The sequence below is a fragment of the Rattus rattus genome, chromosome 5, assembly GCF_011064425.1.
Source record: "Rattus rattus isolate New Zealand chromosome 5, Rrattus_CSIRO_v1, whole genome shotgun sequence".
Lineage (NCBI taxonomy): Eukaryota > Metazoa > Chordata > Mammalia > Rodentia > Muridae > Rattus > Rattus rattus.
In genome coordinates this window covers 104413104-104485192 of record NC_046158.1, presented here as the reverse complement: position 1 = coordinate 104485192, position 72089 = coordinate 104413104, and the positions used below count along the sequence as shown (strand labels likewise).

The window sequence follows — 72089 nt, the reverse complement described above, 5'->3', positions numbered from 1 at the left end:
CTAGTCTGACCTGGCGCCATCTGCAGGGACTCCTGGGGGCCTTCAGGTGCATGGTAACGACATTTACAAAGCCGACCCACAACTCTTAGCTGGCTTTACCATGTTTCCATCCGTTCTTTACAGTCGTTGTATCTATCCTCTTCTGTCTGAACATGGACAGCCCACTCCCCACAGCCTCTACTGCCTCCAGCCCACTTTGGGAAACCACTGCTGGGATCTCATGTAAATGTCAAACCCTACAGTGGCAGCATCACCAGAAATTGCCATTTGCTTTCGTAAAACACCCCTCTCACATACCTGTCAGTTTTCTGTGCTGTTTGGGAAAGAGACAGATTTTATTTTATGCAGGATAAATCAATCAATCAAACAAACAAACCAAGAACACTTTGATCAAGGCCAGCAGAGTTTAAACGAGGCTGTCTCAATAGCCATTGTGTCCTTGTTTTAATGGCCCCCAAATGGGAACTAGACAGCGTTTGCTGCCTTTGCTGCCTCAAACTGATAGAGACACTATAACCCGGGAACCAGAGATCTGGTCTTACACCATAGCACCACCATTGGCCCTATGTTGTCTTGAACAGATTGTTTAATTTATACGTGCCCCACTCTCTTCTTTTTAATAGCTGGGTCCATCACATGTCACTTTCATCGCAAAGGATTGTTCTGCAACAATGTGCTCATGATTAAAGAAGGACAACGAGTGTGACAACAATGCTGGACCAGCCCCCCGCCCCCCCGCCCGCACTCTCTGTCAGCAGGCTTCGTTCAGCTGGCTTCTGGACCTCCTATCCCCAAAGCAAACATGTGACCACTTACTAAAAGTCTATGTCCACAATTCTTCCGAGCAGACTCTGAGTTGATAACGTGGGCCGAGAGTTGTTACTGGTCTGTATAATGTTCTTTGTGCTCACTGAGTATTTAACTGGTGTTTTGAACTAGTTTATATCCATACCTTGATTTTCATAGTCACTGTGATTAAGGTGTTAATTAAAACATACATAAAGACACATTAGTCATGAGGGCTTGATAATTATCTATAAGATACCAAGTGCAGATCAAGGGACAAAATGAGCAGCATGCCGGAAGGTCACATTTCTAATTTCTGCCCATCCTCTCTCCCAAAGGTGACCTCTATTCAGACTTCCCCAGTTATAGATCATTTGTTTTCCTGACTTGACTTTAGCAGGGTCTACCACATCTAACCAGTAGCTAACAGCTCTTAAATTGTTACAGATCAAATATTTGCTTTCACTAAAAATGTGGGTTGATGATTTAATAAAGGCTGCAGGAGTGGTGGGGGAGCCAGGACAGCCACAGAGCACAGGCCTGGAAATCCTCCACAGAACATTTGTTAGTGGAGCCTAGTGTGTCATTTCTAGTGGACATGGGATTTTTATAATATCTTTGTGAAAGGAGAGCCTAACAAAGTTAGAACTATTGTGTTTCCTTTGTCTCTGCTCTATTGCAAAATACCACTTACAAAAAAAAATTTTTTTTTTAAAGGAAAGTGTTTCTTTGTGGCTTAGCTTGGTACTTGCCCAAACTTGAAGAGAATTGGGGAGATGCAAAATGGTTTTGTCATCTTTGATTTTTAAAGACCCTTTACCAAGATGTTGCCAAGTGTATAAACAAAAACCAAATGGCAGGTCTTGTCCTTGTCCCCTATGTACTTCCTGATGGTAATGAAGAGTGTTAAAGAGAGGAAGTGTGGTGAGGGGAGGGACTGTGCAGCGACCACCTCAGGGCGGGAAACCTAGTTTCCTTTCCTTTCCCTCATGTCAAACCCTCAACTGCGTTCCATTGTCTGATGGGCTGCCACAGCTGCGGTTGCTCCAACAGGAAGATGCTTGGATCGGACCCTCTCGAACCACTCTTCCTCTGGGCATTGTTTCCCAACATATCACATTGCTTGGGAGCCTTAATTTTGCTAACTAGCTTGTGAAAAAGTTGCAAAGCCTTTTCTCCAAATACAAAAGACGGATTAAAAGTCTTCCATTCATTACATTTTCCTATTCCCATGGAAAAAGACTGTGACTGTGTGACTCGTCTATCTGCCTCATTTTCCCCCTTGGGGTTGATAAACTATATGTCATAGTAGCCACCACACAGCAGTATTGTCAATATGAGTCCACACAACGAAGACTATGGGGCAATTTCTTATTTGAGCTGTTTGATGTATATCAACCAACATTTCCTAAGACCCTACACTGTATCCAGCACAGTGTTGGATACAGGTGACAAAATGACCCAGAACTCGTGGGCTGTGCACAGGTAATACCTCTGGACGTTTCAATCCGGGTTAGCTGCTTTTGTTTTTTGTTTGTTTGTTTGTTTGTTTGTTCTGGTATGGACTTAGAGGGGGAAAGAAAGATCATCTATGGTGGTAAAACTTTTCCATCTCTGAACAGAGATAAGCCACAGTCTGACCAGTTAGAAAAGAAGAAACCATGAGAAGGCTGGATTACCAGTGGATCACCAACAGGCAGGTGACTCTTGTGGGGAGAAAGGACTTGCTCCTCCAACATTTAGTATCGATCTGAGGGAATTTGAGGAAATTTCAAAAGAGAAGACATAAAATATTTGGAAAAAATCTAAAATTATTTTAAATCCCAGATACATACAGAAGGAGAGAAGCAGGTGTGTGTGTGTGTGTGTGTGTGTGTGTGTGTGTGTGAGAGAGAGAGAGAGAGAGAGAGAGAGAGAGAGAGAGAGAGAGAGAGAGAGAGATGGGGTGAGCTTTAGTATGTTTTCTTAAGACTAAGAAACACTGTCCTAATCCCTAGCCTGCTTATTTTCTGTGAGTAGAAGGAAGCAAGAAGAGGTGGGCAGCAAGAGGACACAGCTCAAACCATTGCTTGGCCAGTCACTGCACAGATGTCTTCTCACCAGCTGTGGCGGCACCAGCTTTGGTGGAAGGTGCCTGGAATCCAGCACTGGGGAGGCTGAATGGGAGAATAGCAAGCTCTGCGTGAGCCTAGGCTATGTATTGAGACCCGGTGCCAAACAAAATTTTGTTTTAAATTTTTATTTAATTTTCTTTCTTTCCTTATGCCCCAAACTTTCTTCCTATAGTTAAGGAAAATGAACTTTTTGACTTCAAAGCCTTTATCTTTTAAAACAGTCTGAAGGGCATGCACTAGAAAATGCAATGTACTAGATGGTATGGTTTGGGCATAAATGTCCCCTATAGGGTTAATTTCTGAACAGTTGATCCATAGCTGATGACATTGGTCCAGGGAGACATTGACTAGAGCTTACAAAGTTTCAGTTAGACAGGAGACAGATTACATTTATTGTATGATCTGGTGAAAATATATCACACTCTTGATTAGTTTTAAACAGTTCTCATCACAAAAGGTAAGTATATAAAATGATTCTTGCCAATTAGTTTGATTCACCCATTTTACTGTGCATATGCAATTCAAAACAACTGTTAAGCATATATGAACTTATTCATCAACTTAAAAACACAAAAGTTTAAAAAGACAGGTGACCAAAGACCATCAATCCAAAGAGGATTTTGGCTTTTTATCCTTCATTAACACATATATTCATATACATATATATATACACATATACATACACATAGATAGATATATACATAGATACGTGCACATACAGTTTAAAATACAAACAAGATTAACAATGAATAGTAGCTGCCTCTACGGTGGGCAGTCACTGGAAAGGAGTCCAGCAGACAATTAGTACATACAGCCACTTAGAGGTTGAGATGGAGGAATAGAAAATCTGGATAAACACGGGAATTGTTATTTGTGCCAAGAGTATAGTAGAAATTAAAACTCAGAGACTAGTAAGCACAAGGATTGAGATTTGAAAATGTTTGAAATGAAGATGAAGAAGTAACTTTTTATCCATTCACTTGCCTATAATAACAGGTTGTGATTAGCATTCACTGAACTAGTCGGTTGCTTAATAGCTTATAATTGAAGCCTTCAGCAGAGAATACGTACCGTGCTATGGTTTTTAGGGTGTCCCCTATTACTGTTGATACATGATGGCTTGAAGCAACTTTTCAACCTACTTTAATGAGCTATGCTATTCTTTGGTTGGTATATCTATGTCACATTTGAATCTAACATCAACTACTTTAAGGAGGAAAATCATAACTGGAAAGTATTCAGTGTTCTTGAATATAGTAAAAGATATTACGTCTGGCTGTTTTCATGTAAGAGACGATTATCTACTAAATAAAGAAAAAACTGTCACCTATCTGGATGCTTGATGAGGTTTATGTGATAAAAGTCTCAACTATTTCAAGAATTACTTGAGACGATATTAGGTAGGGTAACTCTTGGGGTTGCATTTGCCTCATACGAATGCTAAACTGTAAATTCAAGGAAGGAATCTGCTTGCCTGGGCTCTAGAACTAAGGCCAGGGTACTCATGCTAATCCAGTACAGACATTCTTCCCTTAGAGCAACCTTGGGGAGTTCTGAAGACCCTATGCCCCAACTTACATACCTCTATGTGTTGATTTTTATCCTAGAACTGGAAATGAATTTACTTTTGCAATAGCTTCTTAGCTGCTATTGTTAAAATAAATGAAGGTGCCTGGGCTTAAATCTGGAAAACATTTTTTTAACTTTATAAAATAATTTAACAAAAGTAACAAAGACTTCTGTTTTTTAAATCCAAACAACATGTTTTCAGGGAAATGTGTTTTGAAAACCAATAAAAAACAAAAACAAAAAACAAATAATAAAAAAAAAAAAAACACCAAAACCCTGCTCCATCTAAGGATATAAAATAGCAGGCCACTTGGTTCTGTAAGTTGATTTCCTGCCTGTCTCTCCTTCTTTTTTCCTCCCGTCGTCCATATTTTCTTCACTCTCTCTTCTATCTTCATTCCTTCATCCTTCACCCTTCCCTTCCTTCTTCCCTCCCTCCCTCTCTCCCTCCTTCCCTTTCTGTAGACAAAGCAGTCTAATGAATGAATTTAATGAATTGAAAACTAAACAATTCTCTAGAGTTAAACTATCATAAAATGTTTGTGAAATATTTGCTTTAGAAACCGAGGGACGGACCTGAGAAATGGTTCAGAGAGTAAAGTTGCCAATACGGGCTAACGAAACCTGGATCATATCCTCAGGCCTCCATGGTGGAAGAAGAGAACTCATTCCCGAAAGTTGTCCGCTGACCTCCACATACACACCCTTGCAAATGCTTAATCCCTACACTCGTAGGTACATATGATATAAATAAATAAACCACGATAAATAGAAACTAAGGAAGAAAAATATTACAACGGCAAATGTTTAATGGCACAATAAATGTGCACACCACTGGGTGGGAAACCCCTGAAAATAAATGAAATAAAAAGATTAGTTCTGCAGCATTTCTTCCAGATCGAACTCTGGATCTTACATTGTTTGTACCCATCCCTCTCCTGGTGTCCCCTGAGTGGAGATTGTAAGGGTCTGCTGAAGGAAGACCCCAGACTCAGTACGTAAAGACAAAGGACATTTGTTTACACTGCAGAAACATCTAGAATGCAAGGGTTAGCATTGTTTCCAAATGGCAACACCCACAGAGAGGTTAGAGTTCCTTTTAAACAAGACTGCTGGATTGCTTCTGAGATAACCGCAGACTTCTAAAACTTAGGGCACATTCCAGGGGGTTACAGAAACCATGAACCAGAGGTCACACAGAAGATAGACACCACAGGACCCCAGGCGCAAACGCAGGAGATAAAGATATTGACCAAGTTTGTCAGAACTTCAAGGTCAGCTTAGTTACAGTCTTAAACTTTCCGTGACCCTGCAAGCTAGTAACAAATGGTGAAAGCTAAGCCAGATAATTGCTCCTAGTGTATATGCATGTAGGCATTCTCGGTTATAACCTCTTATTCAGTTTATGACTAAATTTATGTGCAGACAAGCAGTGAGCTTTTACCTGTGAACACGCGCTCTGACAACAAAGGGCGGAGACAAGTCCCCTCCCCTTTTCAACTCAGAGAAGCACAATTCGCTCGGGGGTCACTAGCCTCCCACCCACTGTGTCACTTTGAGATGCTAACTGGAGGCTGCTGAAGTCAGCCTTAAACCACTCAGTCAGGCACATCAGCGCAGAACTGCAGAGGCAGAGTACCTCTCACCCAGGATAGACAGCAAATGGTCCATGGCCCGGTGATTGGGTGGAGATAAAAATGGGACATGAAAAATGGACTCTCAATATATTTCCCACTTAAGGCCAAGAAGTCCCCAGCCGTTTACTCATTCACCACTTTTCACCCCTTAGCTGTGAGTCTCGGGGTTAACCTCCATCTGTTGCAAAAAGAAATTTCTTTGATGACGGTTAATGTCAGTACTGGGTGTAGATGTAAATATTCAAACAGTTCTACGTCATATCCATTAAAAAAATGTTAAAGCCAGTAACATCTCCCCCAGGGCCTTTGACCTTCCCAGCCACAGTGTCTTGGCCAGGCATGGGATTGCTTTTCTGGAACAGATCTCCAAGTCCGTCAGAAGGTGCTTGATTATCCTCACAATTCACACCACCATTGTCCTGCAGCTCATGCGGTGCAGAGCTGGGTGGAAGATTCCTCACCCCCAGCAGCTCACCTGGCACCTCCTGGCACCAGGCAAACTGGGGAGCAGTGAGCAGAGTTCAGATCCGGTTTTATTTCTCAATGTTTTGAAGCTCAAGTGTGTAGTGTCTTCAACCATAAGGTTCTTACGACCTCATTCTGGTGGGCAACCAGGAGCACTGACAATTGTTTATCACGTTTTGGGGCCTCTTGGGTCTCCCTGACCAATGAGTTAAAGGTAGGTATCCCACCCCTGGCACTGGGATTTTCATTTAATAATGCTTCGTTTGGGGGAGGAGCATTCTGAGAGAAGGCACCTACGCAGGGTACCTCCCCCGTCAGAACCTTAAAACTATATGTGGGGCTCTAGGAGCCGGTGGCTGGAAGCTGTTGGTATTATTCCTTGCTGCTGGGCAGTGAGTCCTTTCTTGAAAACAAAGTACAGTTTTACTTACCACAATCCATGCCTCATAAATGTAGATTTATTTCTCCTTATGTTTGGAAAGAAGTTTCTAAAGAATTTAAAAGGCTTTTTTTTTTCTTGAGAGGGACCTAAAAGGGGGTTCCAGGGACCAGTTTCCATGCTGGATGCCACAGTCAGGATTATAAACACAGTAGAGGATGTAGAGGGCGACTCCAGTGTTACTGCTGCAGTCAGGCTCAGCGAGGCAGGCGGTCCCTCACTCCACCATCAATTGTTAGTTTCTTCAGTGGTCACCATGTAAATCACACCCACCCTCCCGCAAAGGCCTGAGTGTCAGACTCTCATCCTTCTCAGGATGGGGCTGTCATGCCAACGAATTATAATCCCTGCTTAAGGGCAACCTTCATTTCTTACTGTCCCCATTATGAACAAGACTCTACTTTCCTTGTGTTGAGGTTCAACCATCCCTGTTGTATTAGTCAGGGTTCTCTAGAGTAACAGAATTTATAGAGTGAATCTCTCTGTGTATATATAGAAAGGGAGTTTATTAGAATGACTTGTAGGTTGTGGTCCAATAATGGCTGGCTCTGAATGGAAAGTCCAATAAGTTTCTCAGTCTATGAGGCTGGATGTCTCAGCTGGTCTTCACTGTATGCTGGAATCCTGAGGAAGTCCTTTCTAATGCCAGTGAAGGGTTGAACTTGCTACTGAGGTAAGAGCAAACAGGCAAAGCTTCTTTTTTTTCCATGTCGTTATATAGGCTTTCCAGCAGAAGGTGTGGTCCACATTAGAGGTGGGTTTTACCAGCTCAAATAATCTGGATTAAAGGCGTTTCTTCCTGCTTCAAGATTCAGACTAAAGATGTGTCTTTTCCCAGCTCAAAAGATATGGATTACAGACTTCCTATCTCAAAGATCCAGATTAGTAGATGTTTCTACTTCAAATTAAGCAAAAGTCCCTCAGAGGTGTGGACCCCGTTTTCTGGGTTTGAGTTAGTTTCAGATGCAGTCAAGTAGACAAGCAAGAAATCATCACGTGGTGGTGTTGGTGGTGGTGGTGGTGGGGTGGGGTGGGTGGTGGTGGTGGTGGGGGGGGGGTGGTGGGGTGGTGGGGGTGGTGGGTGGTGGTGGTGGTGGTGGGATGTCTTCTTTTCTTGTCTGCTGCTCTCTGGACACATGGAACAATAAGTATCCGGGCAGCTGATGCAGCTTGCAGCTTTTGTTTTTCAGAGTTTTGCCTGCTGTCTAGCAAAAGTGAGTCTCCTTTGAGATCAAGACCTTGTACTGTGCACAGTTCAAAGATGGGGTCTTGTCCTGAGGTCACCACTCCCTTTATTCCCTTTAACATTTGGCCTCTGTTTATCCTGTTTCTCTCCTTGGACACAGGCACTGGCTCCATCCCACTTCCTGGTGCCCCTTTTCTCTCCAATCTGTACATTTGTAAGTTTACTTGCCCCCAGCTTGCTTTTTTTTCATCATAGGAGTAAACACAAATGACCACGAGACCCGGCTGTTTTGAAATTTCCTCTACCAATGAAATTATTTTTTAAAAAATCTATTTAGCCTCAGGCAGATAGATTTTATTTATTTATTTATTTATTATTTGGAACAAGGGTAAAAAAGCAGTCACATTCTTTGCTAAAATATCACAAGAACAGTCTCTAGGCCACATACTAAACCTCTTCTCTGAAACGTCTTGAGCCAGGCCCCCATCGTTTGACTCACCCTTAGCATCGCACTGTCTTCCATGTTCTCACGAGTATGGCCCATTAAGCTGTACTGAAAGCATTCCATTTCTTTCCTACCCCAAAGTCCCAAATCTACAGTCCAACAAATAAAAAAGCATGGTCAAGCCTATCACAGCAATACACCAGTCCCTGGTACCAACGTCTGTCTTAGTTAGGGTTTCTATCACTGCAAAGAGACACCATGACCACAGCAACTCTTAAAAAGGACATTTATTTGGGGCTGGCGTAGTTTCAGGGGTTTAGTCACGGCGAGAATCGTGGCAGCACGCAGTCAGACATGGAGCTGGAGAAGGAGCTGAAAGTTCTACATCTTGATCGACAAACAGCCGGAGTTGGACTTGAGCTTCACTGGACATAGCTTGAACGTATAATACCTCAAAGCCCGTCTCCATGGTGACTTCCTCTATCAAGGCTTCTGCCTCTTCTGCTGTGTTCCCTGACTACAGATGCAGGAGCTATGTTATAAATATATCTGCTGGGCCGGGCTTCCCACAACCTGTTATCCCTGCATTGACCTCAGCTGTGTTTTTAGATGAGGGGCCCTACCTGCTATAAAGAGAGGCTTCTTTGATGAGGGCGTGAGAGCTACACTTCATTGTAGGTATAAGGATAAGACTTAAAATGTAATCAGGAATTCTGCTTGACTAGCAAGATAGAGATAATAGTGTTTAGTAAGTCCATGATCTCACAAGCCCCAAGAAGCTGGCTAGGTTTCCAGGGAAGGTTTAACTTCCTTCCTGTTGAGTGATGCCTTACGTCCATGTAAGCATAAACGCTATTTATTGCATCTTTATGCATAGCTCTCCATGCTGGTAATGGCCACGGTTCATGCAGGACTGCTTAATTGCTTTCTTCTGTTGGTTGGATGCTGGAACCATGGAAGCTAGACTGCAGGAAAGAGGCTGTCAGGTCAGATCCAGCTCTAATCATCTCAGTCCTCTCTGACATGAATGTCAGCAGCAGCAATAAGGGTCCACCCTTAACTGCTGGGAGGCATCCAGGCTTACATCTATGATCTATAGTTTGGGGATCCACTTATACTACCTTGACTATTTGAAAGGTTTCCATACTTGGTGGAGAACATTATCAGCACAAGTGGCCTAACTTCTGCCTTTAGGACAGAGCAGGCCTCGTGCACAGTAGTAATTGGCAAACACAAACCTGGTTCCATGTTGTTTACTGTTGTTGGCTTTTAGGAGGAGGGGAACATATGATGAAAACATTATTATGTGCGCCTGTCTAGCCACGGGCAAGCTGCAGAACTCTCCAGGCTGCAGCTTCCTTCAGTTGTCACCTGTGTTAGGATGAGCTTTCTGGTGATGCAGCTGCTTTTGAATCATCCCTGATCTTGTAGGTAACCCCTCATCCATATTCCTGTTATAACCCCAATGAAAGTCACTTGCTCACCAAGACCACTTTGATCTACCATGACTTCTATGGTCTTGTTACTTTTCCATGGCACATGTAGTTCCAAGTCTATTCCTTAATTCACTACATTGGCAGATACCTCCCGGACACTGTGTGTGTTTCCCTTTCTGTGGCTACTCAGCAGCAGCATGGTTCACCTACCTTTCACTCAGGTCTCTGGTCAATGTTACCAGAGGCAACACAGGCATTGCTATTTAACTACTATCTCTCGTGTACCACCTTACTAGCCAGCGTGTCCTCTTCGGTTTGTTTTAGTACTTAGAATTTGGTATCCCCTACTGATCACCTACACAAAACTTAGCACATAGCAGACACCGCATAGTTTTTGTGGAATGAATAAATCTCAAAACCTCCTTCCACTGCCCCGATTCTCTTCCTCCTTTCTGGATTTATCTTTCATCTTTCTAAAATGTCCTCCAGATTTTCCTAAGCATCTTCATCTCAAGGATATGTAAAAGTAAAACTTTGAGACCGTGTATGTCCAACCCAATCAGGCACATGACTGAACAGGAAGTCCAGGTAAAACACTGTACACTTCCGTTCTGAAGACATCACTGTAGTGTTTTGGATTGTGCTGAGGACCTCGATGCTGTTGACTTTGCGTCACCTGTGGCCTGCTGCTTGTTTTTGGGTAAATTGACTATGTTCTCAATCCTTGACTAAAATTCTTTGCCTTAACTGCTACTGCTGTGTTTCTCCTCTTCCTCTTCCTCCCCCTTTCCTTTCTTCCTTTTAAGGATTTGTGTAGTGTTTTAGGAATTTAAAAATTGTCCCTTACAATCCCCATTCTCTATAACACCATTATTCTAATGAAGCTCATAGATTAATCCCCCATCTTTTTGTCCTTTTGAGAGATCTCTTAAGTAGGAAAACAACAACAACAACAATAACCAACCAGCCAACCTTACACCGGATTTAGAAATGACCTTTCGAATTGAGTGTGCTGTCTCACACGTATAACCTCAGCACTGATGGGGCTGATGTAGAAAGACTGCTGACAGTTCAAGACTAAATAGTGAGTAGTGATTTCCAGGATACCTTGGGCTAGAGTGAGATCTGTCTCACAAACAGACAAACAAACAAACAGACCAGTTACAGCAAAGAAAGCCAAAACCGTCTTGTTAACTAGCTAGTTAGTGAATTAACTCGTGACAGAATTACTGAATAAAGATACCTACTGATTGACATTAATTAGTCAACTGAGGGTCTAAACATAGCGTCCCAGTCAATTTCTCCATGACACAATATTCCACCATAAATATGTAGCAACTAGTACTTACCGTAACCGACATGTAAAATGAAATTGTTTTCTAGAGTCGCAAAGGATATGAAAATGTTATGGTTAAAAACAATGTGGAGGACTGGTGAGACACCTCAACAGGTAAAGATGCTTGGAGCTCAAACCAATGATCCCCAGAATCCACATAAAAGTAGAACAGACTCCAAAAGGTGTCCTCTGACCCCCAAGTACTCATGCTGAGGCACATGCCCTCCCCCTACAAATCATACACATACACACAATAATCATACAATTTTTAATTAAAAATAATTTGAGGGCTTTGGGTTCTCTCAACAATCTCAGGAAACTCAAATAACCTGGATATAGAAACTGATTCACAGAGTAATTTGATTTTCCTACCACCGGATGTTGCTTAATTTTTTTGTGAATTTATACTGCTGTGTAGGTAGTCCCCAACCTTTCCAACAAAGTGTCTAGCTAATCATGTCAACGCTCTGACATCTTTCCTTTTCCTTTTCCTTGTCTACTTCATTCAGTAGTCTATACGACTCCATGGTCTCAATTACAATTTCAAAAGAAGCTAACATTAAATATTTAGAAATGAGAATTTTCTACTCTGATATTTTACCTTCCAACTCTATTGAATTACTTCAGCAGTTCCTTAATTTCTAGGATCCTTTTTGAAATTACATACTATCAAACTGTATTTTTGAACAAATGCATTCTTTCTGAAGATAGTCAACTGAATTTTTCCTTTGTTTGATACTTGCCTTTTCCTCTATATCCATGCTTTTCCTCCCATTTTCATGTGGAGGACTGCATCCACTGTCTGGGGATAAATGATTCTTATAGGTGGGCAGTGATTGTTTTTAGCTATGGTCTTCAATTAAAGTTCATCAAATGATTAGCAATACTTTTCATTGGAACCAATTAACAATTAGCATCTGGAAACCAAACACTCATACATTATCCCTCCATAATGTGGAAGACATTAGTTTCCCTAATGTATCTACTGTACTTGTGACATTTGGGGCGATCCAGAGGAAGCCAGTTGCTAGTCACTCCATCAGATAAGGCACTGTAAGGACAGAGGTTCACAGAGATGGGTTGGCATACAGATGGAACTCAGTGGAAGGACAGGAAGGATTTGGGATCGGAAAAAAATCTTCACTAAATAAAATGTAATTATTAAAGATAGACCTGGGACAAAGACCAACATGGCATCAAAGAAACAGCCAAGCTAAGTCCCTTTAATTCTTCGTTAAGGCTTCCAAATGGGTCGAGAAGGACCTGTCACTAAGCCAAGATATGTGGGAAGAGTGATTAAGAGGCTTACAGAACTGAAGATTCACAGGTCTACAGTCAGTCATGGGTTCCTTGCTGCAGCCAACCCGACTTACTCCCCCAGTAACTCCGCCTCTTGTTTAAAGATTATGCTAACACTTTAAATGATGTCTGCTTTCCTGACCAAATCCCACCTAAAGTAGTTGGCTTCCCTGGAAGAGTCTGAGGATAGATTAAATTTGCAACTTTATTAGAATACTCCTGGGTGGAAAAGCTGGAGGAAGAGAAACTAGCAAGGATGGGAAAAAAAATGCAAACTGACAAATTACTGGAGACCATCTGCTGGTGTGGCAGTGGAGGCCATGAAGAGACGGTGTCAGTCTCGTGGCAAGCACGCTAACCTAACCAAGCGGTCATGTCAGGATGAGCAGGCTTAGTGCCTGGGAACAGTTCTAGGCCATTATTCTAGTTTCACTAACACTGTAGATTACTTCCCAAAGCCCTTTAAGCAGCTGCAGGGAATCTTGCAAGTCTGCTGTGCGGAATCCCTCAAGTACAGAAGGGAGCTAGGCCAGAGCCTAAGAAAGAATGGGCCTAGAACCCTTCCTGGATGCTTGAGCTGCATCTGATGCAGTGCCCACAGAGGGGCTGTGCACTGGCACAGTAATGCTGTTAAATAGTTAAGTGCCAGTGTCATAGTGCACTCCTTGCTTGCATGTTAGGAGTCAGGGAGGTGGCTGTCTTGTCAGCTGACTTACACAGAAGTCCTGGGGCAGATGGTAAAGGCGTCTTGTCTGCAGCAGTGGGCAAGCACAGCCATGCATGCTCATATGTCAACAGCAACCAGAGTCTGAATGGGAATGCTGATGATGCAGAGTCAAAGTAACGGAAGGGCTCCCGGGCCGTGACACAGGGAGTCTATCACCCTGAAGAAAAAGAAGACAAGTACAGCCAATTTCTTATTATTCTTACAGGCATGCTACGCATTCAGGGAGGACTAGAGACACTCTGGCTGCCGGGCTGGGCACTTCATCTGAAGTGTGTGGGCCTCCTTTCTTAAGGCTGCCATGAGAGGGGCAAATGAGTGATCAGACTGTTCCCTCCCTTTTCCCTCAACCTTGTAACCGTTTTGATGGTTTGAAGAGCTGGGTAAATGACAACAGATTCGGCTCAGGGCAGTCTGACTTTAGCATAGTCCTGACCCTGCCCCAACCCAGACTTTGCTCTACATAAATCAACCTGAGCTTACCTTTACTTCTAGGCACGTTTTAAACATGATTTATTTGAACCCTGTATCACTCATGCTTGAAAAATAAATTCCATCTTCTACAGAATCCCTCATACATCAAAACACACCTGGTCCTGTTGGGCCATGTGACTTGCCAAAATGGGTCATGTGCCCATCCCTCTGGCAGGACCACATGATGCTTCAGTTCTCTGCTAGAGTAGAGGCTGGGCAGCAGGAGGGAGTGTGGACTTCCAGAGACAGCACAGCACACTCACCTCTGCCAATTCTGTCACCAACCTGAAGCAAATTACATTTCTTTTTTTCCCCTTTTTTCTTTTTTTCTCCAACAAATTCTAACCTCCTTTAAGTCCAAAGGTAAGGGCAAGTATAAGTGAAAAGATATGACACTCTTTTTTTTTTTTTTTTGGTTCTTTTTTTCGGAGCTGGGGACTGAACCCAGGGCCTTGCGCTTCCTAGGCAAGTGCTCTACCACTGAGCTAAATCCCCAACCCCTATATGACACTCTTTAATCACATATAATTACATCACATAAACGTAGCACAGCATATTAAATGCCTCATATAATGAGATATGCCCAAAATGAGCAAATAGCTTCTGATCTGTCTTTTCATCAGGATCATCTCTTAAAAATGCCCAAATTCAAATTTCCCATTAAAAAAATACAATAAAATGAACAAGGCTGGACTCTCCCCGGGGTCCTCTCCTGGGCATCACGCATGGTTATTACCCCAGGGGAAACAAGGCTTGGCTGCACGCTAGTGAGCACTGCAGAGCTCAGGTCAAGAGGGTTTGCAGAACTAATGGATGGGTTTCTGTTTGGCCTTCTCTCCAGAGCGTCTGGCCTCCTTTATCAAGCGGTACATAAAGGAGTAGAAGAACAAAAGGTTGTCATATTGTCCTCTGTACTCCTCCTTCTGCACGGCTCTATGGTAGTCCACCAGGAAGTAATAAATGGCTTCAATTGTGGAAAGGAAAGTATCTGGCTTCCCTTTTTGATGGCGCCAAAAGCAAGTTTTTCTTGTTTTCAGTTCAACTTGTAATAACTCTGCCAAACAAACAAAGAAGGGAAAATATAAATACTTCTTAATCACATTATTATTGAGAACCATAACTGTTACAATGATATGTGTTGAAAATGATGATCTAATTGCTTCAAGAATTTTTTAAGTGCCACAAGTTCCTTCTATTCAACTCTAACAAGGGCATCGTTTTAATGCACATACATATAGAAAGGACACATGCATGGCACAGAATGGGAGCCCGTGTATACCTAACCTCCCCGAGTCTCATACCTTATATGACACATTTAAACCTAACAGTGTTGGGGAGCCTTCTACCTCACTGTTCTCGCCTGCTATTTTCTGGCAGCTTCTTTTCATGTTTTGATTTGTGGACAGAACTTGATTATTGACTCGCAAAAAGGATTTAATTTATTAGATAAAATGATTTTATTCCTCAACTAGTTGTCATTTTGATTCACTTTTTTTTTTCTTTAGATTTTGTTACAGGCTCTCACCAGAGAGGAGGAGGGAGACAAGTGCAGAGGGAGGAAGGTGAAATGACTGTGAGGATGTCTGAACAAGACATAAAGAATCACACTATAATACATATAAGTAGGTATATAAATATACATACATACTTGATATCAAAGTTTCTTGTCTGGGTTGATAATGTTCCCTCCGAGAGCCAAAGATCTAACAGAACCCCCAACACCAGGCATGAGAAGCCCCTTTTTGAGTTGTTGTTGTTGGTAAATGTTGTCTAAGAGACTCAAAAATATAGATGTTGTTAGTATCCTTGGTTGCTCCCCAGAGGTGGAAGGTTATACCCTACTGCTGAAGACACCATGCACCTGCAGACATAGGGCCCTGAGCAGGCCTAAAAGCTTCTTCCCTGAAGACTAGCTTTCATGAAGACTAGAAGACACCATGAGAGCTTCCAAAAGAGGGAAGCAACCAACAGTCCTACCCAACTGCGATGCTAGAAACTACAGCAACCACCAGTATGGCACAATAATCCCAAGGGGACGGTAGTGGCAGCCATCCTGGGGATAACTAACAGCTATCTAACCAGACTTAACTAAGCCCACTACAGTGGGAAATCATGCCTCATACTTGAAACGTAGCTATCTTTCCAGGCTGGTGAAGTCATGGATCTTGGAGGAGAATCTATTTACTAACCCAGCATATTCCTTAACTATTTTCAACATGCCCCCAAAATAAATTCCACAAGAAAGTAAGAACAGACAGAATATACCACACTATGATAAAAGCTATATATGACAAACTATAACCAATGTTCTAAACAAAGGAAAACAGACTATTTTCTCTAAAATCTTAGACAAGGGTAAGGAATCAGGAATCTCCTGATTCCTATTCCATATGATTCTGGAAGTTTTAGCTAGTAAGATTGGAGAAAGGCAGGGAGGATGAAAATTGGAAAGAAGAAATTAACCTATTGCTTCTTATAGACAATGTGATTCTACCTTAAAACACCACATGGACTTCACTAGAAAACTTTTAGGTCTGATAAACACACTCAGCAAAGGATACAAAATCCAGTAGCTTTAATGTACACCAATGATGGACTTGCAGGGAAGGAAAACAGGGAAAAATATTCCACTATAATTGTCTCAAAAACCAAACCAAACCAAACCAAAGTAACCCAGATAACTAGAAATAAATTAATCAATGATGTAAGAGATCTCTACAAGGTGAGGAGTTGGGGGAAACCCTTTTATTCATTGCTGGTGGGAAGATAAACTGTGTAGCTACTGTGGAAATCACTGTGGAGGTTTCTCAGAATACTAACAATAGAGCTAACACACAGCCTCACTATGGCACCCCGGAAATAAACCCAGCAGGCATCTTCTACATTCATCACTGCTGTTTATACAATAGGGAGGAAATGAAGTCAGCCTATACAATTATCAACAGATCAGTGGGTACTGAAAATACATGGAATTTCTATTTGGCTGTAAGGAAATAATAAAATTTTGAAAACTGCAGAAAAATACATGAAATTGGTAAACACTATGTGAAGTGAGGTCAGCTGACTCAGAAAGAGTCCCTCAGTTACTCCTGAGGAGGCAGAGGAGGCAGGGACTGAATTAGGATCCGCAGGGACATGCTTTCCATGGTTATGAACTAGCACAGAAGCGAACTGCATGTTTTCTATGGGAATTGGGAAGGAGTAACAAACCATGCATACAAATCTCATTTTAGGCCAACCCAAACAAACTGACTTTGGATAGTAGCAGAATAATTCTATTTATAGGTTTTTCAAGGACCTTTACTTGTGTTCTTTCACTTGAACCTCATAATTACCATATAAGGTAGTAAGTAATAAGAAAAATCCCAGACAATCTTCAAACTGAGGAGTGACTTGCTGCAGTAAGGGGACTGAGGGGCTGTGGCGGATTGTGACTTCTCAGTCATCCAAAGCAGAGGCCAAGACGGATCATCCAGTAAACTGCAGCACTGAACTCTCCAAAGTGTTAGAGCCCACAGGTGCAGACTAACTAATTAGCTAATGAGCTAAGTCAGGGAAAGGTACCGGGAGGTTCCTTTAGCTTGGAAATGGTGACAGATTGTAGTGCGTCTTTATTTGAGGGGCCTTTGGCAACCATGCAGTACCAACTGAGTAGTTCTCTTGCCTTCTGGTCACAAAGCTATTCAATACGTGGAAAAATCTTAAAGCTTTTAGAAAGAAAGCACGGAGAATGCTTGAAGTATGGAGGAAGGTACAAAGAAACAAGAGAAACAGTATGAGCCCCTGGACCACAGACTACTACTGTGTTAATTGGGGGGCAGGTAAAGTAACTGAAACCGTTACTGGGAGCTCCGCATGTCACTCCAGCGGAAAGGCATCGAGGGCTAGGAGATGGCCCAGTGAACAGCAGCCCACTTGCTGCACAACAGCCTGAGAACCTGAGTAGATCCACAGTCCAGGCAGAGGCAGAGGCACAGCTACAATCCCTACGCCTGTGATGAGATGGAGGTAGTGGCTGGAGGACACTCAGGAGCTGTGAGTCGGCCAGTCTGGTGCGGTGAGCAAGAGGCTCTGTCTGACGCATGGTGGGAGGCAAGGAATGACATTCAACATTATTCTCTGAGCACTACATACAGTCAGTGCTAGGCATGTGCCTACATACACATAAACACATGTACATACACATATGCACAGGCATCCCATACACATAAACACATGTACATAAACACATGTACATACACTTATGCATAGGCACTACATACACATAAACACATGTATATATACATATGCACACGCACCACATACACATAAACACATGTATATACACATATGCGCTGGTATCACATACACATAAACACATGTACATACACATATGCACAGGCATCATATACACATATAAACACATAGGCATGTGGAAGTTTTTCTTATAAAAGACATAGAAATGGAGGTCAAACAAACGAAACTCCTGTAATACTGAAGTGAGTTGAGACTACCACTGTGAACTCCCGGTACGCACTCCTATGTGTTTCCTTGGCTCTGTCCCTGAAGACACGGCATGTAGTAGTCACCTGACGTGACTTAGTTTCTACTATCCGATCCTAGTGAAATGAACTGCGGGTTTTAAGAACATGGTGAACCAGTTTACGGCAGGAAGGGAGTTAAGTGGGCTTGAGACATGCTGCTGCATCTACCGAGGCAGTAACTCCCTAGGCTGGTGTTAAGGGTCAGCTCACACATGAAGCAGTAACATGACTAAACTGTCACCTTATTTGGCTTCTCAATTTAAAGACCGACTGAGGCAATGATCCGTAAATACTAAGCTCTGCTGAGAACGCCTATAGCCTGGAAGCTTTATGCCTGTACACTAAAGGAATATAGACTTTCACGGTGCAAAGATCCGGCAATCGGGCAATCCCACCAATTGAGCAGTTCTTGTTAAATTAAGTAATTATATAAGGAGACAGCTTGTTTTATATGTCTCCTGCCAGAACGCAGCAGTAAGTATAAAACTTGAATTCAACATGCATGACATGCTCAACCAAACAACTCATGAACTGACAGGGAAAGCCCCAACTATCATTAATGACAACAAACAACAGATCAAACTGGACCAGCTACAGACAAGCCTGAATTTCCTCTTAAAGTATCCTAACTATGAGGCCGGGGAAATGGCACAGTAGTTAACAGCACTTCCTGCTCATGTGCAGGACCCAAATTTGGTTTCCAGCACCCACGTTAGAAAGCTCTTATCTGCCTGTAACTCTAACTCCAAGGGATCCAATGCCCTCTTCTGGCCTCCATGTGCTCCTACATGCACATGTGCACACAAACACACATACATACTTGTACATTTTAAATAATGTAAAAAGTATATGAACCAAAGTATCTAGACTGAGTTTATCATGACAAGACATTCAGTCAACCAATGTGGCCGCTTTACCAAAATCTAAATTTTTTAAAAAGGAAACTGCTCTAGATTAAGACACTAAGCTTATACAAGCATCAAAAACTCTGAGTTTAAATGCTGTGTCAGAGGGAAAAGTGCTACACAAGCCATTACTGTATTTATTGAAGAGATGTGAAAGCAGGTTGTAAGTTAGATTTTGTACAAGTTCTGCTAATTCTCATAGGAGAACCAATGGCATTTTATTTATTACGTAGGAGCGTTCTTATTTTCAACAGATCTATAGTATTTAGATAGCTGTTTTGCAAAGCCTACTGCTTACTTTAAAAGGATTTCTCCAGCAATGTCCACAGATGCATAAACACACAAGCACACACACACACACACACACACACAAGCACACACGCATACAAACACAGACACACACACATACAGAGACAGACAGACACACACACACATGAGCATGCACACACACACACACAAGCACACACGCATACAAACACAGACAGACAGATACACACACGCATACAAACAGAGACAGACACACACACACGAGCATGCACACACACATACACACACACACACACACACACACAAATACAGAAAGGGAGAAGAGAAATGGAGCACATGCAAGCACTGAACAGAGATTTTCTTTTGAGGGAGCCACAGATGTAAAGTTGTTCTCAATAAGAGCTGGCAGGGGAAGAAAGTGCCGGAACACAATCCTCACCCCGAAGCCGCTCATCAGAGGCGATCTGGTTTGTCTGATTCCAGGTGCTGTCAATGAAGACAACTCTTTTCAGCTCTGGGCCTTTGCCCATGCTCTCATTCAAATCCCAGCCTTCCTGTGCCTCAGTCCTCACAAGCTTACGAGGTGGCATATCCAGGTCGTCAGCTTTGTCTCCACTTTTACTTTCGATCCTTTTTTGTAGATGGAAAGAGACATCTTTTATTGAGATAGACTGAGGCCCAGGAAAAACAAGTACAACCTAAAACAAAGGAACTCAGGTTAGCTACATGTTACTGTGATCTTCAGCAAACTCTGCCTTAAACCCTAAGGAAGAGAGATGCTGAGTGTGAAAAGAAATAAGCATTAGGTTGACCCTAGTATTTGCTTTACCATATATATAAAGCTTTGAGCTCATTCCTAATAGCATATAATCATATTATACTACCTGGAGAAGTTGCTTCAAAACAAGTTTCTCACTAATTGACAAAGCCAAGTTAACAGTACCCCAAATTTAAAAACAAACTAACAACAACAACAACAACAACAACAACAACAAAGACTCATTTCTGTGAAGTGGTGCTGTACTCCTGTAATTAATTCTAGCACTAGAGATGTAGGGACATGAGATCGGGGCCAGCCTGGGCTTCCTAAGAAGTTACAGGCCATCCAGATAGACAAAAAACAAAATACACGATACTTTTTAAAAACAGCCACTGAAAACTGTTCAGTGAATAAAAACCATTTCCACTTGTATAAAGGAAAATAAAATGACGACAATAGGATAAAGTAGTCCGCTGTGGGGGCGGGGAGGGCTATGAGACATGCTTGATGGCCTCACACCTATAGAGCTGAGACCAGTGCAGACCACACAGGGAAACTGTCTAAAATTAGAATGCAACAGTGTGTTCTACTTAATTAAATAAATGGTATTGAACTGGACAGAGAAGGATACACAAACATTTAACTAGATCAAACTCAGATATTACTTGTAAATATAACTTTCTAAATAAATTTAAATTATATAGAGATATAAAGTTATACATCGCAACGTATATATGTAAGTATATATTTATTTTGAAATATTAAATAAGAAAAAATATATATCTCAAAAAAAGTAAAAAGGGTTTACATGCTTGTTTTAGAAGCACCTAAAGACTATTTTTTTTAAATCTATTACAAAGTTACTTTTTTTGATAGGAAGGCTACTAACATCCTACCAAAATGACTATTTTAACTAGAATATGAATTAGGTATCTAGGTATGCCCAAGGAAGACAGATAAGCAGCTATAAGAAATATCTCAATATTTATATACTAAAACTCTTAATTTGGTGAGAATTCCTAAAAACTACTCTGAGACAGTCTTTTTCTTCTTCCAATGACAGTTAACTCAGTTTCCCAGTCTGTATCACATTAGAGCATGCACAAGCAATACCAACAGGAGAATTCTGAGGGGGAAAAGGAGATGCAGGATACTGGCAGAGAGTAAAGACCTATTTAAAGGTAAATGTCTCTAAACACACACACACTATATTGCTAAGAGGACACTAAATCATGTTGGAGTTAAGAGTTCCCATGAGGGTGTAAGTGCCAAGGCACCCACCTCGTGGTCCTGCCCTTCATACTCCGGAATGCAGGGATACGTGTAAATGTTCACAGAGTCTGGCGCCAAGAGCTTTGCGTGCACAGCCGTGCTTTTGCCGTCTGTTTCATTCGGATGCTTAATGATATCAATCTTCAGTGGAAGCTAAAAAAAAAAACAAAAAGGCAAATGAACAGAGTATGAAATTGTGATATTTTGTCAGTATGCCCTCTGAGGCAAATATACCAAGCTCACACTGAGTTCCTATGAGCACACTCACAGCTAAACACCAGTCGCTCATCAATGTGGACCATGTACCTAGCAATGACTTCACCCACACGTGTAACCGCTCTCACAGCAATGAGCCAGGGTTCCTTTACCTAATACCTACATGTATTCAGTTCCTCACATCTCAGCATCCATGCCAAGGACATTTTAAAAAAATAATTCCTATCAAATCAGGTTTACTTTATGCTGTTTTCAGAAGAAATGAAAGCTTAAATGATACTTCAGACTTAAAATTCAAATTTAAATCCTGTTCCCCAAACATTTTTTCAAGTCAAAGTTACCTGAAATTTTGTGATCCTTGGCAATACATTTTCACAGCACAAATTAGGCTGCCAATAGAAAAACAGCAACAGAATAAGCCTTAAAGGGCTTTACTACAAATAGCACCACTCAAGTTATATTTGATACAAGTTGTATCTCAAAAATACTTGCCCAAGTATTTCCTTACATATTATGTATTACTTCTGTTCAGAGTTAAGTTACCTTAGATTTCTTGGGCTAAAATGTTTTTTACTATTTAAGTTTCTTCATTTGGTAAGTATATCAACCATCTCCAAGACCCCCACTTCATACAAGGAAAGTAAGATCTCTATGACCAGATCCTAGAGGGCAGCCATTTTACTCTGGAACGTAGAACTGTTTTTGTTGTTTTGACCCACACATGTGCTTAGTCTGCATTCTAATGGGGTTTAGTATATAGTATCCGTGTGAACGAGAGTTACTATATAGTTACGTGTGAACTAGGGTCTAGTATATAGTATATGTGTGAACTGGCTGCCCCAATCAAGATAACGTTCAGCACTGTCCAAAGGTCTACAGTATCCCATCCACTTCCTTCCCACAGGCCAGCTGTCCCTTCAAGTTACTTGCTCTGGAGCCTTTTATAAATGGAGAAATAAAATATCTTTCCACCTGGTGACTTTGAAATGCCTAAAGATAATGCTTGTCATTTGTTCTGCAGTTCACCACGTTCCTGCTACGGTGAGAGTACTTGGACAGGCAGCCTCAAGGTACAGAGGCCATGACTGGGCTTCTGAAGTGGGGCAGCATTAGCAGAGAGAGAGCACCACACAAGGCAGCATGGTGGGTGGGGTCTTGAGAGGAGAGAGTTTGCCCTGTGGAGAATGACTGAGGGTCTGAGGGGAGAGACTGACCCTTCAGGTGCCCCAGGGCTATTTTCTAAAGGAACACTTGCTGCGCACACAAAGTAAACCAAATTTCCTTCCTTTTTCTTTCTGGACAGTGAGGTGAGGACAAGATGTAATAAAGCATATACCTCGGAGGAATGCAGGCACAAAGGCACCTTCAACAGCCCCCGATTAGGACTGCAAGCACTACTTTCCCTTTTCATTTCCACTTTCCCAGTCATCACTTAGGTTACAGGGCCAATCACACGAAACCAACATGACAATTTCTAGTTGTAGGAGAGTCACCATTTAAGTAGGCAGTTCGGGGATTATTTTACACAGGTCTGCTCCTGAATGAGCACTGCCCTAGACTTTCCTCACAGCACTGCCTCAGCGGTCATTCTCTTCCCCTCCCCCAGGGCCTCTGAATACCAGTCAGCTTTATCTTAGTCCCAGGAAGCAGGAAGGGGGAATGACAAAGATCAGGACAGATGTCTACTCCTAAAGTAACTATCTAACAAGTTGATGAGTAGAGTTAGAGTAAAGGCTATCATCAACTTCTCATCAACTTTACATCAAGAACACAGAATTGATTTTAAAAAAAGAATAAAAAACAAACAAGACCAAAGGACACAGAACCAAATGTTATTAATGCATTTTTCAAATCATGTAGACTAATTTAAAGTGTAATAAAAAGGAAGTTTTATGGACTAAAATCTCTAATTATAAGGCAATTACACAAAGTCCATGACCTCAGGACCCAGAACATCACAGTTTTCAATGAGTAAGTCTGAGGCTTCTGGCAGTGATACCAGGGCACAGCAAACAATGGGAACTTACATTTGTGCACTTTTCATAAACATCTGACAGGAAAACCACATTAGATACTGACAGGGGAGAGTAAACACTACAGTACTGACCAGACCAGAGGGGAGTTTGGAAGAGATATTCTACCTTGAAATATAGACCAGATGACCATTTGTCCTCCAATGGCCATGTTTCTGACAAGAGACTCAGCTATATTAAAGCACCACCAGCAGGAAGGTACAAGTGCTTGCCCCAAAGCAAAGTCTTTCAAACAGGGCTGCTGAGGCTGAGAGTTTCTTTTCCCTTCTGAGGTTTTCTTTTTTATCTTTATTCAAGTCTTAGAGTTTTCAAATTCTGCATCAAATAAAGGTATGTCTGATTTATTCTTGTCTTAGTTACTTTTTATTGCTGTAGCAAAACACCATGATTTAGGCAACTTATAGAAAAAGTTGGAGAAATGGCTCAGTAGTTTTAAGAGCACTGACTACTCTTCCAGAGATCCTAAGTTCAATTCCCAGCAACCACATAGTGGCTCACAACATCTGTAATGGAATCCAATGCCCTCTTCTGGTGTGTCTGAAAACAGCTACAGTGAACTCATACATGAAATAAATCTTTAAAGGATGGATGGAAGGAAGGAAGGAAGGCAGGGAAGGAAGGGAAAGAAAAAGTTTACTGGGGATAACGGTTTCAGAGCATTAGACTCCATGACTATCATAGCAAGGAGCATGACAGCAGGCAGGCAGGCATGGTGCTGGAGCAGTGTATCTATGTATACACACACACACATATACATGTACACACATATACACACATATACATACACACATATACACACACACAGATATACAAATACACACATATACACAAACATATACATATACACATATACATATACATACACACATATACATATGTACACACAACATACACATATGGTCTCTTTTTGAAATGCATTTTTCTACTTTCAAACGAGCCTCTTACCTGCACAAACGGGATCTGCTCAGTGGGCACATTTTCCACCGGGACACAGCATGTGTAGCAGTAGAACATCCTTGAGCCACCACATTGAATACACCGCGACCTCCCACTTTGCTGAGCCTTATGAAGCACTTCCTGAGACGCTAAGCATAAGTGTTGAAGGGGGTCCTCTGATACAGTGGAAGCAGTTTGTGACTGTTTCGTTTCTACACAGTTTGCATTGTTTTCTTCACTTTCTTGAGGAACTACAGATGGACTGAGAGCCATTTTTTTCTTTGAACCAAAGTATACTGTTTCTAAAGCGTTATCATAGGTACACTAAAAATTAAAGTGAGAAGGAATGAAATATCAACATTGTACTGTTATTACAAATAAAATTGACCAATATAAGTTACACTGTTGGGCTTAGTATTTTTCAATAGATATTACTAAGTTCAAAACCCACTAAGTTGATATGCTTGAAAATACAAAATTAAAAACCAACTCAAAAGAGCAATTTCAGTTACTCTTGCAAACTATTCTTTCATAAAAAATGGAAAGTCTATATTAAAGATGATTTCAAATATAAAATGTAGACACTGACAGTACCCACTTTGTCCCAAATATAGCAATTTTGATTTAAAAATATTAAGAATACAAGACTTGCTGTTATTATTATACAGAAATACATTCAACTATGTAAATTGAATTGACATCCTATGACACCAACTCTCATGGGGAATCTAAATAAATAAAAGGCTGCAGTGGTACGAGGAAAATCATTGGGTATTATGAATGCATGCGCACACACACACACACACACACACACACACACACACACACACACACACACCCCTTTTCTCTTTTTCCCCTGATTTCTGACTTAAAACTCCTTTTTCAGGAGAGGTAGTAGAAAGTTCAACTTTAAATTGTTCCAATATCATAGAAGATGAACAAATACCCATTTCAAAATGGATTTTGCCTTATACCTTGGAAGGGGGGAAGCCAAAGGACCTGACAGGCCCTGACGATTCCCTTTCATTCTGTTAGCAAGTAAGCCTATAAAACACTCTAATAAACACCCGAATCAGGGCTTCCAGGAGTTTCTGGACAGTTGACTATGCGGGGGCTCACACAAAGAGGAACTCATGCACACACTGTAAGAAAGCACACCTGGGCTGCACTGGGAGGAAGCCCCTGTGCTTGGGTCTCTTCCCTACTTCTACCTGCCTGTATATTTACATCTTTTAAAATATCCTTTATGATAACCTTCAAATGCGAGCATAGTGTTCCCTGAGATCTGTGAGCCACACAAGCAAATCAAGTGCATCTGCAGAGGGGATGAAGGAATCCCGGCTTGTAGCTAGCTGGAAAGGGATTCCGAAGGCTCAGTTTGACTTGGAGTAAGCTGGGACAATCTTGGTGACTGAATTGTGAGCCTGCGGATTCTGACGCTGTCTCCAGTAGTGCCAGCACTGAATTTTATTAGAGGACATCAGCTGGTGTCCACTATACAATTACTCGCTCACTTCCTGCTAGGGGTAAAATGTCACATGTATTCTTTGTGATTATGGATTATATGTGATTCTAATACATATGCTAATGCTGAAACAGCTAATAACAATTACATCTGTAAAATATCCCACGGAGTGAAATATTTGCTCTTAGACTTCTAAATGTTTCAAAAGTATATACCCTTCAGATCCGTTCACAAAGATAAAATAGTGTAAGAACTTTCCCACTGAATACTTTCTGTACAGGTTATATATGTGCATGTGTGTATGACAACAAGCAATGAGGAAAGAGGCCATGGGGGCATGTGAGTACACCTATACTTAACATCGAATACATGCCAGCAGATGCAGCTGGAGTGGGGGCGGGGGGTCTGTTGGAAAGAATTAGAAAACAAAGACGATTCCTAGGGAACTAACAAATAACTAGTGTCTTGGCAGTCTACTCAGCAACTTAGACTAAAAGAGTAATTTATAACATCTCCTTCCACTCAATTTCTCAAAAAAAAAAATAATGATATTCATGTGGTTGCATCCTGTCTCCTTTGCACATAACATCTATTTTTAGGCTCGAAGTCCGATTCTAACTCGGCTCCTTATTAAGTCAAACAGACAAAGACAATCTTTTACACTTCTGACTACTTATCTCTGGTCCACCTATTTGATATGAACAAACGTGCGGAGAGGGACTTTTCAATGAGGTTTTCCTCTGGCAAAAGTGCAATTATTTCCGATTTACCTATTCCTGATATTTTTTTTTTTATACTTTTAGATGGATTCAAATACTTGCCAACTAAATTAAAACCGTTCTGTAAAAGGCATCCAGGATTTCTCTGTCTACTCTTCTTTGGGGCTCTACACAGCCCGGCACAAGGCTATCTTTTCCACCACACTAAGCCGATTTGCTTTCCAAGGGAACATTCCTTAAATCTCGCCTATCTTGAATTGTGGACTAATTCAGGACCAGATAAGACTCTTTTCAATAGTTGTTTGTGAAGTACTAAGAATTGGCCATATAATTTGATGAGGTATAATATCCCATTTTTAAAAAACATTCAAGATACCGTTTTTTAACACAAAACTAGAATCCCTTCCCACAGAAACATTATATGACAGGCAGAGTGTCTTGTAAAATTTTGCATTTGGAGTTCAATCATAAACAGCCCTGAAATGCTGCAATATTTCTTAGGCATCCCCATCCTTACCCAACCTAGCAACGCAAAGTGTTACTATACTTGTCTCACATGCCCAAGAAATAGACACACAAGAAAAGCTTCTGCTTATCAGCTGATGTTAACAGCACACATCTGTCTTCCTTCTTCTGCAACCACCCTGAAACCACTCCAGTGCCTGAATTACACATCCGCGCTCACAGGCTGTGCCTGGAGTGAGCAAAGCCAACTTGGGGAGCCTAATAAGGCTTATTTAGGCCCCAGACCTTTCGAGTCTTTCCCCACAGGAACGCCACACGCAGCGTTCGACCGCAGTAAGACCTTCGCTGGGCCTGTCCGGTGTCTGGCCCCAGCTACCGGACCTGAGGGAAGGCCAACCTGCACCACGACGAACTCTCGGTCCGTACGGCCTCCGCTCCACGCGCCCTGCCCGGAGTGCTTTCCGCAGGACACCAGAGGGCGGGGCCTGGCGGTTGCCAGGGCCAAGGTGAAGCTGACCGCGGCGCATGCTCAGAGGGTGAATCCCCTGGGCGAGCCGGAGGAACACGTTCGGAAGTCCCGCCTTCCTTTCCTCTGTGAACTGTCCCAAAGGAACCGTCGGCTCTCTGCTGTGATGCCCGTTTTCCGCTCCCCCCGGGACTGGGTACGAGTTCTGGAACAGCATTTTCAAAAGTAGTTTCCTTGAGTTAATGAGGAGCTAGTAACTCCGCTTTATCTCACCAAATATTTAAGAGAGCTCGGACTTGTAGCTTAGGTGGTTGGTAGTTTTCTTAGGAAAACCGTTTACTCATTATTTGCTTTGCGTAAAACTCGCAGAGTTGGCACCTACAGTATTTTTCTGCTTTGAAGGCTAATGTATGTGGATAAATGATTAAATTATTTTTCTATGCCCCACCTCAAAGAAACCTAAATAATAGTTGTTAAATTAGAAACAAAACTGTCATATATCAAGCAATTTATTTAATGAGCGGAGAATTATGAAATTAGCCAATGGGAGAAAAAGAACAGCCTTGTGTGGAATCACAAATGACAAGCCAGGACACTGATGTTTACCACGCCAGAATTTATGTAAAAGTTTTACTAGAACAATAGATAACAGTCACCATGAATTCTCAGGATCACACCCTTAAGTGGGAGTAGGGCTCATTTCCAGCTGTTAAAAGGAGTTGCCTGGCCATGAGTGGCAGCCATACATGAATAGAGCTTAAAGGGGACTGGAGGGAGCCTTATAACAGCCCTTCCCCTCCTTTAGACTACTCTTTGGGGATGAAATATCAGAGGCTATTAGCATCAGCAGAAAGAGGACACGCACATGCAACGCCCCCCAACCTCCCAGGGAGGGAGGGAGGGAGTTCATGAAGCCACATCTTGAAGAGTAGTTAGAGTATAGGGAAGGCTTTTCAACTGGAAAGGGTATTGCATAGGATATGTTGTTTTACATCTTAACCTATTTATAAACAGCAATAAAAACTTAAGTCAACTATACTGCAGAGCTACAGTGATACCTCACATCTGTAATGGGGAACCAGGAGAATCAAGAGATTGAGGCCACTCTAGTATTCATAGTAAGTTTAAGGGCAGTCTGGGCTGGGGAAGACACTATATGAGACAAACCCCCATACTTTTTAAATAATGAAATTATACAGGGCAGAAAGCCATTATACTTAGTACATTATTCTTAGTAAAGTACTACATAATAGAACTTTCAGTTGCATGTGCATACAGATATACTTATGTGCAGATATACATGTATATGGCAAGCATCCCTATGTCTGTGTAATTACCCCAAAGTACAGTAGTTTGACACAACCATATGGTCTAGCGCATGGCTTTTTCTCTTGTAACTCAGTTGGAAAGACTGAGCATACTGTCAGGATGCCTATTGATAAATTCACTATGCGGCCTCAACTTCCTCACAGTGAGGCAATGGGATAGCAGACTTAATAGCTTAGGCTGGGAGTCTGTCTTAGAGTTTCTGTTGCTGCAATAATACCCTGACTAAAAGCCACTTAGGAGGAAAACAATTTATTTGGCTTACATTCCAGGTCATAGTCCATGGATGGAAACAAAAGGAGGAACTCAAAGCAGGAACTAAGACAGAAGCCATGGAGGGGCACTGCTTCCTACCTTGCTCCCCGTTGCTTACTCAACCTGCTTTCTTATACAGCCAAGAACCACCTATCTAGGGGTGGCAGTGCCACCTGTGCCCACCCACATTAATCAGCAGTCAATAAAGTGCCTTCAGACAATCCGATAGAGGCATTTTCTCAGTTAATGTTCCTTCTCCCAGATAACTCTGATTGTGTCAAGCTGACAAAACCAAACCAACCAAAACCTAAACAAAAAGCAACAACAACAACAAAAACCCCAAACAAAGAAAAGAAAACAAGCCCAACCAGGACAGACTTCAAACGGAATGCTGCAAAGAAGGCTGAAATTGCATGCCCTTTTTGACCCATCAAAAATAACAGTGTTACCTCTCTCCTATTCTTTTGCTTGCAAATAAGATTTTAGGCCCATTCAGATATTAGGAAAAGGAACGTAGTTCACACTTCCAAAAGGTTTATCAAAGAGCATGCAGCCTGTAAGATAAACTATCATAGTGAACTTTCAGCTTATGCCAGGAAACCACAAAATATCAGTGGCTTAATATGACAAACTTTTCTGATAAAAGATTGCTATAACTGTCCCTAGTTAAAAGAAAAGTAGGCTCTGGGTCACAGGCTTCTTATTTTCAGTCTTTTGAACACTTCCTAGAAATTGGGGTCATAGCATATCTGACAATATAGAAATATAGTAACTCACAAAACCATACTCCAGGATAGGCCTTACTCCCAAGAGTAATTGTGCAGCACAAATTGGGCTGGATGAGGTTTTTGTTGCTGTTTGTTTTTAAGATGATGCCAACTCAAAGTTGTGTTTGTAGGAAGTTGAGGATGGAGAGGGTGTGTCTGGAAGGAGTTGGGTAAGGAGGTGAATACGATCAAAATGAGATTCTCAAAGTAATTCAAGTGTTCTACTTAGAAATGAGCTATCAAGGCTTGAAAAGACTCTAATGCACATTATCAGCTGAAGGAAGCCAATGTGAAGAGGGTATATACTTGTGATTCTGTGTTATATCACAGTGCAAGCATTATTCACATTTGTGGTGATGATGGATTAGCCATGCACACGTGCCGCTTCTCCAGTCAGTCATGTGTGCTAAGTGTGTAGCAACAATGTGTGCTAAGTGCTATCCTATCTAGCTTTGTGTGAGCACATGTTGCCATTGGCATGACAAATTACATTCTGGTACATTTCACGCAATGGAGCCCCATAATTAAGTGACTAATAATTGATGCCTGGTTCTTTCATGTGGTGATGCATACCTGTAATCTCAGCTACTCAGGAGGCTGGGACAGGAGGATCATGAGTTGAAGACCAATTTGGGCGACATAGTAAGTCCTTGTCTCAAACAATACAAAACAAAAAAACAAAAAAGCCAACGAACCAAACAAACCAAAAGCCAAAACCAAACAAAAGTCAGAAAGGCAAAAGGTATTACTGAATTTACAGAGATATTTTTAATGTTAGATTCTTAGCAAGAATGTGGTTTGTAAAGCTTTCTACACTTCGGTCGAAAATGAAAATCAGTATACAAGCATTTGGAAGTCTTTTTGGCATTGCTTAACTACAGCTGACCCAGCCATCCCCTGATGAATTAGAGATTGTATGCCAGGAGACATAACAAGAACGTTCACGTTGATGTGAGGAGTAACATGAGTGGGAATTGACTTGAGTTCCCCAAAAGTAGGACAGACAAATAAACTTTGAAAGTATTATACACTACAGTGTTATACAAGAATCATGTTCTTTCATTACATGAGACAGCATAGATGGTTCTTACGGTTATAATGTCAAGTTCAGAAGCCCAGGACTGTTTATTTTGTTTACTCCAGTTCCATAAGTCTTTAAGGAAAAGCTTACTCAGGATGGTAGGAATTAGTGTGACCATGCTACATAAAAGAAGAAAGGCTAATTGTGAGGCTTTTGCCTAAGAGTAGGGCCTGAATTACTCAGAAGAGCTTTAAGCTCTTGTTCTAATTCAGCAAAGCCTTATCTAAGGAATAGTGTGGTAGCCCTGAGCAAAAGCTGTCCACTCTGTCTTGAGACAGTGTCTTGCTAAATTTCCTAGGAAGACCTGGAACTTGGAATCTTCATGCTGAGTAGCTGGGATTCTTGTTCTTTACTGCCAGATCCATCTAAACATGCCATTTCTTCACACACTGTTATTCAGCCTACGCTGTACCATCTTTAGTACATTTAAGCTTGTATACCCTGGTCTGTTTTTGTAGGTGCCTGATGTGTATTGACAACATTTCCCCTGGATTATGGCTCCAATTCTTCCTGGGGTTATTCTGTAATTGTACCATTGAACATTATGTAACAATCACGTAGAACACTGAGATTTAAGAGTTCTGAGTTTTGGCAAGCATCAGCCTTTTTCTTTCTTTGGCTTTTTAGAGTAAAGGGCTGATCTGTAACTTTCTTAGAATGAAAGGCTGCTCTAGAATCTTCTTTGAGTTGAGTTGAGTTGCGTTTTAGAGTTAGCTGTAACTTTAATTGGATTGAGCTTATTTGTGATTTACTCAATCTCCAACCTCTTCTAATTACTTCTAATATTTTCTTGACATTTGAGCTATGGGAAGTTTGAAGTGAAGTTTGTTCTTTTTAAAATTCTGTTCAGGTTCTGGAATTCAAACATACAAGAATCAGTCAGCCTGTCCAGTTTTCCTCTGTGTACATTCTTCCTCCATTTTGACTTTGTTGGCAAAATTCCTAGATGAGGCTTGAAGGTGACACTGAGGGGTTGTTTAAAGTCATCTGCCTTTGAATTTGGGTATCTTTCCAGTTTGTTCCCTAAAACCATACTTATATCTAAGACCCAGAGAATCTCTCTTCATCTCTGAATTTATTTCACCATGACAGGCCACAGGAAGGTTCAGTGGATGGAGTTGCCTACCCTTCAGGTAAGAAAGCTATTGGGAATTTGTACTTGTTTATAAAGTATGTTTTCTTTCTAAATTTCAGATCATCAGCTGGGCTGTCTTCATGACTTGCCCATTGTTGATCTGAGCCTGGTGCTGAGAAGCCCGGCATGGAGTTTAGAGCTTTGATAAGTTTGGAATGAAGGAAGCGTTACAACCTTGACCATCACTGTTAGCAGTATCTGCTGACTTTCATTAATACCTAGAAAAGAATGCTTGCTATATGACCTGGCTTTTCCTTAATATTTCCACAGAGCAGCTCTCTCCTTCTATGAGGAGAGATGTGTGCTTGCCTCTCATTTCTTAAGTCCTTTTCATATTATTCCAGACTGTGAATTTTATTTTGAAGTTGGCTAAAAGTTCTCTATGCATGTTTCATGCCTTCGATTTATTTTCTCTTTCTTCCAGGAAAATGTGATATTATTTTCATGTTATAATTGAAATAGTGGGCTGGCAAGATGTTAAAGGCTAGGTTTACAACCAAAAATTTAATTGAAATAGTTTGATAGCCATTAAAAATAATAAAATAATGAATTTTATTTCATTTATTTCTAAGCCTTTTGTATACACTACTCCTCATGTCCTTTTCTGTCTGCTTAGCCCCAGAGTTCCATGTTTCCTTAATACTTGAGTTCATCTGCTCTTGATATTTTACATAATGATATTAATATATTTTAAATAATAGTAAGAGAATGACACATTCAATTTAACTCCAAATGTGTAATTAGTTTTATAGAGTATAGCCCTGTGATTTTATAGACTGGACCATTTAATAGGTAAATATACAATAAGTGTTTTAGTAAACTAAAATATGGTTTTATTCTTTTCAGTCATTATTAAGGTATATTAATTGGTTATTAAGGTATATTAAGGACTTCCAATTTTTTCTCTCTTTCCCTCTCTTTGGCTCCTCCTCACTAAATTTCATCATCTGGACATGTTCTTCAAATAGCTAGATACTTTCCTATTTATCTTCTCATCTGTTCATCAAGTGAAGAATACAAGTACTTACGAACTTGGACAGATGCTGTATATCATTTACGGTCTTCAACTCTGACGTTCATAGTCTCTATCTCCCTGGAGACATGAATCTGCTCACTAGTACCAGGGAAAAAACTTTGTAAGCTTGGAGGTTGAAGCCCTTTTAGAAAAACAGTGCCAGTTTTTGTTTTTGTGTATGCTTTGTTTTAAAACAGGTCTTTCTGGGTAACTAGTTTAGTCTTGAATTTTCAATCTTCCAATTAGAAGTAACTTTTAATTTGATACTTTTAAGTGCTAAATAGGCCAATAAGGGCTTGGAAAGAGAGAGTTTTAGACAGGGAAATATCTAAGCTGAAGGAGGAATGTGTGCAAAGTCTCCACGAGATGGACTCAAGTTTTATCTTGATACAATTTGTCCATGGTTGAACACATTTTCAATGCTCAGAGAAACTACTGCATAATATAAATGGGCTCATGAATGGTTAGCCTGGAGCGTCCAGAGTATAGTCACAATTTCACTACTGTGGCTTTCCTGTCACCAAGAGGAATATTTATTAAATTTCTGGTTCTGGGTTTATTATAGATACATTCCACAACAACTCAAAAATATCTTGGAATTCTTATTAGAATTTGAAATGAGAGCATTCAGCAAAATTCATGTTGGGGTTTCTTATAGAAGTAGCATCTAAACTCTTACCTCTATCCCTTTTCAAAGTGTATGGACTTTACAAAGTACACAAATGAATGTTTTAGAATATCTTACAAATTCTAAAAGTTCTAACTTAAATACCATATTTTGCTTTAATGGACTATGTATATTAAGTACAATCAGAATTAATGCAATTGACTGATTTTGCTTCATCAGAAAGTCCCAGAGCCCCCAAAGAGCTTTGAAGAATTCTTAAAGTCTCAGAACTGGGTGAGTAGGACTTTGTGTCCTTGTTTCTCTTCTGACACATCCTTTAAAACATCAGATATGTGAGGCGAACGTGATAACCACTACACTATGGACTTCTGACAGTGGGAGTGGAGGTGTTTCTGACTCTTTTGAGTGTTTTAAGAATCCTTTTCCTCCTACTGGGTTGCCTTATCCACCCTTGATATCAGAGTTTGTGCTTGGAGTTTTGTAACTTGTTATGTCCTGTTCAGTTGACATCCCTGGGCAGCCTGAAGTTTTCTGAAGGGAAATGCAGAAGAGATTGTTCTGAGGGAGAATAGATGTGAGGAATAGTGAGACTGGAAGTGTGGAAGAAATGGGGAACTGTAGGTGGTATGTATTGTATGAGAGAGGAATAAATTTTTAAAATATTAAAAATGAAAAAAAAACTATCAGTTATAGAAAGAAGAATGGGATCTGAGACAGTGTGTCAATCTGGGGAATGTTTGCTCGTGTTTATTTCCTTTCAGTGGACTCAATGTCATGTTTAGTTCACCTCAGCAACAGTGGTGTTTGACATTTAATCCTATTAGCTCTGTGCATACAGTTCTGTGAACTTCCCTAAGATTTCTGTTTTATTTATACCTTAAAATCTGACAATTACTCTTAGCTAGCCACTCGTCATAACTACAGTACTCACAGAGAGTTTACAGAGAGTGTACATTGGTATTCCTCCATTATTGAATCAAACAAATATTCAAGGTATGTTTTCATATTGAAAACTCCAGTTTTCATTGTTATGCATAATGAGTCTTTCTGGAGTTACTGGGATCACTAAAGAGTTTTCCCTGAGAATTGGGTAAGTTTGTTAATTTGCAAATGTGAAGCTAAGATTTGTTGTACTTTAAGGTATGTCTGATAAAGGTTGGAATAAAGATGACAGTTTAAAAGATAGGAAAGGTGACTTTTTAAAAAAAGCATTTTTTAGCCTTTATTAAATGTTTGCTATACAAAAACAAACCAGTGTCTGGTTGTAGATCTAAATTAACTCACTTAATAGAAACAATGTTCTAGGGCAGGAGTTGGGGGGAGGGTTAATTTCATTTATTTATTTTTTTGCTTATTCACTTTACATCCTGTTCACTGCCCCCCTCCTGGTCACCTGCCCCCACAATCCTTCCTGAATCTCCCCTCCCCTTTCCTTCTGAGCGGGTGCCCTCCCATCTCACAGCCACCACCACCCCTGACCCCACCCCCACCCCCACCCCTACCCCAACTCCTGGTATCCCCCTACCCTGGCACTTCAGGTCTCTCTGAGGCTAGGTGTTTCCTCTCCCACTGAGCCCAGACACAGCAGCCCAGCAGGTAGAACATCTCTTAGGTATAGGCAGCAGCTTCTGGGACAGTCCATGTTCAGTTGTTCAGACCCACATGAAGACCAAGCTACATATGTTCAAGGAGGCCTAAGTCCAGCCCATGTAGGCTCTTCGGTTGGTGGTTTAGTCTCCGAGAGCCCCAGGGGTCCAAGATAGTTGACTCTGTTGGTCTTCTTGTGGCGTTTCTATCCCCTTGGAGGCTGCAGTCCTTCCTCCTCTTCTTCCATAACAGTCCTCAAGCTCCACTCGTTGTTCGGCTGAGGGTGTCTACTTCTGAGTTGGTTGGTGGGTGGGGCCTCTCAAAGGACAGCCACACTAGACTCCTGTCTGCAAGCATAACAGAGTATCATTAATAGAGTCAGGGATTGGTGCTTACCCATGGGATAGGTCTCAAGTTGGACCAGTTATTGGTTGGCCATTCCCTCATTCTCTACTCCATCCCCAATCCGTGCATTTCTTGTAGAGAGGATATTTTGGTCAAGTTGTAGGTGGGTTGGTGTCCCTATCAATTCACTAGAGTTCCTGTCTGGCCACAGGAGGCAGCCTTCCCAGTCTTCATATCCCCAATGCTGAGAGACACAGCTAGGGACATTCTCGTGGATTCTTGGGTGCCTCCCCTATCCCAGGTCTCCATCTCTTTCAGGAGATAACCCCCCCACCATTGGTTTTAGATTTCCATTCGTTCTCATGGTAATCTGGACATCTCCTCTGCCCTTCCCACACCTGTTCCTGAACCCTCCCAATCCCATCTCCATCCAGTTCCCTCCCTCCATCTGCCTTCCATAGCCATTCCATTCCTGCTTCCAAGTGAAACTCAAGTATTTCTAAACAGGTCCACTTTCAGCATACCCCAATAACCTTTCTTTTCCACTACCTCTTGTGGGTGATGGACTAGAAAGGAGGTTAACACATTTAAGAACCATCACTAAAAGTAGGGTTGAGAAAAATTAAAGCCTACAGGATACTCCCACAACACTTGTGCCTCTATTGTACCAGCATATCTTGTAGGCAGGTCACTGATGTAGATTGCAGGGTTTATAGCTGCATTGATGGTTACCTTTCTCCTCTGGTAAAGTGCAGAATATCTTCTAGTAATGTGAACACTAGTCAGCAGTGGTAAAGCTCTAGTTAAGCTCTTGACTTTTCCCTATTTGATGAGATATATGTGTTGTCTTCTGCAATTGGGCCTTACTATTTGTTTATAAAGAGCAACCAGTAGCCATGGGACTAAGCTGAGATGTTTGAGGCCTCCTTGGCCAAACACTCAACAAGATAAAACCCATTCCTGGCACTGGAGGTTTCACATGGTATCAAATAATGTCCAGTTAGGTTATTGTCTCCCTCATTATTTGGTGACTCCATTTATATTTCTTTCATATAAGTATATATTTTGAGAAGCTTCTGTAATAGTAGGTTTCATATGACATCACCCCTCAAAATGGCCTTTAGTGTTAGTTGTTCCTCCCATATTCTCTCTTACCCATCTTACCCATCTCACTGCCCTATTAATTCTCCCACTTCAGTTTTCCTCAGGTCTCTTCCATAAATATATATTCTATTTCCCCTTTCCTGGAGCATACTCCTACCCCTGGTGGTCCCTTATTTGAAACCTCTGAGACTATATAGATTGTAGCATGCCTATGAAAGACTTAAATGATAATATCTATATAGAAGAGAAAATATACTGTATATTTGTTTTTTTGGTCTTTGTTTTTTTTGGGGGGGGGTCTGGGTTGCCTCTCAGGATGAGTTTTCTAGCTCCACCCATTTACCTACAAATTTCATAATTTTTTGTGTAATAGCTAAATAGTACTGCCTTGTGTAGATGTACCACATTTGCATCACCCATCTGTGCAGGACATTGAAGTTGTTTCTATGCCCTAGCTATTGTTAATAGAGTGGCAGTGATCATGATTAAGCAACTATTTATGGAGTATAATGTATAATGTAATGCCCTTCTGACATATGCCAAGGAGTGGTATAGCTAGACCAGGTTAGATCTGCTTATAGCTTTTTAGAGAACTCTCTATACTGATTTCCAAAGTGACTGCCCCAGTTTTCAATCAGTTGTTTTCTTTATCCTAGAAATTCTAACTGGGGTTTTAATTTGTGTTTGTCTAATTGCTAAGGGTATTGAACACATTTAAAGTTATTCCTTAGTTCCTCCCACCCCCTCTTGAGAACTCAGTTTGGATGCTCAGTCTATTTTTAATTCTGTCATTTGTTTTTCTTGATTCTATTGTTTTGAGTTCTTTGTATATTCTGGATATCAAATTTATGATTGGAAAAGATTCTCTTCCACTTTGTGTGTTTCCTTTTTATTTCATTTATTTCTTTTACTCTAAAGTAAAGAACTTAATTATGTTATTACTTCTTTTATTTTTTTAGATTATAGTATATTATATCATGTGCCCCTTCTCTTTTCTTCTTCTAAAGTGTCCCACATATCTCTCCTTGTTCTTGTTTAAACTCATGGTCTCTTGTTTTATTAATTGTTGTTACATATATGTCCATGTATTTGTTCCTAAATATAACTCACTCAAGTCTATATAATGTTACTTGTATGTATGTCTTTAGGGATGACCATTTGGTGTTGGATAATCAATTGCTGTGCTCTTCCCTGGGAAAGACTTTTCCACTCTAAGCGTTCTTTATAGTTCTTTGTGTAGGTTGGAGGAGTCAAGAGCTTGTGCCCTGTCCACTTTAGCATGTCTATTGCCCTTGTTCAGCTCAGGTTTAGTGTGACTATGCATGTAGCTTCTGACAGTCTCAGGACACAATCTCACTGCAAACATCATTAACTTTGGTCTTAAAATTTTTCCATCCTCTCTTCTTCATTTTTCCCTAAGCCTTAGGTAAGGGAGCTGCTTTGGAGACCTATCCATTTGAAATGGTCTCCACAACTATGTGCTTTGACTGGGTGTAGTTTTCTGTAATGATCTCTATCTTGTTGCAAACAGAAGCTTCCTTGATGAAGAGTAAGGACTACACTTAATTGTGGGTATAAGAAATAACATTTAGAATGTAGTTAGGGATTACGCTGGTTTAATAAAGTGGAAGGTGTAGATTCTGCTCCAAGATCCATGACTACTAGCCTGGGTAGATGGCTAGGTTTCCAGTACCAAGCATGAGTTTCCTCTTGTTAAGCAGATCTTAAGTGAGGTTAGTGAGCTGTTAGATACCACCAAAGTGTGTGTGCCTCTACTGAACCCTTAGGGCTAGTTTGCCATGCTGGTTGTTGTTGTGGTTCATAGGCATCACAGCTGAGTAAGTCTAGTGGTTGGTTCTCTTTTGTGGAAGCTTGTGTGGTGCCTTCTGGAACTGTGAAAACGACTACTCAGAAAGAAGGCTTTCAGATCAGTTGTAGCACTGGGGCCTCTGGGTCATGCCTCTGATGTCTATACTGTCTTCAGCAATAGGGCCTTATCTTCCTCTTCTGGAGGAGAATCGAGAGCAGTGGCATCAGGCTATGTGTTTTAGAAGAATCTTGGACAGTCCTGGCCAACAACTCAAAAGAGGGCACCTCATGCCTGATGTTGGAGTTCAGTAGACGGTCTTTGGTTCTTGGAGGGAGCATTTTCATTTAAACTATACATGGATGTTTATACACAGATGTATATGTACTATAGGGTTTTTAGGTAGGTAACTAATGGTATAATTCCTTGTGGCATTTTTTAGACATCCCTAAATCATGTAAAACATATGCAGTTAGGTTTATAAACCTAGAAAAATGCTAAATGAAATAAACCAGACCCAGAAAGACCACACTGCTACATTTTCAATTCACACACGGAATCTAAAGCAGTCAGACTCAGTAGCAGACAGTAACCTAATGGTTTCCAGAGGCTTGTAAGAAGAGCATAAATGCATTGAAAAATACAAAGTTTCTATTATATGATATGAATATACACTATATGTATGGTAACACTAGTTAATATATATTTTAGAATTGCCAAGCAATACTATTAGATTTCTCACCATAAAAAAAAAAAACATGCAAAACCTATGTGATGTAATGTGTTCTTGACTTTATACTTGGCTGGAAATTTCATAGCATATACAGATGTTAAAACAGCATGTTTATTTATCATATATATGTATAATTTTGCTTATTACATATCAGAAAAGCTGGAAAAATAGAAGTAAAAATAACTATTGTGCCTTCTATTTTTCTTTCCTTCAAGCCAAACACTGAGGAACTGTCTTAAACTGTGGACTCATACTAAAAGAATTGAATTGTGAATATTTATAATTCTAAATTTTGTTATTTTTTTTTATAAAAGGTATTACTAGATCAATTGATGAAATTTCAATAGGATTTAATTTAAATAGGGAAATGGCATCAAGACTAGTTTTCTAATTATTTTTTTTCCTTTTTTTTTTCTTTATTAACTTGAGTATTTCTTATTTACATTTTGATTGTTATTCCCTTTCCTGGTTTCCAGGCCAACATCCCCCTAACCCCTCCCCCTCTCCTTCTACTTAGGTGTTCCCCTCCCCATCCTCCACCCATTACTGCCCTCCCCTCAAGAATCGTGTTCACTGGGGGTTGAGTCTTAGCAGGACCAAGGGCTTCCCCTTCCACTGGTGCCCTTACTAGGATATTCATTGCTACCTATGAGGTCAGAGTCCAGGGTCAGTCCATGTATAGTCTTTGGGTAGTAGCTTACTCCCTGGAAGCTCTGGTTGGTTGGCATTGTTGTTCATATGGGGTCTCGAACCCCTTCAAGTTCTTCCAGTCCTTTCTCTGATTCCTTCAACAAGGGTCCCGTTCTCAGTTCAGTGGTTTGCTGCTGGCATTTGCTTATGTATTTGCTGTATTCTGGCTGTGTCTCTCAGGAGAGATCTACATCCCGCTCCTGTCTGCCTGCACTTCTTTGCTTCATCCATCTTGTCTAATTGGGTGGCTGTATATGTATGGGCCACATGTGGGGCAGGCTCTGAATGGGTGTTCCTTCTGCCTCTATTTTAATCTTTGCCTCCCTATTCCCTCCCAAGGGTATTCTTGTTCCCCCTTTTAAAGAAGGAGTGAAGCATTCACATTTTGGTCATCCGTCTTGAGTTTCATGTGTTCTGTGCATCCAGGGTAATTCAGGCATTTGGGCTAATAGCCACTTATCAATGAGTGCATACCATGTGTGTTTTTCTGTGATTGGGTTACCTCACTCAGGATGATATTTTCCAGTTCCCTCCATTTGCCTATGAATTTCATAAAGTCATTGTTTTTGATACCTGAGTAATATACCATTGTGTAGATGTACCACATTTTCTGTATCCATTTCTCTTTTGAAGGGCATCTGGGTTCTTTCCAGCTTCTGGCTATTATAAATAAGGCTGCTATGAACATAGTGGAGCATGTGTCTTTGTTATATGTTGAGGCATCTTTTGGGTATATGCCCAAGAGAGGTATAGCTGGGTCCTCAGGTAGTTCAATGTCCTATTTTCTGAGGAACCTCCAGACTGATTTTCAGAATGGTTGTACCAGTCTGCAATCCCACCAACAATGGAGGAGTGTTCCTCTTTCTCCACATCCTCGCCAGCATCTGCTGTCACCTGAGTTTTTGATCTTAGCCATTCTCACTGGTGTGAGGTGAAATCTCAGGGTTGTTTTGATTTGCATTTCCCTTATTACTAAAGATATTGAGCATTTCTTTAGGGGTTTCTCAGCCATTCGGCATTCCTCAGCTGTGAATTCTTTGTTTAGCTCTGAACCCCATTTTTTAATAGGGTTATTTGTCTCCCTGCAGTCTAACTTTTTGAGTTCTTTGTATATTTTAGATGTAAGTCCTCTATCTGTTGTAGGATTGGTAAAGATCTTTTCCCAATCTGTTGGTGGCCGTTTTGTCCTAACCACAGTGTCCTTTGCCTTACAGAAGCTTTGCAGTTTTATGAGATCCCATTTGTAGATTCTTGATCTTAGAGCATAAGCCATTGGTGTTTTGTTCAGGAAATTTTCTCCAGTGCCCATGTGTTCTAGATGCTTCCCCACTTTTTCTTCTATTAGTTTACATGTATCTGGTTTGATGTGGAGGTCCTTGATCCACTGGACTTAAGCTTTGTACAGGGTGATAAGCATGGATCGATCTGCATTCTTCTACATGTTGACCTCCAGTTGAACCAGCACCATTTGCTGAAAATGCTATCTTTTTTTCCATTGGATGGTTTTGGCTCCTTTGTCAAAAATCAAGTGACCATAGGTGTGTGGGTTCATTTCTGGGTCTTCAATTCTACTCCCTTGGTCTATCTGTCTGTCTCTGTACCAATACCATGCAGTTTTTATCACTATTGCTCTGTAATACTGCTTGAGTTCAGGGATAGTGATTCCCCCTGAAGTCCTTTTATTGTTGAGGATAGTTTTAGTTCTCCTGGGTTTTTTGTTATTCCAGATGAATTTGCAAATTGTTCTGTCTAACTCTTTGAAGAATTGGATTGGTATTTTGATGGGGATTGCACTGAATCTGTAGATCGCTTTTGGTAAAATGGCCATTTTTACTATATTAATCCTGCCAATCCATGAGCATGGGAGATCTTTCCATCTTCTGAGATCTTCTTGAATTTCTCGCTTCAGAGGCTTGAAGTTCTTATCGTACAGATCTTTTACTTGCTTGGTTAAAGTCACACCGAGGTATTTTATTTTATTTGGGACTATTATGAAGGGTGTCGTTTCCCTAATTTCTTTCTCGGCTTGTTTCTCTTTTGTGTAGAGGAAGGCTAATAATTTATTTGAGTTAATTTTATACCCAGCCACTTTGCTGAAGTTGTTTATCAGCTTTAGTAGTTCTCTGGTGGAACTTTTGGGGATCACTTAAATATACTATCATATCATCTGCAAATAGTGATATTTTGACTTCTTCTTTCCAATCTGTATCCCTGGATCTCCTTTTGTTGTCTGATTGCTTTGGCTAGGAATTCGAGAACTATGTTGAATAATAGGAAGAGAGTGGTCAGCCTTGTCTAGTCCCTGATTTGGGTGGGATTGCTTTTAAGTTTCTCTCCATTTAGTTTAATGTTAGCGACTGGTTTGCTGTATATGGCTTTTACTATGTTTAGGTATGGGCCTTGAATTCCTGTTCTTTCCAGGACTTTTATCATGAAAAGGTATTGAATTTTGTCAAATGCTTTCTCAGCATCTAATGAAATGATCATGTGGTTTTGTTCTTTCAGTTTGTTTATATAATGGACCACGTTGATGGTTTTCCGTATATGAAACCATCCCTGCATGCCTAGGATGAAGCCTACTTGATCATGGTGGATGATTGTTTTGATGTGCTCTTGGATTCGGTTTGCCAGAATTTTATTGAGTATTTTTGCATCGATATTCATAAGGGAAATTGGTCTGAAGTTCTGTTTCTTTGTTGGGTCTTTGTGTGGTTTACGTATAAGAGTATTGGGGATTCATAGAAGGAGTTTGGTAGTGCTCCATCTGTTTCAATTTTGTGGAATAGTTTGGATAGTATTGGTATTAGGTCTTCTATGAAGGTCTGATAGAATTCTGTACTAAACCCGTCTGGACCTGGGCTCTTTTTGTTTGGGAGACCTTTAATGACTGCTTCTATTTCGTTAGGAGTTATGGGGTTGTTTAAATGGTTTATCTGTTCCTGATTTAACTTCGGTACCTGGTATCTGTCTAGGAAATTGTCCATTTCCTCCAGATTTTCCAGTTTTGTTGAATATAGGCTTTTGTAGTAGGATCTGATGATTTTTTAATTTCCTCTGATTCTGTAGTTATGTCTCTCTTTTCATTTCTGATTTTGTTAATTTGGACACACTCTCTGTGTCCTCACGTTAGTTTGGCTAAGGGTTTATCTATCTTGTTGATTTTCTGAAAGAACCAACTTTTGGTTCTGTTGATTCTTTCTATGGCCCTTTTTGTTTCTACTTGGTTGATTTCAGCTCTGAGTTAGATTATTTCCTGCCTTCTACTTCTCCTGGGTATATTTGCTTCTTTTTGTTCTAGAGCTTTTAGGTGTGCTGTCAAGCTGGTGACATATGCTCTCTCCTGTTTCTTTCTGCAGGCACTCAGAGCTATGAGTTTTCCTCTTAGCACAGCTTTCATTGTGTCCCATATGTTTGGGTATGTTGTACCTTCATTTTCATTAAATTCTAAGAAGTCTTTAATTTCTTTCTTTATTTCTTCCTTGACCAGGTTATCGTTGAGCAGAGCATTGTTCAACTTCCATATATATGGGGGCGTTCTTCCCTTATTGTTATTGAAGACCAGCTTTAGCCCGTGGTGGTCTGACAGGACGCATGGGATTATTTCTATCTTTCTATATCTGTTGAGGCCTGTTTTTTGACCAGTTATATGGTCAATTTTGGAGAAAGTACCATGAGGTGCTGAGAAGAATGTATATCTTTTTGCTTTAGGATAGAATGTTCTATAAATATCTGTTAAGTTTATTTGGTTCATGACTTCTCTTAGTCTGTCTACGTCTCTGTTAAAATTCTGTTTCCATGACCTGTCCATTGATGAGAGTGGGGTGTTGAAATCGCCTACTATTATTGTGTGAGGTGCAATGTGTGTTTTGAGCTTTAGTAAGGTTTCTTTTACGTATGTAGGTGCCCTTGTATTTGGGGCATAGATATTTAGGATTGAGAGTTCATCTTTGTGGATTTTTCCTTTGATGAATATGAAGTGTTCTTCCTTATCTTTTTTGATGACTTTTAGTTGAAAATCGATTTTGTTCGATATTAGAATGGCTACTCCAGCTTGCTTCTTCCGACCATTTGCTTGGAAAGTTGTTTTCCAGCCTTTCACTCTGAGGTAGTGTCTGTCTTTGTCTCTGAGGTGTGTTTCCTTTAGGCAGCAAAATGCAGGGTCCTCATTGCATATCCAGTTTGTTAATCTATGTCTTTTTATTGGGGAGTTGAGGCCATTGATGTTGAGAGATATTAAGGAATAGTGATTATTGCTTCCTCTTATATTCATATTTGATATGAAGTTATGTTTGTGTGCTTTTCTTCTCTTAGTTTTGTTGCCAAGACGATTAGTTTCTTGCTTTTTTCTAGGGTGTAGGTTGCCTCCTTATGTTGGGCTTTACCATTTTTTATCCTTTGTAGCTCTGGATTTGTAGAAAAATATTGTGTAAATTTGGTTTTGTCATGGAATATCTTGGTTTCTCCATCTATGTTAATTGAGAGTTTTGCAGGATACAGTAACCTGGGCTGGCATTTGTTTTCTCTTAGCGTCTGTATGACATCTGTCCAGGATCTTCTGGCTTTCATAGTTTCTGGCGAAAAGTCTGGTCTGATAGGTCTGCCTTTGTATGTTATTTGACCTTTTTCCCTTACTGCTTTTAATATTATTTCTTTATTTTGTGCATTTGGTGTTTTGACTATTATGTGACGGGAGGAGTTTCTTTTCTGGTCCAATCTATTTGAGTTCTGTAGGCTTCTTGTATGCTTATGGGCATCTCTTTCTTTAGGTTAGGGAAGTTTTCTTCTATGATTTTGTTGAAGATATTTACTGATTCTTTGAGCTGGGAGTCTTCACTCTCTTCTATACCTATTATCCTTATGTTTGATCTTCTCATTGAGTCCTAGATTTCCTGTATGTTTTCAACCAGTAGCTTTTTCTGTTTTACATTATTTTTGACAGTTGTGTCGATGATTTCTATGGAATCTTCTGCTCCTGAGATTCTCTCTTCTATCTCTTGTATTCTGTTGGTGATTCTTCTATCTACGGCTCCTTGTCTCTTCCTTTGGTTTTCTATATCCAGGGCTGTTTCCCTGTGTTCTTTCTTCATTGCTTCTATTTCCATTTTTAATTCCTTCAACTGTTTGATTGTGTTTTCCTGGAATTCTTTCAGGGATTTTTGTGATTCCTTTCTATAGGCTTCTACTTGTTTATTTATATTTTCCTGCATTTCTGTAAGGGAGTTCTTCAAGTCTTTCTTGAAGTCCTCCAGCATCATGATCAAATTTGATTTTAAATCTAGATCTTGCTTTTCTGGTGTGTTTGGATATTCAGTGTTTGCTTTGGTGGGAGAATTGGGCTCCGATGATGCCATGTAGTCTTGGTTTCTGTTGCTTGGGTTCAGGTGCTTGCCTCTCACCATCAGATTATCTCTGGTGTTTCTTTGTTCTGCTATTTCTGACAGTGGCTAGACTGTCGTATAGGCCTGTGTGTCAGGAGTGCTGTAGACCTGTTTTCCTGTTTTCTTTCAGCCAGTTATGGGAACAGAGTGTTCTGCTTTCAGGCGTGTAGTTTTTCTTGTCTACAGGTCTTCAGCTGTTCCTGTTGGCCTGTGTCCTGAGTTCACCAGGCAGGTCACTTGGAGCAGAAAAGTTGGTCTTACCTGTGGTCCCGCGGCTCAAGTTTGCTCATGGGTGTTGCTTTTGAGCTCTCTGTGAGGGCAGCAACCAGGAGGACCTGCGGTGCCTTTTCCGGGAGCCCCCATGCACCAGGGTCCCAGATGGCGTTTGGTGTTTTCCTCTGGAGTCAGAAATGTGGGCAGAGTGTAGTCTCTTCTGGCTTCCCAGGCTTGTCTGCCTCTCTGAAGGTTTAGCTCTCCCTCCCACGGGATTTGGTTGCAGAGAACTGTTGATCCGGTCCCTTCAGGCTCCGTCGGTGTCTGGGGCGCAGGGGACCTGCAGCTCCAGTGCCCTTATCTTCCGGTTCCCAGAGGCCGTATACAGTTTCCTCTTGGGCCAGGGATGTGGGCAGGGGTGGGCAGTGTTGGTGGTCTCTTCCACTCTGCAGTCTCAGGAGTGCCCACCTGTCTGGGCGGTGAGCTCTCTCTCCCACGGGGTTTGGGAGCAGTGGGCTGCAGGCGGGGATCAGCGAGCTAGTTTTCTAATTATTACAAAGCTATTTTATAGGACAATATTTTCAGTTTTTTTCGCAGATACTCAAGTATTGAAAGATAATGGGCGATCGAACCTGTAACTTACATGCAAATGATTCACCGAATGTGTTTTTAGAAATCTCTTGCAAATAAAATTTTGTGAGGCTTTTGGTTATTTTGAAATTTATGTTTGAAACACTTAATAAAAATAACACTGTGGAGTAGAATTCAATTTTAGATCATTAAACTCTGTAATTTGAATTTACTCAAGATGATGTAAAATGTGTATTTCTTCAGGATTATTGGCCCAGGGATGTTCACATTAGAGATGCTGATATATGGGAAAACACTCTGAGAAAACTAGAAGAGGCTGTTTCATATGATTCAGTTTATTCTTATCTGTGGACCAACGTTCCTAGACTATATGAAATCGTCGACAGCATGGAGTCAAAGTTAAAGGAATGTTCACATCTTTTGCAACAGCATGCCTCCAGATTATTTGAAAGTGACAGACTGATCTCCAAGAAAAGTAAGATTTATTTTTTATGTGAATAAGGTAAATGGACAGTGGTGTGTGTGTGTGTGTGTGTGTGTGTCTGTCTGTCTGTCTGTCTGTCTGTCAGTCTGCCTGTCTGTCTGTCTATGTATGCTTTCTCTATGTGTGCTCTCATAAAGAATAAATTCCAAAGTTTAAATATTTTAAAACTAAATGTTTGAAACTCCCATCATCCAACAGGACCTAGTAAATATTTTTAGATAGACATGAGTATGAGGTTTGAACAAAAGCATTATTAGAGCAAGCCTAAGACAGTTTAAAACTTGTTAAACTAAAAAAGAGGTGGCAGAACATGGAGATTCCGAGAAGCAGCCTATAAGAGCAAGCCTCAGTCAGTAGCAAAGATAGAAACCAGAGTAGTCCAGGGCCGAGCCACATGGTTGAGTTTAACCCATGGGTGTATTTAGTGTTCAGTGGGTACTCAGTGTGGAAGAAACGAACTGTTAGATGCACACCATCAAGCAGTGGTAATTTTCTCATCCTTAGCATTTGTATAATATTTCCCTATCTAATTGAAAGTAAGGATTTTTATTTCTCTTTTTTCTATTTCTATTACTTTTATTTTTGTCTCTGTCTGCATTGCACTTCAAACACTGTATTGAGTAGAGTGGAAACCTTTGTCTCAGGATTATTGGCCCAGGGATGTTCGTTTTAGAGATGCTGATATATGGGAAAACACTGAGAAAACTAGTAGAGGCTGTTCCTGAAGGAAATTTTCTCCACTTAGCATTAACTTTCCTCTTAGGACTGCCTTCATTGTGTCCCATAGATTTTGGCAGGTTTTATTTTCAATTCATTCATACCTAGGATTTTTTTTTTCCTTCGTGATGCCTTTCTTGTCTAATTACCACTCAGCAGTATATTTTAAAGTTTTCTTGAGTCTGTGCACTTTCCTAGTTTGTATTGCTGTTGAAATCTGGCTTTACTCCAGTACAGGCAGATAGGTGCAAAGTGGTTTTCAACACTCCTCTCTTTGTTTTGACTTGCTTTATGTGCTATCTTCTGATCAGTCTTAGAGAGAGCGTGTGGGCTGCTGAGGAGGGGTACTCCCTAGTGTTTGGCTGAATTGGTCTGTAGATGTCCGTGGTCCACTTTATTCCCCATGTCAGTTAATCCCAGTGTCTCTGTCTGGTTTTCCTGGGGAGTTTTCCACGTAGGTTTGTATGTGGCCTATGGAGTTTTTCACTTGCAGTGCCATTTCAATTTGAGCTTTCATTAGCATTGTCCTCTTTATTAAATTCTTTATTCTTGTTTTGGAATGATTTCTGCATTTCATAGGTCTCTTTGTTTTGTTTTAAGTAATAAATCTAACTAGCTGAACTATTGGAAAGTGTGACTTGTTTATTAGATATTGGTTGAGGTAAAACATTAGTAACAGAAGTATCACAGACATGTAAGGTAGGGCTTGATATTTTGGAAAAATGAAAGGAAACATGATAATAGTTTCATTACTTATTAAGGGAGTGTGGCTTGTCAAGATTGCTAGTTCATTTTCACTGAATAGTTTTGTATATAATTTATTTGAATTATCTAGAATATCCTTGGTTTTTGTTTCTTTTTCATTGTCATCAATTCCTTTCTCTTAAAGGGACATATACAAACCTGGACCGCTACAAGGCATTTCTAAAAGAACACTATAAGCGAAAGAAGATAGTGGTATGAGTTTTGTGTTTCTATCATCCCTCAAAATGTATTTTCATAAAAATGTAAATGCTGTAGTTTACAGATAAGAACTGATATTTTTATAAATGTCCTTTTAATCTTCAGTGAATAACATTTCTGTCTTGAAAATCTAGAAATGTATTTTTGACACTCAATATTGGAAACTTGATACTGTCATATCATCATAAATCATTTGAGATTGATTTTAGTATATATATCTATATCTATATCTATATCTATATCTATATCTATATCTATATCTATATATATCCCTTCCTTTGGTTATTTAATGAATGAATTATGTGAACCAATGCTTTATTAATGATTTTGAAATATATTTTATTGGGTTTATTTATCAGGATTTTGATGTAAAAATCCTAAAATTTATAATTTTAAATAATTTGTTTTGAATTTTTCCAGCTTTCAGATCAAATGGAGACAGAGAAGAATATAGAGGTATTTCAGTTTTCTATATTGCTGGATTATATATCAGGTATACTGCATAGGGCCAAGAGATGATTATAATGCTACAGATGTAGATATAACTATAAGATGTAGCTATAACTCTCTTTAAGAAAGAGAGTTCGGAACAGGCTTAGAAACCTTTCTATGCTGCCCTGTTTTTGTTTCTTTATGCAAGGACAATCTAAAATAGTTGATCTTTTGATTATATGCCAAAATAAGTTCTGATTCTGTTTTGTTTAAAAAAGTGGCTCATGAATAGGCAAAGACATCTAATTTCTCAAAAACAAAATATGTTGAAATATTTTTCCTCAGAGAAATAAATGATTTTAATGTAATAACATAAAATAGCATAGTTATGTTGGTAAAGTAATAGTTAAATATTCATCTGCCTTTTAAAGTCATATGAAACCACTATACTAAGAAGAGAATTAATTTTTGTTAAACAACATTTTCATTTTTTCCCTAGGGTTGCACCTTTTTACTCAAACAAAATGAGCTGACACAATTACCCAGACATTTGGATGCTAAACAGATTTATCTTTATGTTTTAAAAACCCATAACCTTGAGGTATGTAATCATTATTTATTTTGGTCCTATAGTAAAACTAGAATGTGATTTTAATGAATCAGACCTTTATTTAAAACTATAAGTTAGATGTTAAACAAAACTTGATTTTTTTGAACATTAAATTTGGAAGGAAACATCAGTGATGTCTAACCCTGTTTACCAGAAGAAAATTGGTTGGTTTCTTAGTTAATTTTTTATTTCTGTAACAAAACACAAAAACCAATCCAACTTATCCAAGGGTTTAATTGGGCTTAGGTTTCAGAGGGTTAGGTTTCATGGTAACAGAGCAAAGGCCTGGCAGCAGGAAAAGCTGAGAGTTCACAACTTAATTTCCAAGTAGAAGCAGGAAGAACTTACTGGCCATGGTACCAAACTTTTGAACCCAAAACCCACTCCCAGTAACACACTTCTCCAATAAGGCCAAACCTCTTAAACCTTCACAAACAGTTCCACCAGCTGGGGCCCTACGGGTATATTGGTGTGTTGGCATCTCTAGGGTCTCGATGCTAGTGTCTATTGGCTGGGAGTGTGACTAGACAGAGGTTTTTATCCTGTCTCAACTCTCACTTACTCAGGCACCTTAGCATGCTGTTTTCACTCTGAAATAACTTTTGAGAGCTCTAACACATATGACTTGTGTGTTCTTCTAAAGCCTGAAGATGTCCTGGCATGCTTTTGTTATGTCCTATGTATAACTGGATATAAAACAGAAAGTATGACTAGTTAAGCAGCCAGTGATCATCAAGGATGGAATAAACTTTGAGAGTAGCTACTGGTAAAGCTGATCATTTTCCCCCTTTTTCTAAATTTCTATTTTTTGTGTTTATATATACTATATGTGTTCTTTGTGATTAAACAGTGCAAAGTATACATTGAAGCTGTTATGACTGAAATATGGTTAATTCCCTGTGGAAAAGAAGTACTCCCATAGAAATGATAATTTTCTTGTTAAAAGTTTGCAAGATTTCCTTGTTGTTGATTTGCATTTGAGGAACAACCCCCCCCCAAGTATTTATGGATTTCACCAAAGGAAATGTTGAATTGTATTGAGTCTAGAATTTAAAGATTCTTGTGAGAATTGGTACATAGGTTTTGATGACATTGAAAAGCTTCTGCATGCAAAAGACCCAGATACTAGAATCAAGAGATAGTGTTCAAGGATAGCAAAAAATCTTCGCCAGTTCAACATCTGAAACAAAGTGATATCTAGGATTTATAATTAGCTCCAAAAATTAAACATAAAGTCTTCAATTCATCCAATCAATAAAGAAACAAATGAATTAAATATATGTCTCAAAAGAAGAAATATACGTGGTCAATACATATTTGAGAAAATGTACAGTATCCTTAGTCACGAGGGAAATGTAAATTAAAATTACTTTGACATTCCATTGCCTTTCAGTCAGAATGGTTGTCAAATAAAGCAAATGACAGCAGCATGTTCAGTCATAGATGAGGGAAGAAAGAACTCTTACATCTCTTGGTGAGAATGTAGGCTAGAGTAGACTCTACGAAAATCAGTATGGGTGTTCTTCAAAAATATAAAATAAAATTTCCATATAATCTAGTTATGCCACTACTGGGTATATCCCAAAAGGATGCAATTATATTACCACACAGATATTTGCCATGCATGTTTATTACTGTACTATCCAAAATGTCCAAGATATAACCAGCCTAGGTGCCTATCACCAGATGAATTAATAAATGAAATGTTATAGGTGCACATATAACACACATTATAGGATTTTATTCAATAGTAAAAAACTGATTTTAAGTTATTTGCATGAAAATGGATTGAATTGGAAGTCATCATGTTAAGCTAAGCAAATAAAACCAAAATCGGGGAAAAAGTCAAGTCACGTTTATTCATATTTGTTTCTCATGGGTGTGTGTGTGTGTGTGTGTGTGTGTGTGTGTGTGTTGTGTGTGTGTGTGTGTGTGTGAGAGAGAGAGAGAGAGAGAGAGAGAGAGATGAATGAGTTGAGAAGTGTTCTAAATGTAAGAGAAGAGGGCAACAAGGGAGGGTACTGAGATGCAGATAAAATATTGTTTTCTCTCATATGCAGAATATAGATATATTTGGAAAAAGAAAAGGGAACAATGGGATAGGAGAGAATGGATAGAGAGGATACTATATATGTGTGAGTATGTCCAAGACACAGCTATAAGGAAACATTGATGAAACCTGGCATTTTGTACATCATCTAAGAAATTAATTTTAAAAGCTTTGTGGATAAGAGCATACAATGGTCTATTGAATCTACTTAACTAAGTAAAAATTTATAGTTTCTAGTATTTATGGTAAATTTGCTTAACTTTAGGTACCAGCTTTGGTGAATTGCTTAAGGAAAGTGTTTAGATTTTCCTTCATGAGAAGATTTATTAAGTTAAAATTCCACGATTAAGTGGATATTTATCTTAATTTTTTAAAAAGTGAGAAATATAGTATGTCTCCTATATTTTTGGTATGCTTGGTTTCGTCTATATTATCCTTGCATAAGGTACTAGCCATGTGTAGTTTGTGAGCAAATAAAATGTAACTGGGATGACTGATAACTTAAAATTTTTAGTCAATTTATTTTAATAGACTTATATACAAATATAAAACTAATATTTAATCATTAAAATAGTTATATTTGGAATAAAATTACAATATATTATTCTATTTTATATAAACATATATTTATGAATCTAGAAATACTATTATAGTATTTCTGATGAAAATTTAGAAATGATTCAGTACAAAATACCTTCCATTGTTTTCAAATTTTAGCACTAAAGATGTAAAATACTTCATTATACTTTATCGATAGTTTATTAATAGTTTTTCTTTATTAAAAGTAGATAGTCTTTATGTGTCGATAAGACAATAGTCTAAGTACACTTGGTAAAATAAAGTCTGTCATCAAGCCTAGCTTCACTCCTGGTTGTGTAACTGCTAGAACAGCTAATATTCTCCATGTATATTGGTAAATATCTGTCAGGCAAGTCTGTTGCCATTGAGTATATATATTTATGTCAATATATTTAATAATGTATTTTAATTCATTATCCATAGGAAAAGGTATTTAAAGTCTGGAAAACCCACATTCTCTCAGACTGCTCCATTGCTCTTTTGCATGACTGCTTTTGGTGGTGGTTTCTGCATAAATTCAAGGTAAATGGCATTTTAAAACTATGTAAAACATTAGCACAACTATTTTTTCAGTACAGGTAATGTTAATACAATTTTTTTACACTGAGGAAATTTTAAGCTTTCATTCCTCACAATCTTTTGAGTCCTATTTAAACTTTCTTCTTTCACAGTAATAAAGATTTCAATAAAGATTTCAAAGGATTTGGTTCTTTGTTAATCAGAAAAGATAAGGGAGATCCAATAGCATAGTGAATAATGAAGTCGTAGCTTTACGTGTATTATATGTTGGTAACCTGGACATAACATCTACTACAAATCAGTAACATTGAGGAATTAGAAGAGAACCTGGTGGTCAGAGAGACAGAGAGCCTTTATCTGATTAAAAAGGTGAGAGTCTGAATCTAGGGGGACGGAGTAAAATTCTTGTGGTAGCACAGGAAGTACTGTTTGGCTAGCATAATTTCAGTAAGAATAGATACCCTAAAGTTGTCTTAAAGCTTTGTCCCAAAAAATGATGCAAAAAGCTAGAATGTGGCCCACAGTGTTACACACAAGCCACCATCTTCTGAGAACAGTGTACATGACAGTATAAGCCCTTCACTGGTAATATCATCCCACTTCCAGGACCAAAGTTCACGTAAGAGGACTGTGCATAGTATCCTGTTCGTCACCCACCGCATGTTGCACCTTCATCCCCATCTAACCCCACCCTGGGAACCCAAATCACAGCTATCTAAGTACTGTATGCACAGCATGTGTTACACAAACTTTCCCTAACTAAGCCTGAACCACTTCTGATATCCAATTACACATCCCCTTGTGTCCTCAACACTGAACCTCAGGAACCACCTAGTGAGTCCACAGATGAGCCATGTTTAGCTGAAAATAAATAAAAATTCTACTGCCTACTCAACAAAGGTGGGTTAGGTATTCAAACCATACAGCCAATAACACTACTCCATATATGCAATGCCAACACACAAAATATGAAAAACCAAAACAATTTATCTCTTCAAAAAATAACCCATAGTAATGTTCCCCAAGGAAACAATTTAGATGACACACAAGATCAGGAACTGAAAATAGCAATCTTAGATACATTCAAGGAACTCAAGGAGGGATATGAGTAAGTGCCAAAATGATGACCTAGAAAACACAAATGGTTGAGTGAAATAATTAAGACAAAACAAGATATGAAAATAGAACACAATAAAAAGATCCTGAAGAAAACTGAAATGAAATTTGAAATGAACAATTCATTAAGTCCAATAAGCTCAGAGGAACACCTCATCAAAGGTATAAACTAAGTGGAAGAGACGATATCAGGACTTGAAAACAAGATAGAAGAATTAAATCACTCAATCAAAAGAAAATGAAAAATCAAAGGCCCTGTGAAAGGGGCACTCAGATACTCTGAAACATAAAAGGACCAAGATTGTGTGCAAATAGAGAGGAAGGAAAAGAAATCCAGGTCAAAGACACAGCAAGTATTTCCAACAAAATCCCAGAAGAAAATTAATCCATTCCACAGGCTGGAAATCATGCCTAGTACCATTAGCTAGGACACGTACCTGTGCCTGTGTGTGCCCTAGGCCCTGGAAGAGAGCTAGGGTACTTCATTACTCGCTAACTGGACACGTTATTAAACTGCCCGACAGTGCATACGTTTATACCCATAGATTAGTGAGGCCTTCAACCATCATCAGAGAAGCTTCTTTCTACAGTAGGTGACTGGTATTTTGAATGGAATAGCCCCATAGGCTCATATGATTGAATACTTGGTTGCCAGTTGCTGGAACTGTTTGGAAAGGATTAGATGTGGTCTTGTTAGAGGAGGTGTGTTACTGGGGTTGTGTTTTGGGATTTCAAAAGACTGGTGCCATTCCCAGTGTTATCTCCTCCTTATTGGTGAGTTTCAGTATGTGAGCTCTCAGCTACCACCTGCTGCCATGCTCCCTACCATCATGAAGCTGTGAACCCCAAATTAAGCAGTTTCTTTTATAAGTCACCTAGGTCAGGGAGTCTTATCACAGCAATAGAAAAGTAATGACAAATGCAGAGACCGACAATTGGTTGTGTACAGAGACTAAGACTTTGGAATGCTCAGTCCTAATAGGGCATCCGAGTTACACCTCCCCTCAAGGCTCAATGATACCACACAAGAGCTTGTGAAAAAATTGCTTGAGTCAAAGGCAGTCAATGGATGCCATGAAACAGTGTTTTCTAGACACAACATCCACTGCACATATGAACTCAGGGAAGTGTGATTGCCTGTACAAAATCAAACTAGGCACTAATGGTTCACTGAACTAGAGAGCTTTAAGACAGATGATCTAGAAATTCATTTTAGGTTTGAGATCCTATGTATCTATAAATCTATTTTGTTTTCTATTACCACGAAAATTAGCAAATTTGCATTCTTTACTTTATATTGTTGTTTTTCACAGCTTGTGAGTTTGAACTCTCTAATTCATTTTCCTGTATGAATTTAGATACTTATTATTGTCATTACTTCATAGAGTAAGAAGCTAGGCTGCTACATTGAAATTTTATTGTATTGCTGATATTCACTGTAATTATGCTCTTGCTACTGATGGGCAGCGTTTACATTTCTAGGGACAGTGACTGAGTCGTTAATTGTTCTCAGCATGGTAGCTACTATCCTCACCCTTTCTACAGCTGTCTCTGTGCTCTCTGTGTCCTAGACACCGTGCTAGGGTTTGAAATACAGAATGATGTAAAATGTGATCTTGGCCCTAGTATAACTTTACCATTCTCTTTTAGATATGACAGATATATACGGCTGTCATCTAGGAAATTAGGCTATAATCCTGTCCAATGTAGCACAACTAATAAAGGACAGAGCTGCCATTAAAACTCCACTCTGTGATGCTGACACAAATGGCCCTCACATTAAACTACTTGAACTACCCTTTGAGAATATACTAAATTCTTGTATGTTATATACAGACTATACTACATGTAATAATATTATATACATAACTTCCTAATATAGATTGTAATTGGCTCTAATTCTATACATGTGTCTTCTTTAAGCCTGACAAAAGAGATCAAGATTGGTTATTTGACAGAATCGCAGAAAATTATGTCACTCTTTTCATGAGAATACCTCGAAGGAGAAAGGATATGTTCTTTCAGGTAAATGTAAAAACTTAACAGATACAATAATTATTTTCATAGTGTATGGAAAATATATTTTATTTAAATTTATATGAGCATATTTTGATTACCTTTGAACAAAACTTTGTCTGATGTAAATACTGGAAATATTTCTAAGTTTTACCACCATGACCATTACCCCAAACACTGTTCTCTTAACTCATATTCTTAGAACCACAGTAGTTCCACAGTTACTTTACTAGGAAACTAGTGACTTCTTCGAATAGTCTTGGTTTTGATCTACTTACCTATAAGATATCATTTTTCTTTTACTTTATAATAAATCTTTTAGTCCATTTAAGAGAAACCAACTAGGTTATATCATACATAATGAATAAGCTATGAGCTAAACGTTTATTTTATATTATATTAATTAATAAGCAAAGTTCATCAAAATAATGCTGTTTTGGTAAACTGAGAAAATGTAAAGATGTTTTTTAGATATTTTAAATATTAATACCTAGTATTTCAAAATGTAAGTAATGTTCAAGTGTCTTATTGCTTTAGCAGTCTGTAAATAAGAAGTATATAAGCATTTCTGAATTTATAAATGTTTTCACATTGTGGGACAGAACACAAAATATCATTAATGAAAATACAAATAACTCTAAATTTAAGAATTTTTCAAATATTTACATTCAATCATGGTTTATCTTACATGTCCATAAAATGTGATAGGAGAAAACTATAGTGGACTGGGAACTGAGTTTGAAAGACTTGACCATTACTGGCAGCACCATTCCATTGGCTGCTATCCTAGAATCCATAAAATGGAGAAAGGACCAACATTCATCTCCTGCTTCCTGATTGTAGGTGCCATGTGACCAGTTCCCTCAACTTCTGATGCCATTAGTTTCCTTTGAGTTGTTTTGTCAGAGTATTTTATCATAGCAACAGGAAAAGAAACTGAAGTAATCTTTTTGTAAGCACTAGGAGGTGGCATAATTTTATACACACACACACACACACACACACACACACACAGAGTGGGGGGGACTGGATAAGTCTTTTTCTATCTGTTTAACATTTTAATTTTAATTATTAATAAAACTGATAATATGTGACCATTTGGGTAATGATATTCATGGCTCACTGTATAAGATTAGATACACCAATGTTACAGAATTCTTCCCCTCACACATCCACCCTCCTGCCACCACTACCCAAGTCAAGAATGCCCTAAAAGGAATGTGTACCAGCAAACTTGAGCATTATTTGATTAAAATAAGCATATTAGTTTCCTATGAAGTATTATATATTATAATAAACTTAGTTATTGAAAGCAATAGAAATTCATTTTCTTAGTTACAGAGGCCAGCAATTCAAGATGAATAGAATATGAGTGTAAAATGAAGGTGTCGGCAATGCTGCTTTCTTTAGAAACCCCAGGGAATTGATCTTGATTTCTTTTTGTTCCTGGTGTCAGAACATGACCACACCCTCTGATCTACAGATCCATCACTGCACATTTACTTCTACTGTCACACTGCCTTCCCCTCGGAGTCAGTCTGCTCAGCCTCCCTCAAAATGATACTAGTAATTACAGTTAGAATCCACAAGATAATCTAGAAAGCTCTAATCTGCCCCACATCTTCAGCTTTGTACTAACTGACATTTTCAAGTCAAAGGAATAGAACATATGCATCTTTTGGTTTATTAGTTGGTGCACAGCAGTGATCACTAAGGACTTCTAGACTTTTTTTTTTGGTTCTTTTTTTCGGAGCTGGGGACCGAACCCAGGGCCTTGCGCTTCCTAGGCAAGCGCTCTACCACTGAGCTAAATCCCCAACCCCGACTTCTAGACTTCTAAAACTGTATAATCAAATGGAATTTTACTTTATGATTATCAATAGCTACTTGAATTCAGTGTACCATAATAACAATATCATGTGTCTTTAATATAAAAGTTGGTCTCTCCTGATGTTTACCCCTAAAGGAAATAATGCAAGTGTCTGAAGTATCAGAAAGCTAGACTGTCAAATAAGAGCATAGTTTGAGAGGGGATGGCCAATCGACCATCTGAAATAGGAGGTAGAGGGAACAGTGCTGATTAACAAGATATATGAACAGTACTAGTCTCTTTGGATAGGCCAGCTTGGTAGTGCCCCAGCTACAGGAAAAGGACACAATAGCTAATAGCACTCCATGCTAGGTAGGTCAGACCAAATCAACCATAGACTTCCATTCCGGAGAAGCAAGTGTGGATTGGTGCTATCCTTCTTCCTAAGGAACTTTTCATCTTAGGGGTGCCTAAGCCTTTATAATATTCTCGCAGTTTTAAAAACATATATCATTACCACCTTGATTCTACATGTACATGTAAGAGTGTGGGTGCACATGGCTCATGAAGAAGTGAGAGGCTATCTTTCAGAAATCAGCTATCTCTCCCATCATTACTTCCAAGGGTCAAATACAGGCTTTCAGGATTTTACCCACTCACCTATTTCACTAATCAATTATTTTTGCATACTGTACTTACACTTACAGCAGACTTAGCTGTGGGTAAAATAGGCTTCCAAGCAAAACAGCCCTTCCTTAGAAGTGCCTACCCTAGAGGGGGCACTAGGGAAGGAATAATATGGGGAAGAAACCCACATATTCTATGCTTGCTAGGATCAGGTGGAACTGCTGGACTCGGCTTAGCCTGATCCTCTGAAGAGTGTACTCTGGTTTCTGGTTTGCTCCAATTAAACCTTGACTGGTTGACTACCATGTCCTTTCTGATGTCTTCCAGAGCACAAGAAATAAGAGTGCTGCTGGGGTTGAGACTAGAGGAAAATGGAGGCCTCCCTATAACCATGGAAATTTGATAATGCTGTGATTTGTTGATATCAGATTATACTTTTAATATTTAATATTAAATATTATTGATTATAACATACAATCTTACAAGAATGAGTAACAGATTTTTTTAATTGAATATGATTTTATTTACATTTCCAATGTTATTCCCTTACCTGGTTTCCTGGACATAAGCCCACTATTCCCTCCCCCTCCCCTTCTTATTTAAAGGTGTTCCCCTCTGCACCCCCCCTTCTTGCCCACCCCCAACATTCCCCTACACTTGGGGTTCAGCCTTGGCAGGACCAAGGGCTTCTCCTCTCATTGGTGCCCAGCAAGGCCATCCTTTGCTACATATGCAGTTGGAACCATGTGTCTGTCCATGTGTACTCTTTGGATGGTGGTTTAGTCCCTGGGAGCTCTGGTTGGTTGGTATTGTTATTCTTATGGGGTTGCAAGCCCCTTCAGCTCCTTTAATCCTTTCTCTAACTCCTCCAATGAGGGACCCATTCTCAGTTCAATGGTTTGCTGCTGCTGCTGCTGCTGCTGCTGCTGCTGCTCTGTGTGTGTGTGTGTGTGTGTGTGTGTGTGTGTGTGTGTGTGTGTGTGTGTGTATGCCACATGTGGTGCAGGCTCTGAATGGCCATTCCTTCATTTTGTGCTCCAAACTTTGCCTCCATATCCCCTCCTATGAATATTTTTGTTCCCCCTTTTAAGAAGGAGTGAAGAATCCATACTTTGGTCATCCTTCTTGAGCTTCATGTAGTCTGTAGATTGTATCTTGGGTAATTAGAGCTTTTGGGCTAATATCCACTTATCAATGAGTGCATATCAAGTGTGCTTTTCTGTGATTGGGTTTCCCCACTTAGGATGATATTTTCTAGTTTCATCCATGAATTTCATGAAGTCATTGTTTTTGATAGCTGAGTAGTATTCCATTGTGTGGATGTACCACAGTTTTTTGAATCCATTCCTCTGTTGAAGGGCATCTGGATTCTTTCTAGCTTCTGGCTATTAAGAATAAAGCTGCTATGAACATAGTGGAGCATGTGTCTTTGTTATATGCTGGAGCATCTTTTGGGTATATGCCCAAGAGAAGTATAGCTGGGTCCTCAGGTAGTGCAATGTCCAATTTTCTGGGGAAACCTCTAGACTGATTTCCAGAGCGGTTGTACAAGTTTGCAATCCCACCAACAATGGAGGAGTGTTCCTCTTTCTCCACATCCTCTCCAGCATCTGCTGTCACCTGAGTTTTTGATCTTAGCCATTCTCACTGGTGTGAGGTGGAATCTTAGGGTTGTTTTGATTTTCATTTCCCTGATGACTAAGGATGTTGAGCATTTCTTTAGGTACTTCTCAGCCATTCAATATTCCTCAGCTGAGAATTCTTTGTTTATCTCTGTACCCCATTTTTAAATAGGGTTATTTGGCTCTCTGGAGTCTAGCTTCTTGAGTTCTTTGTATATTTTGGATATTAGCCCTCTATCAGATGTAGGATTGGTAAAGATCTTTTCCCAATCTGTTGGTTGCTGTTTTGTCCTAATGACAGTGTCTTTTGCCTTATAGAAGCTTTGCAGTTTTATGAGGTCCCATTTGTCGATTCTTGATCTTAAAGCATAAGCCATTGGTCTTTTGTTCAGGAAATTTTCTCCAGTGCCCATGTGTTCGAGACTCTTTGCCACTTTTTCTTCTATTACTTTGAGTGTATCTGGTTTGATGTGGAGGTCTTTGATCCACTTATAGTTAAGCACAGAGCGATAAGAATGGATCGATTTACATTCTTCTACATGCTGATCTCCAGTTGAACCAGCACCATTTGTTGAAATTGTTACTTTCTTCCATTGGGTGGTTTTTAGCTCCTTTGTCAAAGATCAAGTGACCATAGGTGTGTGGGTTCATTTCTGGGTCTTCAATTCTATTCCATTGATCTACCTGTCTGTTTCTATACCAATACCAAACAGTTTTTATGACTATTGCTTGAAGTCAGGGATGGTGATTCCCCCAGAAGTTCTTTTATTGTTGAGTATAGTTTTGCTATCCTGGGTTTTTTGTTAATCCAAATGAATTTGCAAATTGCTCTTTCTATCTCTATAAGGAATTGAGTAGGAATTTTGAAGGGAATTACATTAAATCTGTAGATTGCTTTTGGAAAAATGACCATCTTTACTATATTAATCCTGCCAATCCATGAGCATGGGAGATCTTTCCATCTTCTGAGATCTTCTTCAGTTTTTTTCTTCAGAGACTTGAAGTCCTTGTCATACAGATCTTTCTCTTGCTTGGTTAAAGTCACACCGAGGTATTTTATATTACTTGGGACTATTGTGAAGGGTATCATTTCCCTAATTTCCTTCTCAACCTGTTTATCCTTTGGGGAGAGGAAGGCTACTGATTTCTTTGTGTTAATTTTATACCCAGCCACTTCACTGAAGTTGTTTGTCAGGCTTAGTTGTTCTCTAGTGGAACTTTTGGGGTTACTTAAATATACTATCATATCATCTGCAAATAGTGATATTTTGACTTCTTCCTTGCCAATTTGTATCCCTTTGACCTCCTTTTGTTGTCTGACTGCTCTGGCTAGGACTTTGAGTATTATATTGAGTAAGTAGGGAGAGAGTGGGCAGCCTTGTCTAGTCCCTGATTTTAGTGGGATTGCATCAAGTTTCTCTCCATTTAGTTTAATGTTTGCTACTGGTTTGCTGTATATTTGCTTTTACTATGTTTAGGTATGGGCCTTGAATTCCTGTTCTTTCCAGGACTTTTATCATGAAAGGGTGTTGAATTTTGTCAAATGCTTTCTCAGCATCTAATGAAATGATCAGAGTAACATATTTTAAAATATGCTCTTCATTATGTTCATAAAATTAAATGAAATCAATAGCTAGTGAAGACAGTTACTTATATCTGGAGTGCTCAGAGACCCCCAAAGCTACTAAATGTTCCCAAATCCAAACAATTTCTAGCTGTATCCTAAATATACCTTATATCCACAGGTAAATGTAGCTTTTACTGCTCATCAAATTAGTTTGCTTTTGCAGTAAACAGAGATGATTACAGAGATAATTGATCAAAAACAGACAATAAGTGATCATATGGTATCTACTCCTAATTGATACATCTGCAATGCAGCCCTGCACCTAAGGCACAAGGGAAGGCTGTAAAAGCCAGAAGACCAGGATACCTGCTATGAGACAGTATCCTCTAGACATGACAGAGAAGGGGAAATTATAGTGTTTCCTAAACATGGCCTGTATATTAAGAATACAAGTAGACATACTAGTGCGGACAGGGACATTCTTACAAGGCTTTACCCCTAGCAGCAAATAATCAATGACTGCTGAGTTGGGAGAACCAGTTGTCTTAAGGATGAGTCCCTTGATAGGTCATCCAAGTGGTTAGTCTTCAACACAAGACTATATGAGCAGCACTAAACAGACTCAATAGGTAATATGTATATTTGAAAGGGAATGGGAGGGGACAGGAGGAGTTGGAGGGGAAGAAACAGGAATGGAGATTATGCAAATATATTATTCTGGTGATATTCTAGAAAAAAATGTTAAAATTTACATCTAAAAAAAAAAGAAGTAGCTAGTCAAACTCTGCCCAGCCAACCCCACCCTTTAGTCAGGATTGTCTGCAAAGTGCTACCACATAGACTCAGTTTATAACTGATTTTTGCTCATATTCCTCAATTAGAGTCACAAAAAAAGCATTAAAAAAATAAAATGGCTAAAGGAAAGCTGTAACAAAAACAGGAAATAAATATATGTCACAAATTAATCATTCTTTGATCCTGTTACATGTGTTATACATACATTTGTTTTATATTTATATATGAATATATATTATATATACATATATATAGATATATTATAGATATAGATATAGTCCACTAACATAGCTCCGTTGGGCAGATGTATCCCGACTGGTTGGCTCAAGCTGTCTACGCAACCTTCCAGGAATCATTTCCAGAATCCTGCAGCCTCTTCAATGATAACTTCAAAGAAGACCTAGGAAATACTATTTTTCTTTGGTTGTCAGGTATGCACATGTCATTTAAGTATGGATCATTTGATTGTAATTTTTTTTTAGATTGCAGTATTTTGCTCCAACCAAAACATTTGTGACATATAAAACGTGCCAAACCAATGTCTGTTTTTAAATAATCATTACTTTAATTTTAAATTTCCATTATCAAAATTGTTAACATTATAAGCCAAACCATTTTTTGTTTTGTTTTGTTTGAGATGGGGTCTCTCTACATAGCTCTGACAGTCCTGGAGCTACTATGTAAACCAAGCTGGCCTAGAGCTCACAGAGATCTGCCTGTGGGATCAAAGGCAGCATACCTGGCAAGCCAAATCATTTTCAAGTGGTGGAATTACTATAGAAAACAGAATTTCCTCATTTATGTGTATAAGAAGGCAGGGAAGAAATGATGTAGCAAGATTGTAGGGAAGGAAATGGGGCTGCTATCTAACAATGCAAAGTAGCTCAGTTATGCAGTCATAAACAGAAGTAACCTGAGGGAGGTGTAAGAGTCATTAGAACCTGCAGGAAAACAGCAGAGAAAGAAGAGGAAGCAGCAGCCTGAGAAGTCAGCATATGTAAAATATATAGAGTACTAAGAACCAATGGGAAGGGAGGAAGCCTTCAGAACCATTATGTGGCAGGCAGTACTGTGGTCCCCAGGAACCTAATTTGCAATGGACTAGAGCAGCTTCTGCCGCCAAGCACCTCAGTAGCAGCCATATATTCCCAGCAGCTCTCTGGGGCTTCCGTAGTACTCACCAACGCAGACCTCAGTAGCCTCTTGCACAGACACATTAGTGACTTTTGCCATTGATGTACATGTGGCTGTTAAGGACTTTCCAGAGAGACTTGTGTTAAGCAGCCATTTCTAAGAGACACTATTGTGCTGCCCCTGGACACCACCCATACATACTCTAGAAATTGGCATGATGCCTCTATGTGCTCACCATTTGTCTTCATTAGGGTTTTACTGCTGTGAACAACTACCATGACCAAGGCAACTCTCATAAAAACAACATTTAATTAGGGCTGACTTACAGGTTCAGAGGTTCAGTCCATTATCATCAAGGCAGGAACATGGTAGCATCCAGGCAGGCATGGTGCAGGAGGAGCTGAGAGTTCTACATCTTCATCTGAAGGCTGCTAGTGGAAGACTGGCTTTTAGGCAGCTAGAGTGAGGGTCTTAAAGCCCACACCCTCAGTGACACACCTACTTCAACAAGGCCATACATCCACATAGTGCCACTCCCTGGGCCAAGCATATTCAAACCATGACATTCCACTCCCTGGCCCCCATAGACTTGTTCAAACATGAGTCTATGGGGGCTATATCTCAATATAGCATAATGCAAAATACATTTAGTCCAACTTCAAAAGTCCCCATAATCTATAGCAGTCTTAACAGTGTTAAAAGTCCAAATTTCAGTCTTTTCTGAGATTCATGCAATCTCTTTACTCCAATTCCCAAAGCAAGACAGGAAACCAGCTGGCCAAACTCTATATTCTACATCTCCATGGCTGTAGTCTGAAGATCTCCAACTCCTTTTTCATCTGTGATGACTGCAACAAACTGCTTTTTCCCGGGTTGGTTCCACTCCTTGTTAGCCGCTTTCCTCAGCACGTATCCCATGACTCTGGCATCTTTAATATCTTGAGGTCTCCAAGTCAACTTCAATGTTATAGCTTCTTGTTTCAATGTCTGGGATCCACACATGAGCTTCTGGGCTTCTCCAAAGGGCTGGCATCACTTCTCCAGCTCTGCCCTCTGTAGCTCAGATTAATCCACTCCAAAGCTACTGTTGTTCTTGGTGGGCATCCCATGGCACTGGCATCTCCAATACTTTGTGTCTTCTGCTGTAACTAAGCTTCACCGATAGCCTCTTTTAGGCTCTCTTTATGGTGCCAAGCCTCAACTCCTTTGTATTACCCCCTACGTCCTAAGCCATCAACTGCCACTGAGCCTGCACCTTCACCAATGTCCTTCCATGGCCCCCCTCTCACAGTGCCAAGCCTCAGCTGCTCTTCATGACCCCTTTATGCCTTCAAAACCAGTACTACCTGGGTGACTCTTATACATTACCAAGTCCAGCTGTAACACAAGGTACAACCTTGTGGAACACAGCTTCTTTGTGCTCTCAGAAAACACTTCCTAGATGATTTCACTTCAGTGATGCTGGTCTTTTCTTAATCACCACTAATTTCTTAGTTCCAGTTACCCAGCATCAATTGTCCCTCTAGTCCCTTCTATTTTTCACTCTAAAGCCAGAGCCATATGGCTGAAACTGCTGAGTTCTGCTGCTTGCAGAAGCTGGAACTGGGCCTCTTGTTCTATTACTTACTTGGTCGCTAGCTTTCTGTTTTCCAACTCCTTCGCTGCCTGTCATGGTTTGAATATGCTTGGCCCAGGGAATGGCACTATGTGGAGGTGTGGCCTTGGAGTGGGTGTGGCCTTGTTGGAGTAGGTATGTCACTGATGGTGTGGGCTTTAAGACCCTCACCCTAGCTGCCTAAAAGTCAGTCTTCCACTAGCAGCCTTCAGATGAAGATGTAGAACTCTCAGCTCCTCCTGCACCATGCCTGCCTGGATGCTGCCGTGTTCCTGCCTTGATGTTAATGAACTGAAGATCTGCATGCCTGTCTCCTTGGATTAAAAGTGTTTACCTGGATCAAAACTAAGCTGGGTGGGATCTTGCCTCAAAGTCACCACTCCTCTGCTATCTAATTAGAACACAAGATTCAGCTCCAGTTTACTTCCTGGTGCCCCTTTAATACTCAAACCATATATTTTGTATTTTTCCTTTCTCAGCTTGCTATGCTTATTTAAAATGCTCTTCATGAGACTTAATTAAAGCATTTCTAAGACTGACTTTGTCAGTACAATTAATCTGAGTCTCTTCACCTTAGCCTCATGCAGACTCTTCAGACAAGGGCAAAAAGTAGCCACATTTTTCACCAAAATACCACAAAAAACAGTCTCCAGGCCACATATTGAAATTCTCCACTGAAACCTCTTGGGCCAGGTTTGCACAATTCAAATCACTCCCAGCAACAGTCTTCCATCTTCCCATTAGGATGGCCCATTAAGCCCCATTTAAAGCATTCCATGGCTTTCCAAATCCAAAGTCCCAAAATCCACATTCTTCCAGATGAAAGCATGGTCAGGCCTATCACAGCAATGCCCCAATCCCTGATACCAACTTTTGTCTTAGTTAGGGTTTGCTGCTGTGAATAGCATGACCAAGGCAATTTTTATAAGGACAACATTTAATTGGGGCTCATAGGTTCAGAGGTTCAGTCCATTATCATCCAGGCAGGAGCATGGCAGTGTCCAGGCAAGTGTGGTGCAGGAGAAGCTGAGAGTTCTATATCTTCATCTGAAGGCTGTTAGTGGAAGACCGACTTCTAGGCAGCTAGGGTGAGGGTCTTAAAGCCCACACCCACAGTGACACACCTACTCCAACAAGGCCACACCTCCACATAGTGCTACTTCCTGGGCCAAGCATATTCAAATCATGACACCATTACACCAGACTCCAGCTATGTTAGCAGTGTGCTTCCACATACTTCAAATATGACAGACACAACTAGCCACACTGGACCTTAGAGCCACTGTTACTCTATACATGCCTGAGTTAGCTGATGCTTTGGGCACCAGAGCCACTGCTAATAATAAATAGCAAATGCATCTGCAATTCAGACTTCGGAGAAGCAATAAATCTGTATAGCTATGTACTCTGGAATCTAAATCTTAAGGCAAATTCCACAGTCAGTGTCACACTGAGAGCCCACATTCCAGAGGCAGTGTCACACTTCAGACCTCATCTCTGTGTACTCCACAAGTAACCCTGAATCACACATGATTACTAAATCTGTATCAGGTCTATTGCTCCCACACACCTTATCCTATGTATGACATCTTGACCTAGAGCCAATGCTGTAGTACACAGTTCTCTAGGAGTATATGTAACCACTGTGCTTCTACAATCCCAGGCTTTTCTATCACTGTGACGTGCTAGACCTGAGCAATAAGTCCTGGTATTACCTAACCCTGGGACCAACCGCCGCAGAACCACTCCAAACCATCCTCCCAGTCAGTGGCGCACACAGCCTTTGAGAATATGAGCAGACCTCATAATCAGTTTCCTAGCGATGGAGAGAATTGGTTACTCATGCAATACTGCTTCCTTCCTGGTGTCCATGCACACATTAACCACCTCTCAGGAATGTTAGCTAAGCAGAAAAGTCACAAGTTCTGAGTCCAAGGTCAGCTGGTACCCAAGAATCAATGCCTTGCCTATAAACTATGCCACCCACTCTCCAAGCAAAACAGTTACAGTTCCCCCACCCCATCAGAGCTAGAGCAGTGCCCTCAGAGTCTGAAGTTTTAAGGCACTCCACATCCCAGTAAGTAGTGGCATCACTGCTCTGCCAGAGGAGACACCAGTGAAGGGTGAGCGATGTGTAAGGAGGGAAGGAAAGACAACTCCATGGAAGAAATAGTGATTCTCTAGTAACCAGGTCCTGAAAGACTGGTTTCATCTTGCCAGAGAAGAAAGTACAAATGATCATCTTACAGAAATCCAGTGAGATTCAAGGGAGTACAAGGAGAAGACTTCGAGAGAGCAGAGGGATGAGTTCAAATCTCCACAAAGTCGACAAAGACAGACATGATTTTTAAAAGAACCAAAGAAATCTTAGCACCAAAAAATTAAAATTAGAGAGCTGGCAGATTATATAAAGCAGAAAAGGAACTGTGTTCTTGAAGACAAGTCCTTTTAAATTACACAGAGAAAAAGAAAAACCAATGAAATTAAAGCCTGTGGGATTTATATGATACATTTAATGAACAAATTTTTACATGACCACCGCTCTAGCTTGAGAATACGAATACAGGAAAAGGAAATATTCAATGAAATGGTTATGGAAAATGTGCCAAGTCTTCGTACACTTGTATATGCATGGATCTCAAAGGTCCGCTAACCACTGATCCAAGCTAATGAAGATCAAGAGTGAAACAGTGTATCAAATACAGGGAAATTCTCATTGGACTCCAGGGACTTCTCAAAAGAAGTCTTGTATGCTAAGAAAGGGATGACATATTTCAATTGATGAAAAAATATGTCAAGCAAGAGTTTGGTGAAGAAGTTTGTGGCTAGTCATCCCAGTGAGAAGACAGAAGCAGGGAAAGTCACAGACCAGAGCCAAGCAAAGTCTGTGACTCGTAAGTTCATCCCCAGTCACTTACTTACACCAGTCAGTTCTCATTTCTTACAGGGTCTACAGCCTCCTAAGATAGCACCACCAGCTAGGGACCAAGTATTTAAAGACATCATCCTGAAAGAATATTGTATATTCATGCCATAAAATTCTGCCCCTAGCTCCCATAGAGTCATGGCTATTTCCTTATGCAATAATCCATTCCATTCAACCACAAAGGTTGCACTAGTCATATACTTCCAGAATTCTCCAAAGTCCACAGTTCAAAAATCTCTTAAGAGTTTGAGCCCTTATAAAATACAATAGTTACATGCATCTAACATATAATGACACAAATGTCCCATTCCTCAGGGGAAGAATGATGGCATAGTGAGAATGATCAGGCAAAAGCAGTATCAAAGCTACTCAGGGAAAATGCTACACCTCTCTATTTGGCCCCATCTGTCCTCTGTTGGCCTTGGGTAGCCCCACTCTTCTATTGTATCTGTGGTGCACAGGGACCCTCTCTTGAGTTGGCTCCCTGAAGCTTTCCTAGCAAACATCTAACATTTCAGCATTGCTAACATCCCAGGGTCTCGGGAAAATTAGACAGCTCTCCTAGTGATTAAGTGAGAAGAAACAAGCAAAAATCCAAACTGAAGAAAGGTGTAACACCATGATGAACAGTGTGGAGTAATGACTATACAGAACACTGAAAGTGAAAGATGCCAATTACTTTCAAATACAGAAAGCATTTATAAAATTTCTCCATATAGTAAGCCAAAAAAATCAAATGTTCCTACTCACAAGGGCTATAAATTAAGCAGAGCATGTTGAGTCTTTGGATAGAAGGCAATAAATTAAACATATGACCAAACTAAAGTGCTTTTATGCATATAGAAAATAAGAAATATATGCCCAACTTCACAATAGCTGAAGTAGCACATCAATCATGATGAACCCCGTTGGATGAGTGGATAAGGAAAATGTCATGTATTTATATAAAGAATCTATTACACAGCCATTCTTTTAAAGATGAAATGCTGCCATTTGTGGCAGCATGGAGGAGACTTGAAGCCAATAGGTTATTGAGCAAGCCAGACACAGAAAAACAAATGCTATATGTTCTCATCCATTTACAATTTCTTTGGAGCAACACAATAGAATGATGATCACAAAAGTCTGGTGAGTCAGGAACATCAAAACCAGAATGGAGAAGTCATATCTAATTCCTCCTAGACTCAGTAGAGAAACTACTGGTTAAAACAACTTGGGATCTATTTAAAAATTACTAGAAAATTAAGAAATTCTTAACATATAAAATTATTAACAGTTGAAAAGATAGGAATGTTTTAATCATGATTTATTATATATTGTATACATGTATTTAATTATGATGTATTCCATAAATACTTCCAAATTCAAAAACAAAAGAAATACATTCTTAAATGATCCATTCTTCAAGAAAAAATTATAAAGGAAATTAGAAAATAACTGACCAGAGTTTAAAACAAAACTAAATATCAAAAAAATATAGTAGAGCAGATTCCTCTGGGGTAATTTCTGGCCTTTGATGTAATATTCTAAAGAAGAAAAGGAGAAGGAGGAGAAAGTAGAAGAGGAAGAAGAGGAAGAAGAGGAAGAAGAGGAAGAAGAGGAGGAGGAAGAAGAAGAGGAGGAAGAAGGCTGAAAAAAAACATGATCTAACATTTATCTTCATGTGGAAAAACTGATCCTTCATCTTTTCTATTTTTAGATTCAGTTCTCTATATTATATCCAAAAAGAGAATAACAAAAACTCCAGAGAAGGAATAGGTACATTTGAAAATTCTCTTATTTGAAAAGACTTGACTTTCTACTTTGGAAGATATTAGGACAAGGAATAAAAACCCCAGAGTGTTGCAAATTTTACTGTGAGAAAACAGAGAAAATGCTCAAAACTTCCAGAGAACAGAGAGATCACAAACAGAGTGTCACCAAGCCGCTAGTGAGCGCTCTGGATGCTGGGATAGAAAAACAGCTTAGCAACTTGGAGGGGAAATTACTCATAACATAAACCAACTGTCAAGTAAGACTGAGGATGAAGTGCAGGCACTTTTCAGATTGCAAATCCTTTTAAGAAAGTTACTTTGAATTCACCTTTTTCTTATGACGCTATTGTACAGATGCCCACAAAATATAGGATAAACTGAGGAAGAGGACATGAAATTCAAGAAGTGAAGGCTCAAGCACGACACCGTGGCAGTTCTCAATACCACAGAAGGGAGCTTCCAGGACAGGGCTGCACACTATCTCGTGAGAAAATGTTCAGATTAGAGCACCTCCATAGCTTTGGGAAAGAATTAACACATGATTCTTCTCTACATTTTACACACACATGCATGCACACGCACACACACACACACACACATGCACAAACACACGCACGCACACATACACACACACACACACACACACACACACACACACACACAGTCAACCGCATGCACGGTAGAGTTCATCCCAAAAACAGAAGGGTAGTTTACCACTAGAGTGCATTAATTATTAATTGTATCTTTTACATTTTATATTTTAACACCTGAGGACATACCCTTCTTGGCGTCAGACTGTTTCTAGATACAGCAAATAATTACAGGGATAATTATTAAAAAATAAACCCACCAACCTAGAGCCCTGGCCATAATCACCCTCTCCTTTACTGAGTTCTTACCCCAAATGATTGACATCCTAGGAGCCAAGCAACTGAGGTGGGGTGAGCCTTGAGTCCTGGAACTTGATGGGATGATTGAATAATTCCATCAAAAAAAATTAACAAAGCAGTTGCTGCAACCTTGGTGTTGGTTTCTCCTGGCCAATGTGACTCTTCCTGATGTGGCCCTCTGCAGTATGGCATCCTTCTCCTGAGAGCGCAGAAAAATAAACAACCTTGCCTTAACCAGCTACTATACAACATTCATACCTAATATTTTAAAACACAGGAAATCTGTCAAGAACACTCAGCCAATGTAGTACAAAGCATTATATTTTGTGCAATGGAAACTAATAATTAAAAACATACCTGGTAGCTGTATCTACAGAGACATAGGAAATGCTACTTTGTTAGTAAAAATCTGATTGGCTAAATATGCACATTACATCAACAGGTCTAAAACCTGCGCCTGGCTTTTGGACCCACTGGAAACTGCAAGACCTCTGCACAACCACCATTCATGGCTGCAGGCGTGTACCTGTGAAGTTGAGAAGGGGGATCATGTCCAGCCAGGAGCACGCATCAGCCAGTAAGGAATGGGGCAACTTAGATGTGAGCAAGTAGTCACTGTCACATATGCTAGACCAGTCATTTGTCTGTTTTTCTAACAATTCAGTTTAGGGGTGGTCCTAGAATGTCATTTGATCTGTAAATCGCTGCTTCTCCCCGTCCACCTGCTGCAACATGTCTATATCAATTGTTAGGACTATGGATGTCCTCACATAGGCTGTGTGGCTAGCTAGATGGCGATGTGTCTTGCAGCAGGAAAGTTTAACCTTTTTATTCAGTACATTTGAATCATATTTCCTTTAGAGCTTAAGTCTTCTTGCATTTTGTCAAGACTTAATAAGGTTATCGAATTGCTTGCCTGTGATTTTTCCCAGTGCTTTCTTGCTTCTATATTTGACTGACTTCCTGAATCCATTTGGAAGTTATTTTTGATAAGGAGTATGATTATTTCCCCACTTTTCCTTTTCAAAATGACTAATTTATTAAATAGTCCACTTAAAGGAAAATTGAAATGCCAATTTACTTTATCTTTTTATGTTCTCCTGTTCCTTGAATTCTATGCCTAAAACTGCTCTACAGAAATCAAAGCTTCTTAACTACTCTCAATTAAGGAACATTTAAAGACAAATTAGTTTCTCTACTATTTAGACTTTGACTTCAGTACCAAACACAAACTTGATATACAGGTTTCATTTCTGACCAGCTGGATCAGA

General features: G+C 39.8%; 2 protein-coding genes across 3 annotated transcripts; one reads left to right on the top strand and one right to left on the bottom strand.

The window, feature by feature from the left end:
- Window positions 1-14412: 14412 nt before the first annotated feature.
- Window positions 14413-27948, bottom strand: Dtwd1 (DTW domain containing 1). Of its 2 annotated transcripts, none has more exons than XM_032904129.1 (5): window positions 27757-27948; window positions 24832-25146; window positions 21647-21790; window positions 20045-20303; window positions 14413-14964 (listed from the first exon to the last, which is right to left on the bottom strand). In XM_032904129.1, the coding sequence occupies exons 2-5, from the start codon at window positions 25093-25095 to the stop codon at window positions 14717-14719; spliced, it is 915 nt and encodes a 304-aa protein (XP_032760020.1). In that variant the 5' UTR covers window positions 25096-25146; window positions 27757-27948; the 3' UTR covers window positions 14413-14716. The 2 variants fall into 2 exon arrangements, with proteins under 2 accessions (XP_032760020.1, XP_032760021.1); XM_032904130.1 differs by having other exon boundaries at window positions 27869-27885.
- Window positions 27949-33328: 5380 nt separating this feature from the next.
- On the top strand, window positions 33329-71821 carry Fam227b (family with sequence similarity 227 member B). Its single transcript, XM_032902597.1, has 9 exons — window positions 33329-33358; window positions 34364-34417; window positions 46836-47067; window positions 48683-48750; window positions 49177-49212; window positions 49688-49789; window positions 52851-52949; window positions 62804-62930; window positions 71261-71821. The coding sequence occupies exons 1-9, from the start codon at window positions 33329-33331 to the stop codon at window positions 71428-71430; spliced, it is 918 nt and encodes a 305-aa protein (XP_032758488.1). The 3' UTR covers window positions 71431-71821.
- The last annotated feature ends 268 nt before the right edge of the window (window positions 71822-72089 follow it).

Excerpts from the sequence above, each read along its gene's own strand:
- Dtwd1 (XM_032904129.1), bottom strand. The coding sequence starts at position 25,095 with ATGGCTCTCAGTCCATCTGTAGTTCCTCAAGAAAGTGAAGAAAACAAT. Across the intron at positions 21,791-24,831 it reads AGCAGATCCCGTTTGTGCAG|CTTCCACTGAAGATTGATAT; the intron begins GTAAGAGGCTCG and ends TTTTTTTTTTAG. Across the intron at positions 14,965-20,044 it reads CTCTGATGAGCGGCTTCGGG|AGTTATTACAAGTTGAACTG; the intron begins GTGAGGATTGTG and ends TTTGTTTGGCAG.
- Fam227b (XM_032902597.1), top strand. The coding sequence starts at position 33,329 with ATGGTTTTATTCTTTTCAGTCATTATTAAG. Across the intron at positions 49,213-49,687 it reads AGACAGAGAAGAATATAGAG|GGTTGCACCTTTTTACTCAA; the intron begins GTATTTCAGTTT and ends TTTTTTCCCTAG. Across the intron at positions 62,931-71,260 it reads TATTTTTCTTTGGTTGTCAG|GTCTAAAACCTGCGCCTGGC; the intron begins GTATGCACATGT and ends TTACATCAACAG.